Consider the following 72,089-nt stretch of genomic DNA (forward strand, 5'->3'; position numbering starts at 1 on the left):
TATAAACAATAATAAATAATCAGATAAGCATGGAAATATTTAAATATTTTAATTTAGTTGACATTAACTCCGTTATTTTCCTATTTACATATTTGACCCATTTCATTCATTTATTTTTAATAACGTACCTTTAGGTTCTCCATTCAGACGAGGTTGAATAGTATGTTTTCCCAGCCTCCAGCGATCAGCAAAAGGTGAAGACTTGAGGTGGGATTCGGTAGGCCTATTTATTGCTGCAGCTTGATTGCCTGTGGTACTTGATCATTTAGAATATCATTTTCAAGACACATCGCTGGCCTATGTACACAGTACATTTTGTGGATACTATTTGAGACACTCACCTTAAGAGTATCAATATTTCAATATTTATGGTTTATAAAATAACAATAAGCCACCACAGGTAGGCGATATGTATGTATTATTTATTGTTATTTCTCATGGTCATGTGCTGGTTGCCTTTTCTCTTCAAAGACTTCACTGTGTGCCTGCTCACTCAAGAGAAATCCCCCCTTAGTAAATATATATCCCATAATGTATAATGATAGCAGCACTATATTCTGCATGGCTAGTATTATTCTGTGGGAGTTAAACACAAGACATGAATAGTTGCATTGTACGTGATTTGATTCAGCCTGAAATGTACTCTAATCTCATCCATCACTATACTGGGCTACAGCCGGGGGTCAATGGCGTCCGTGTCCTGTGGTTTGAGCTGGAATGCCTGGTCTACAGCAGTGAGCCGACGGAGCAAACAAAGCACAGGCTCAAGGTAGGGCCACAGAAATAACCTTTTTGTTATTTCTTAATTAGTATTTCTTGATCTGCCGGATTGACTTGTACGTGTGTGTGTGTGTGTGTGTGTGTGTGTGTGTGTGTGTGTGTGTGCGCGCGCTTGTGCGTGTTGCCTAAAGTAACACATTCAATAGCCACACATAGAACTGTTGCAAAGAAAAAAGTGAGGTGCTCAGGGCATAAAGAAGCGAGACACAAACGCAAAGCGGCGCACAAAAACGCTGGTTTACCACTGATGGCAACGACAAAACACCTGTTAAAGGCGTTACGAGGGACCGGGCCGAGGCGTTCCGAGAATAGGTTTTATTTGGGGGAGTCTATATTTTGTGTTTAGTTACTACATCTTTGGTTATAACAAAATCAAACCTAACTGGTCATACGTTTATCAAACTGATAGTAGCCTATATTGTAATGAATGGAGCACATTAATGATCCTTTTTGTGTGTCTCTTCCTCCACGTTAAAGCAATAAATACAGTTAATTAAGTTTAAAAAAAACATATGCAACAGAAAACCAAACGGGAAAAATAACCATGTATTTACAGAAAAAGAAAATGCTCCTGATTAGGTTTTTTTTCAGATGACAACAGGCCTACCAGGGGGTCAGGGAGTGGTCACATCATGGTGCATTCAGTTCACCAAGATAAAGCAAGCGGGCTGACGCACGTATCCATGGCTGGCCTCAGGGATCCTGTGTACACTAGCGACGGAAGAACATGTGAGTCGGACTGTGGTGTGGTGGAAAAGAGCTTAAAGGTTGGGTATGGAATTCGCTTTTTTGGCAATTTTTGCAGAATTACTTGAAATCCTTATCATAACCCACTTACAGCCACTGAGTTAGAAGTACTGACATGAAAATTAAACAAGTCAATCATCTGTGGAACGGGCAGGGCTCGAAAAACTCCAGCCAATGATTTCCAGAGCCACCGAGTTGCATTGGACAGTAAGTACGTCAATCAAACGGTCGTACTGCACTCCCCCTCCTCCGCGCGCGACCCCTTCGTGCAGTACTCGTGACCCAGAGCTCGTGACCCAGAGCAAGCTCCTGTTTGTTGTTATCCTGCGGTAGCTACTGGAACTAGTTAATCCACATTTGGACATAGCAGTAGTAGACAATTTCCATGGCAGACAAGACGCCACCATCCCCATGTTTTTTTTTTTAACGTTGCCATGTTGTTTAACGAAAACCTACGCTAGCCTGGCTCGCTCTCGCGCATCTGTGTTCGTGCTCGTGCATGATTGCGCGTCCAGGAACTTGGAATGGGTGGAGTCAGAGTCAGCGTTGAAGGAGAGGGGGTAGGACCATTTGAGTTGTGTGTTTTCAAAATCTGCTGGCCTTTCGCATATCCCATACCCAACCTTTAAGGAAAAGGAAAGAGGACTCAAAAACCTGTTCTAGAAAAAGGAAAGTCTAAATGTGAATTCACTCTTATATACAGTATAAATTTTATTTATAATCAATCAGTCTGCAATCTGAACAGTGTCCAGTTTGCACAAATACTCACACACACACACACACACACACACACACACACACACACACACACGCAGAGATACACACTCCCTATAGAGAGAAACGATAATATAGTAACTTGACATTCTCTCAGTCGCACTTCAACACACACATGTACATTTTTTACAAAGACATGGAACAGACATATGAAGACCTGACACTCACATGGACACACCCGCACAGACGCACACGCACCACCATCACCACCGCTGCCACGCATGGATCCATATGAGGAATGAAAAGTGCCAGTAAGTCAAATGCAAGTGCAATGCTGTCTAAACACTATGCTTCATACAATCTAAACCACTGCACCACAACCACTCGCTTTATCAACAGAAAACGAGAACAACAGTGATGATGGCTTACAGACATTTTCAAAAACTCCAAATACCCAATGTATCATATGGTGTGTTTATAATTGGCCAGCATGTTACAAATATCAACATTCGGCAACCCTTTTTCCGCACATATGTCAATTGCCCCAGAATGAGAGTTATAGTCACGAGTGAGTACGAAAAGAAGCGCGAGAGAGAAAGAGAGAGGGACGACGTTTTTCTTTCTTCTTTTTTTCAAGAGGAAGAGGAGACTTCAGTACAACTGTTGTAGGCGTCTGTATGGCGGGAGAAGTCAACGTGAAGATTGGGGTAATAAAAAAAATGGCTTCCTACTGATTCCAAACTCGGGTCGTCCGAGTCCTTCTATTTCTCTGACACTCTGCGGCTTTGAGCGGGAGGTGACCGGGCGACAACGAGAGTACAGCAGAGAGATTCACGCACAATCAACGGAAGGCTTGCTGACCCAACACACGGTACATATCCATGGTACTTCAGAATGGCGCTTGTGATTTTGACGTTGCTTTTATATTGATATATATATTGAATATATTAAAATAAAAACAAAACACGTAACGAAACGAAAGAGAAACCACGAAAGCATTCGTTGAGGTGGTTGCCTCAGTTGTTCATGATGTTAAAATTCGGACAATAACTGGCTGATTTCTTCCCTTGGGGATGTGATTAAAATGCAAAGTATGCTCACATTCTCACAATAGCGAAACAATGATTAAAAAAAATATTCATACTAACAGATAAAAAGAGATTGTTAGATTCAAGACACTGGATTTCTAGATTAGTAGCAGCGGCACTAGCTACAGACAACTTAACGGTAGCACACTCAGGTGTCTGAAATATGAACATCAACCAGAAGGAGAAAGATTACAAGCGTTTTGCAGACAAAGCCCATCCCAGCAACCCCTGATACCCCCATAATAATCCCACTCTGTCTGGGGGTCTTTCCTTTTATGTTGATTCACCGTCAAAGTTTCCATCGTTTACGAGGTGCCACATATCCGTCGGTGTCACGGATTCAAATTGAAACGTCCAGATTTCAGTTGATAGTCGATAAGTCTTTCCAAGCAACATAAACAAACTCACCCCCTTCATAAAAAGTTATTCTCATTAGTTTCCCCCCAGGCGGATACATTGTCTATTGCCTCCTGCCTCGTGAGTCCATTCCCATGTTCTCCTTCTCTGAGTCCCCCTGCTCGTATTTCGCCGACTTGGTCACGCTGTTGTAGGAGGGAGGCGACGCCGTCGACAGCGTGAGCTCCGTTTTGTTCGACCTCTCCGAGCTCTCCTCGGGCAAGCCAAAGACCACCACGTCCTTGTCCGGGTCCCGCACGCCCACCGCCAACTGCTCCTTGTACAGCTTGGACGCCCGCTTCATGGCCAGGCGGACACGGTGGCACCGGAACGCCCGCTGGATCATCCGCGCCGACGTGTCCTCCTGCTTGCGCCGCAGCGTGGAGGTGATGGGCTCATAGGACACTTTGGACGGGTTGGACGCCATGAAGCGCTCCTCCATCTGCCCGCGCAGCACGTCCATCTCGCCGCCCTCGCCAAGCACGCGCTTTGTGAACGCGAAGAGGATGTCCAGGCAGTGGATGCGTTCGCCGCTCACCATGGGCAGGTCCATGCCAATCAGCTGGATCTTGTTGGGCTTGGGCATCCGCAGCGGCGGGTCCAGGGCGTCGGCGAACTCCGACAGCCGGGCATACTCGATGAACTGGGTGGCGTCGGGGTCGAAGCGCTCCCACACCTCGTAGAACATCTCAAAGTCGTCCTCGCTCAGCGGCTCGGCGCTCTCCTCTGTGGCCACGCTAAAGTTCTCCAGGATGACGGCGATGTACATGTTGACCACGATCAGGAAGCAGATGATGACGTAGCTGACGAAGAACAGGATGCCCACCGAAGGGTTGCCGCAGTTGCCCTTGTTGGGGTTGCCCGGGTGCTCCAGTTGGCTGTCGCAGTCGGGCTCGCGCTTGTTCAGGATGGGCGCCAGCAGGGTGTCCCACCCGCCCGAGGTGGTGATCTGGAACAGGCAGATCATGCTGTTGCCAAAGGTCTCGAAGTTGAACATGTCATTGATGCCCGACTCGTGCTTGACGTAGGCGAAGTTGGACATGCCAAAGATGGCGTAGATGAACATGACGAGGAAGAGGAGGAGCCCGATGTTGAAGAGAGCCGGCAGGGACATCATCAGGGCGAAGAGGAGTGTGCGGATGCCCTTGGCGCCCTTGATCAGGCGCAGGATGCGGCCGATTCGCGCCAGGCGGATGACGCGGAACAGCGTCGGAGAGACCAAGTACTTCTCGAAGACTTTTGACAGAAACATACCTGCGGAGGAATCAAATGCAGCAGTTCAACGACAGGATGAGCCTGTTCAGACAGTACCAGAGGCCTCTGTCACTATGGCTGGTCCACAAAAATCGATTACTGGACATTTCCTCCGCTAGTTGTGCATTTGGATATAAGAACACTATTCGAATACTTGGCTAGCACATGATGCCTGCCGTCCAGTGTGAGAATTGGCAAGTTTGACAGAGAATGACATAAACTAACAGGGTGTACTTACGATAATTATATTTAATCTCATTTTTATGTTAATATTAGTTTAGATACCTTATGATTATCTAAAAGCTAACCCATCCCTAGCTCTGACTATTCACTTCGAGGTCACTGTTCCAACAAACAAATAGTGTTGTTTGACTTCCCGCAAAAAGGTAATTAGATCAATCTCTCATTCCACAGCCTCTAGCCATACATGAGCTGGAAAGTCACTCAGGATAAAAGGATCGGCTGAACGACTAAATCAATAGTAAACAGCAATGCAATAAGCCACCCTAGAAGCTAGTAGACAAAAAAAAGAATGACCATACCAACAAATATTTTGCTGTCTCCAAGCAGTAAGCTATCCTTTAACCAGCGTATAGGCCAGGTTTTTATCAACTTGATTCTTTCAAAATGCGCCTTAATTTAAAATGAAGGCTTAGTCCTGACTGCAGCGACCAGGGTTTGATTCCTGCCCCTGTTCTTTGCTGCATGTCCTCCCCTCTCTCATATACCTTCCTGTCTATCTTACTCCATCATAAAGCACTAAAATGGCCAAAAAATAATTTGCACACACAAAAAGAATTCATACATATATATATATACTGAAAATTTAAATAAAATAAATGGATAAAATGTAGAGATTATGGGGTATGTTCAAGAGTTTCCCCTTCACAGACAAAAACAAAATGGCCCCCTCCTCCCGCTCACCAACAATGGACAGGATGACCACCACAAAGTCGAAGACGTTCCAGCCGATGGTGAAGTAGTAGTGGCGCAGGGAGACCATCTTGAGCACGCACTCGCCCGTGAACAGCACGATGAACACCAGGTTGATCCAGTACAGCACCCAGTCCATGTCCACACCCTGGTCGTCCGTCTCCACCATCATGGTGACCATGTTGAGGCAGATGAGGATCATGATGACGATGTCAAAGGCCTGCTTGGTGATGCAGTCGAACACAAAGCCTTGGAACGCGTTCTGAAGGGGGGCGGGGAGGGCAGGGAAAGAGAGGGTTGAAGGGTTATGGTATTGGCCCAAAAAAATGGTTTATGTGGCTTGCTCAGCCGGGGATCGAACTAGCAACCTTGTGGTTACCAGGCAACCCGCTCTACCTCCTGAAATAGTCGGCAGTAGCTCAGGTTGGGGGATAAAGAGAGGTTTGAGGTGTTACGTTATTGGCCCAATTTTTTTTTTGTCATGGAGATTCTTGGGTATTTTAAAGCAAGTGGAAAAATACTGGCCTTGGATGGTGCTACAAATATGAGCTCTGTGTGTTTTTGGCAACCTTGACCAAGATGCTCTATATCGTCTCAATCTCAAACTGTATGAACAAAAGCACACTGCTTTGGATGAAAGCCTATTTTTGCTAAATGCCAAAGTAGTGAACTGCATTTTAGCAACGATACTAACAATGTACTTACAATGACAATGTGTAATTTCTAAGACATGTAAATTAGCCATCCAACTAGTAGTTATAGTCTAAGTAATCTCAGCAGACCATCTATGTTACAGCAGTGTCGATGAGGCTTGCAGAAGAGTATTCTACTACAGTGTACTACCGCTGGCCGAGTTTGTGTTCGCCAGCCCGCGCTCACAGATCCCTGCCTCCAGCGACGTGAACAAATATGAAATGACAAAGTGAAACGCCCCGTTCACCCAGATTACAGCTCATCTGCCATCCTACTAGAGATATGAATCTAAAGACTTAAGATATGAATCTTAGCTATTTAGATTTTACTCTCAAGTGTGATTTCTGACACTATAGGAAAGCGTGTTTTTTAGAATCAACTGAGTGCAACAAACATTTAAAATTATATACTTTTTCAAGATGCGAGTTGTGCAACAAATACACTTTAGGTTAAAGCTGACATATTATACCACCAGGTGTGAGTGTGATTAGACATTACAAGCCGTTTTGAAAATCGGCCTCTTCTGACATCACAAGTGGGCGTGTCCACCTAGATGTATGCTGGATAGATCAGTCTACCAGCCTACCCAGTGGACTCCAGCAAACTATCATACAAACCTTCATCTCGGTGGACATGCCCACATGTGATGTCAGGAGAGGCAGATTTTCCAAAGGTCTTGTAATGGCTAACCACACTCACACCTGGTGGTATAATATGTCACCTTTAGTACTCCATTCATCATTGTTGGAGTCTTCCAAGTTTACCGTAGGTCTGGGTATGGGCTTCTGGGGCTTCTTGGATCCCAGCTTCTTCATGGCATTGTAGTATTTCTTCTGCTCCTCCGTCATGAAGATATCCTGACCTCCAAAGTAAAGGCGCGAAAAGAAAACACAGTCTGGTCAGAACCATGAACCCAAAACCTCTGAAATGCTGTTAACCGAAACTATTAAAGCACTATGTATGAACAGTTTTAATTTGATTCTGATGTGGCTGAGATGAGACCGTGGGGACTTTGGAGTAGATACGCCGCAGGAAACCACGCTTGCTCAATAATGCAAACGATCCATTACGAAATATATAGACTTTACTTTGAAGAAGACACAAACAACATCCCTCTTCGCCATTAGGAACATTTCATCAATGAAAGGATCGTTGCAAAACGGTAAAAAATAGTCCAGAAAGACATGACAAGAACACAAAACTATAAGTGCACTCTATACACTATGAGAAAACCCGGTGTCAGTAGGCTCCTCGGTGCTCCACACACACCCACGTACACACCCACGTACACACCCACGTACACACCCACCCACACACAGCCCGTTTTACAGTCTCCTCATGTGGACCCCATTACCTCCCCTTCATCATTGTTAGTAACCGCTGTGACATTGTGTGTGTGTGTGTGTGTGTGTGTGTGTGTGTGTGTGTGTGTGTGTGTGTGTGTGTGTGTACTTGTTTTTGGGTTCTTCTATACTCGTTTGTGTGTGTTGTTTACTCGTGTGTGTGTGTGTGTGTTGTTTACTCGTGTGTGTGTGTGTGTGTGTGTTGTTTACTCGTGTGTGTGTGTGTGTGTGTGTGTGTGTGTGTGTGTGTGTGTGTGTGTGTGTGCGTGTGTGGACTCATGCGTGTGTCTTGAGTCTATGTGCATGTGTGCGCGCGTGTGTGTGTGTGCGCGCCTGTATGTGTATGTCTGCAACCTCGCGTGTGTGTGCATGAGTGTGTCAGGTTTGTGCCGGTGACTCATATGGCGACAGTGCTCTAAAACGTCTGTGGCAACCGCAGTTTTTCTCCTCCAGGAAAGAAATAATGATGGCTCCTGAAGAAGGCTGACGTGTTACCCTCACGGCCAACAGCGGGGGGGGCCCACTTTGTTCTAGCCTGGCGCTAGCCCTTATGCCATATATATGATGTGTATTTAATGTACTGTGTGATTATATATAATGACCGGACCTTTGTCACCCGTGCGGTTTCGCCAACAACTGCCCTGAAAGGCGTCGTTGTCGACAGCAGATGGATCGTTAGCAATAATGTTGCCGCTACTAGCAACAGCACTGCTCGTTCTACTTATTTTCGGTGACACACACTTCGATTTTTTATTTTGGCGTAGCCCAAATGTATATTAACTGAAACTTTTGAATTCAGACTCGAAGTGTGACATCCGTGGCGATTAAAAAAAAAATATTTATATATCTTTCAAATAAACTCATCTTTTTCTTCTGCTGGTTGAAGTTGTCGATGATGACACCGATGAAGAGGTTGAGGGTGAAGAAGGAGCCGAAGATGATGAAGATGACGAAATAGAGGTACATGTAGAGGTTCACCTCATACTCCGGTTGATCCTCCAACTAAAGCCGGGGCAAATGTTGAAATTAACTGAAATTATACATTTTATTCATAAATATATTCAAATGTAAGTGAAATGTAAAATTGTTTAATTTTTTTTATTTTTTTAGAAACGTTTAATTTAGAGATACACGTTGAAAAATGACATAATTCGTTCAACAAATGTCAACATATCACATTGCTTAAGTATTTATAACACCTTGAAGCTTCATTTTACGCAAATAATTTATTTTATCATTTTATTTATTGTCCAAGCAATTGAGCCAATGTCACAGAGGAGCTGATCATCTACAGAGAGGTCAGGTGTGATATCGCTCTTCAAGCCTCTGAGCAGAAGCTTAAGCAGAGTCCGCTTCATGCCTTTTGTTTCCCTCACCAAATCTCGGAGAGCGAGAGAGAGCGAGAGCGAGAGCGAGAGCGAGAGCGAGAGCGAGAGAGAGTGAGCTTACGTTGCGAGAGTCCACGGCAGCATACATGATGTCCATCCAACCCTTAAACGTTGCCTAGGAGCAGAGAGAGGAATAAAGGGGGAGAGAGAGGGAGGAAGTGAGCGGGAGAGAGTGGTTTGTCCTCTAGTGATTACCTTCAGGGACTTTATCCTTCCTCATTTAGCAGAATTGTTCTTGGCGACCTCATCTCAACCCATTAGGGGGCAACAGATTCTATTCCCAAAGAAATTGTATTTTCTAGAGTAAATCACTTCGGAGAAACCTCTGGTTGAACTTTACAGAAACCTCTGGTTCATAAATGAACTGTCAATTAACATAAGTTAATGCAGTAATAAGCATTGATGAACAATTCATTAAGAGTTACATACTAGTTGTCGTGCAAACATTAACAAATGGTGTTCATGATTACTAATGGTGTTCATGTTGACTTAGGCGATAGTGTTCATGATAACTACGGAATTAATTTCTACATTATTTAGCTTCATTATACATTATTTAGGTGTAACGCCTTAACCCTACCCACTACCCCTAAAGCTAACCCCTATGCTAATGCTATATAATACTGCTTATTACTGCATGTTAGTCATGTTAGTTAATGGTTGTAAAATGTTACCAAACCATGTGCACCGATAAAAAAGCCTTCATTTACACACGGCAATGCATGCAAGGACAAAAATGAAAGGATATAGCGTGTAACACACTTGGGGCCCTTTCTTGCATCCGGCGCAAGTGACTTAGTCACTGGCGCATGTGTCGTTGCTAGTTTACAACTGGCGCAGCCGCGCAGAGCGTTCTTTTCCCACCACCGCCACTCGCCGGTAAATTAGGGATTGATCATGCGCCCCAAGGGGCGGTTCGGCGGAAGGAGGAGGCGTGTTCTGGCGCAAATGGTATTTTGCCGTTTCTGAATACCATTGCGCTACTGACCAGGAAATACCTGGTTTAAAGTCAGTGGTGCGTTGTTCAGATGCTATTTTAAGGGCGCATGCATACATGCGCATGCGATGCATACGGATTGCTTGTGCACCTCGCGCATACACTTTGCTTCTCCCATCTACCTAGCCGCACATTCTTGGTAAATTATTTGGGAAAGAACAGCTGATGCAGCGGTAATAAGTTGTACTTTTAAATCAATGCATCTGCAAACACCGTACAGCAAACACATATTTTCTTGACAGAGACATCGTGTAGGCCTACATGCCCATAACTTTTAGGATTGATGATTATTTGATCGTGAAAAACATTGTTTTACCGCGAGTGAGTGTTAAAAAGAATGAATGAATGCGGGCGCGCGTGTGTGCTCTGTTTAAACACACGCAAACTAAACACGTAACGCATAATACAATCAATGGCAATGTCTATTACCGCGGGGACACATGCATATTAGGATAGCATACAATACTGATAAGAAACAATGTTTATAATGTATTGCGTATATCATTAAATAGAACCACAGTTACCGCATATCATATGTTATATCATATACGTTTTCTTTGCCGAAATTTATTTGAGGATTCAGTATTTCTGAAGTTGTGGAAGAAAACCCTTTATTCCATGTGTGAATTAGGCCATATTATTTGGCAATAAACTGAGCCATTTGCAGTTTGAAATTCATGTGCATCTGTCTCATCGGAGACTGCAGACACGCTGTCAAAATATCAACTTGTCCGATTCAAATGCGCTCATGGCTCTTAAAGGGGATGGGAGCTGGCACTCTCATTGGTTTGTTGGACGTTACGCCCAAACCACACCTACGGGTAACTAGGCTGCTTCAGACCAACCCTTTTGACACTTGCGCCGCGATGCAAGTGTAATTTATCCGCCTGTAAAATAGCGATAGCGCCGTAGAACCGCCCACAAAGCTACTTGCGCTTTGCGCTTCCCACTTGCGTTTCAGACCGTTAAAATAGGGCCCTTAATGTTACTTAAGAGAAACCCCCGTAATTGTAGTAGTAGTTAATGCAGTAATAAGCATTGAATATTAAGAGTTAACTAATCGTCTAGCAAATGTTATCTAATGGTGTTCATGTTTACTAATGTCTTCAGTTACACATAGCAATGCAAGCAAGGACCAAAATAAAAATATATACTGCATTATGGACACTAATTGTCACTTTGGAGAAACCTCTTGGTGAACTTTACAATGAGGTCTTGTTTATTAACCGTTAAAAAACATTGGTTAATGCAGTAATAAGCATTGACTAACATAAGCATGGACATGTTCCTTAAAGGTCCCATGACATGCCACCAGGTGTGAGTGTGATTAGCAGTTTTGAAAATATGGCTCTTATGAATGAACCTAGATGTGTGGCGGATAGATGAGCAACGTTTGCTACAGTCCACTGGGTAGGCTGGTAGACTGATCTATCCGTCATACATCTAGCTGGACACGCCCACTTGTGATGTCATAAGAGCCAGATTTTCAATACGGCTTGTAACAGCTAATCACACTCACACCTTGCAGCATGTCATAGGACCTTTAAGAGTAAACTAATCATCTAGAAAAAAATAACTAATGATGTTTAATCAGGCCATCAGTTACACATGGCAATGCAAGCAAGGACAAAAAGAAAATACATATAGCGTATTACACTCGTGCACGCCGCAACAGAGACTCACCACCTGCAGCAGCGCCAGATAGCCTGCGCCCACGTTGTCGAAGTTGATCTTGACGTTCTTCCAGCGCGCGCTGTCGTTGACCAGCGCCAGGCACTCGCTGCGGTTGTTGACCACGTCAATGGGGAACACCTCGTCGTTGGTGGTGTTGACGCAGTAGTAGTACTTGCCGGCGAACAGGTTTACGCCCATGATGCTGAAGATGAGCCAGAAGATGAGGCACACCAGTAGCACGTTCATGATGGACGGAATGGCACCCAGCAGAGCGTTCACCACCACCTGGGAGAGGGTCCGCCCCCACGCAGGGAAACAGCGGTTTAATGGTCATGTGACGTCGTCATCGTCCTCTCAAACCTTCTTCAGCTGCCATGGTTTGATAGCTTTGTTGATATTTTTCCCAAAATTCTGGTTTAGATTATATTCAATTACATTTTTTCACAACCAGAATTTCTTTAGAAGTTGAAAATACTACTTAAACTAAGGGGTTGTGTTAATAGTTTTTGAATTCTGAATTACAGTTGTTAAAAATGTCAGTTACATTTTCACCTACTTAAAAGTGTAAGCCCTGTGAAGCTTTAGAAAATCTATTGTTATTCGTTCTGTATGTCCTAATTAGATTGCATACACTTAAACATTGTCTTAGCATTAATATGTTCCTGAATAAGGAGAGTTCAATCAAAAGAGACAGTCGGAAAGGAAGATGACATCACATTTGAGAGATAAAAAAGCAAAAACAGAAAAAAACCTTAGAGGCGGGATGAAGTCACAACATTTTGTTTGACTGTAAATGAAAGAAGACAGAACAACAAAGAAATCAATTACAGATCCAAGAGCACCACAAAAGCAGAGTTAGAAAAAACTACAACAACTATATACAGTCATAAATAATTCCATTCACACTATGTGGAGAAACGCATGCAGAGAGAGGGAAAAAAGCATTTAAACCAGAGAGGGAAGAATAATTGACAGAGCTGCAAGGCATGCGATCTAGGTATCCTACAGGAGCCTTCAAGGCTCACAGCACTGCATCTTAGGAAACATGCAAATGCACAAAAGGAAAACATTTTAATTATTTTGACCACAACACACTACAACCTAAGAAAATATGCGAACAGACCAAACAAGCAAATAAGGAAATAACTAAATTAATTTGACGAGTCAGTGCAACTTAAGAAAACATGCAAATAGATCAAACAAGCGAACATGAAGAGAAGATCTTCATATGTTCAGCATTTAGAAAGCGCACTGCAGATTCAGACGACGCAACCCAATTCAGACACACATTACAGAAACTCGTGCAATTACACCGAACAATAGCGGAGGTGCTTCCAGAGAACACTTAAGTGATGAACACGCCTGGACCCTGCAATCATATCTGAATCATGCGATCACAGTGTTAAAATAAACCAAAAAACACTTACATTTGAGCTCATTTTCAACACCACTGATGCATAGCCGACTTCATAACGTCATTAGTCACAAAGCGTGGTTGCCTGAACAAGCCTGTTGTGTTCAACACTTTTAGTGTCCTCTGGACATATTACCGTTATCGTATTTTTGGGGGTATTTGCACGCGTTTCTGTAATTTATTGTGTTGTCAAATTGATGAAGACGTTGGCTATTTGCCTGTGTTTTGCATATTTGCATGTATTCTTTTTGCAGTGCGTTGAGCTCTCAGGGCCACCGTAGGATTCTCCTCAGAATATGCAAATAAATGTTTTCGGAGCCCTCGAATAGATATTAAACCTGCATGAGTAAATCGACTAAATAGCTGCATCTGCTAATAGACTCATCATTAATCATAGATTAATCCTATCAATCCTTAAAGTATCTATTAACTATTAATACATATATAGCAAATATAAAAAAATATAAAAAAATATTTCAATCATTATGCTCTAATAACGCCAAATCAATGATCTCAATCTACAGGGTAAATGAATTGTTACCGCAGATCATTTGCGTCAACTAAAAGCATTTACACTGAATCCTTATCAACATTGGAACTGATGCATCTCTTCTCGTATAGAGGCCATTCTGTTTAGCTAGTAGGCCGACCTCCACGTACCTCCCGCCGTAGTACTTACCCTCATGCCCTCGAACCGGGAAAGGGCCCTCAGGGGTCGAAGGGCCCGCAGTGTTCGCAGAGATTTAATGGCGCTCAGCTCAGAATAGCCCAGTGCATTAGCCACCAAGCTAACAATAGAGACCTGTTTGAAGACAGGGGAGATGTGCAAGGGGAGACTGAATAAAACCTGATATAAAGTACGGTCCTATAGTGTTCCAATATAGTTTAAACTCAAAAAAAAAAATATGTTCATAATATTCATAACAGCACCAAAAGGGTGTAAACTGTGTTTTTTAGCCAAAACCAAGTTGTGGATCAAGGGACCTTTATGAAAACAGACAACATATTTTTTTCTTTGCTTTTTTTACCAGAAGTTCATAGATATGCAGTATTACGGCTTTGGTAATAAGTATAAACCAGCCTTTAAAAAACCTGCAGCCCACAGAGTGAGGAAATTCAATCAACACAACTTAAGAAGATAGTGTACTTCATCAAGGACATTAATTTTAGCGATATTAGCAAACTGCCGATGCTCAGATTCAATCAGCTATAATTGTTTGTAGCTATGTTAATCTAAAATAAGCCAAGCTAAACTACAGACAGACTACTATGAACAATTGAGCCAAGCTAAAAATAAACCATTCCAGCATTAAATTTGACCGAAACCAATGTAGCTAAGCTCTGCTAAGATAATATAAGCTTAACTTAAATGATACGTGATAATAGATCCAAGAGGGGAAATCAGATGATACGTGATAATTGATCCAAGAGGGGAAATCAGGGCAATAAATAATTACAAAAAGAATAACAAAACATACAATTGGCATTAAATGCCTTCTAATAATAATAATCAAACGGTCTAACAGGCAAAATCAAATGTGATTGGTTGGCTGAATACATACATCAACGATAAGAAAGTCCAGCCAGCACCAGGCGTTGGTGAAGTACTTGACGAAACCATACGCCACCCACTTCAACAGCATCTCCAGGATGAAGACGTACGTGAACACCTTGTCTGCGTACTCCAGCATGGTCTTCACTGTCCGCCGCTGCTCGATGTAAATGTCCTCAAAGGCCTGCCAAAACAAGCAGTCTTCAGTCAGAAGGGATTATTTTGGTGTTTGAACCCAGAACCCCCAAATTGAAGTCAAACACCCCAATGTCCGCAGTCTGAAGGCTTGTTTATGGGCATAAATAATAAAAGACATGTGTCTGAATTCACTACGAATGACACAATAGGAGTTAAGGAAGTATGTTGTCCTAAAAGGAGACTATTACCACCGTCAACTTTTTCAGATATTTGTACAGATACGTGTGGATGAATAGCCATTGGAAATGCACACAAATCAAAGACACTTGAATACACACACCAGCTTACCAGGGCTCCACTGCTGAGCAGGATCATGAAGATGATGAATGACTCAAACCAGTTGTGCTCCACTATGATGAAGCAGGTCTTCCTCAGTGTCCACCAGCTCTTCCACCAGCCTTCCTCCACACTCACCTGGCAACACTGGAACCTGCGCACGCAGCCTGTCGGTGAGAAAAATAAAAACTATAAAACTGCAGGTTCTTAAATCTAGGAAGGGCAATTTGGAGAAACCGGCCTGAGTGAGCTGGGTTTTTAGAGTATCCAACCGAAAAAAATCAAAACCCTCCCTTCATGCCTTCCTCTAAAGCCATGCCCCCAAAACAAGTTAGCTATTAGCTCTCTAGCATGCGACATCCACTGATAGAGAATTTTTTTCCCTTTTTGTCAGAGAATTTGAATATTTATTAGTACTGTCAAGATGTTAAGAGAATTTCAACAAATATAACCAAAGATTCTTGCATAGTCTCAACTGATCATTTTAATTTTTTGGCCAAAAGACATTCAATTATATTGAACACCGAACACATAGTGTAGGAAATTCTGTACACCGCTGCCTTCATTGGATAGTCTCCTTCAAATTCTTTTTTGACTCAGTAAGGGATAATAAACAAAGTATGCAGCCGTGAGTGAGACGAATCATCCGCACTGTTCCTCTTTGCAGTACACCCACACTCCCAGCCATCTACCTCCCCCTTGTCTCCCCTTCCATCTCACCATCGGTGAAGCAGGCCGCCGGGTCCATGGACTCCTCAGGCTCCATCTCCTCTGACTCGCACCCCTCCCCGGGGGGTCGGATGTCCACTGTGCTCCCCTCAGAGGAGCTCGGGGGTCTGGGCTCGATGTCTATTTTCTGATCCGGGCCGGGGGGGTAAAGGGGAAGGGAAGGGGGAAGGAAAACACAAAAAAATACAAAATCATAAATCCAGGCCACATCGGAGCCAACCTTCTGAGCTTAAGTGTCACTGGTCATTTATGCCATGTCCCGTCATTTACAGTGCCACTTGACATCTTAATCTGCATGTTAGAAACAGCACTAGCTCATAGAGTTGGTCTCTTCGGTAGAATTCTCATCATTATTCTCATGTTTCATCTTAATCACATGCAGCATCAATCAAAAGTACCTACAGGCTTTGATGGTAATTTAGTTTGGTTTTTCTGGGTCAAATCGGATTAAGGCGCTACCTCTGTGGTCATGCGTGATGGGGATGCAGGCCTTGCAGATAAAGCGCTGTTGGTACTTCTGAGGAGACCTCTATTTGAGGAGTTGCATGCAGTTTTCCAATGCATTAACAATCCAAGGCTGAAATAGTACAAAGCATAACATGTGCCCAAGTCTTTTCATGTCCATGGAGAAATTACCCAGGTTTTTCCAGAATTTAGCCTGTTTCCAAATTTGTGATCACAGCGAATCATTCCAGTCAACATAACCTATGACCCTTCCCGGCAGAAGAAATACACACTGAACATTCTCCACAATGACATGAAAAGACGCGTTCCTTTTTTACATTCCTCAAAGCATTTTACAGGCTTCATCCGTTTGTGTTTACGTGGACGGTGACCACATTAGCTTACCAGCAAAAAACAGTTCTGTGCACTGTTAATAAGACCGCATGTGATGTGGCGCTATTTTGCCTCGTGGGTAAAATATGTTTGATTAGCACTTGGTAATACATGAACTTTAAAGAAATCAAAGCGCTGTACTATTTCCTCAAGAGTATGGATAATTAATAGAAACTACAAACAGTTTTTTGGGCGCAAAGAGCTTCATTGCAATCTCTGAAAATTAACTGACATCACTCACAGCTCATCTTTCAAAATAATATTTTTGGGTTGGTATATTATGCCATCATCAGCATATAGTCACACCAAAATATATACTTATCAATACCTGTATCTAGTCTGTTTGAGTGTTTCCAAAGTTATTTCCAAAAATAAACATCCTCACAATGCTAAACTATGGGGTCATTATGCTAGCAGGCAAAGTTGTGGAACATGTAATCCTAGACAGTGCAGCAGCCCTGATTGCGGTGGGACCCAGCTAATACGGCATGAGGATGATGGAAGCATGCTGCTCAGCAATAAATACTCCATCTACCACCACTACCAACTGTGCTTCTCTTTAAGGGATACTGTCACGCTCAGCAATTTTCTTAATATTAGACGGTACTGCCTTGCAATATCAATATCAAAAAATTGTATGGCAGCAAATGAAGCAGTACTCCCTTGTATTAGAAAATAAGAGCGTGATGGTACCCCTTTAATATTTGGCTCTGTGTCAGTACTTCTTAGCTACCTATCCACATATCGCATCATAAAAACAGATGGCCAGGAATAATACGTTATTCATTTGTTGCAGCTGTGTTTTGGTGTATTAAACTTTAAAAAATGCAAACTTATTTTCAGTTTGAACAACACAAAATGGATAACACAGGCTTAGAATAACAGATGATTATATGATTAAAACAAAGTATTTAATCAAAGCCTTATTGTGTAAATCTTATTTCCATTTATTTCCGAATAATATCGAAATGTCCTCTTTATAAAAATGCCCATCCTTTAAAAGTACCAACATTATCAGAAGATAAAATGCCGTAAAACCTTGTTTGTCCTTTCGACATAGCAAATCGGGAATCATTTATCTTTTTCATCAGAATCCTTCATCATTCCATTATGTCTTAAGCATCATAGAAACAGTATGAGTACAAGATATGCATTGCACATGGTACCAGAACAAAGAATTTGTCTGATTACAGCCGAATTCATTCCTCTTCCGTCAATTACGTCCCCTTAGTTTAATGCCCCTTCATTCTCCTCAGCGCTTCTCCCATCTGAACTCGTAATTATTATTATTTTTTTTAATTCATAAAGAAAAAGAGCAATGGACTCAAAAATGAACTGAAATTAATAATAAAAACATGGACATGGAGAGAAAGGGAGAGAGGGAGAGAGAGAGAGAGAGAGAGAGAGAGAGAGAGAGAGAGGTGGTTGCTCATTCCTACGGTCCAGAACCGCTATGCAGTCTGATGCTCAACCATGAAGTGTAGAAGAGCACAGCACTGGGTGTGCTGCTGTGAACGGTAGGGTTGGATGGGAAGGGGGTGGGGGAAAGTCATAAGCAAGAGGATGTAGGAGGGAGAGGGATTGTCGGAGGGCAGACCAAGCAAAGAACGGGAAAGAAAATTAGTACTAAAACAAAAATCGATAAGTCAGACGGTTGTCTGTGATAAAAAGGCATAGGCAGTCCTCATAGTTTATGGGAAGGTGCAATAAGGTGCTCTTACAATCGTCCTCTCATTGAAAACCTTGAGAGCGTCTGTGAAACTGCTGCAATAAAAAATGAGGAGGGGGGGTTAAACAGGGTAAGTCAGACACACTGAAAGCCAGTATACAACCTGATTCATTTCCTGCTTTCACTTTCACTTTTATCAAGAGAGCCACAGAATAGGGGGTGGGGGTTGGAGGGGGGGGAGGAAAAAGGGGTGGGGGTGAGGAGGGGTTAGCTACACACATAGGACCACAAATCATAAGGTAGAAATCCTGGCAGCATAGCAAAGATATTTGTATCAGATACAAAGAAAACAGCGCGTGTAGCGTTGTACGCTACCACTCAAGTTTGAGAATGTTACGGTTAATTTGAGGCACGACAGCACTAGCACGGATACACAAGAAAAATAGAAAAATTAATTGAAAATCTAAAAAGGATCATCCAGCGCATTTATCGTAATGCTCAGTGCTACAACGAATGCTAGACAAATTCATTGAAAGCACTGAGTGGTATTCTGAGTTTGTGGGGCTATCGCTACAATGAGTCTCTGGGGCGTTGGTTTTTAACTGAGGCTACCCAGAGGCCGGTTTATATCGTTGCGGTAGCTTGCTCCCCAATTCTGAAGTCTGATCGTGTTCTGGCTAGCATGGAGCTGGCAATCAGCATAAAAAAATATGGTCGGATATTGACAGATATTTCCTACTGCATGTTATTTAAATGCATTTCTTACAGAATTCCCATTTTTGATTTAGATTTCAAAATGTGCGTTTTGCTGCCAAATGTTGGAAAAACAAAAAAAGGGCTTCAAATTGCTTCAGGATATAGGTCAAGGAATTCATCAACATATATCAAGAGTAAACTGTTGGGACTGAAATCGCGCAAAACGTCCCTGCCCTTTCGTATCATTTATGCGAGTCGTCTGTCGTACGTAGGCTGGCTTGTGTTAAATGTCAGCAATTACACATTTCACAAGAGTGTGACCAGAAATAACCCAGCCATCACACAAAGCCCACCCTGCTCCTACCTCAGTGCTGCCTTCCACATCCGACGAGTCGCTGCTGAACTCCTCCGTGTTGGGGTTCTCAAAGTCCGACTCTCCCACGGCGATGGGCACCGTGACCGTCAGGACGGGGTTGTGGATGAAGGACAAGTAGTCGCAGTCCTCCACAGGGTATTTCTCCATCGGGCTGTTGTCCCCGCCGTCACCCACCCCCACCCCCAGGACCCCCCCCCACCCCGGGCGCCCATTGCCCTCCTTCAGGTACTCCCCCGCCGGGCTGGGCTCCTTGGTGATGACTTCCACCGCTGTGTGGTTGGAGGAGATGCAGTTGCCCTTGCCGTTGCTCTGCAACTCCTCCACGGTCTTGCTCTCCAGGGGCATGGCCTGGTCCTTGCCTCTGCCGGCGACCCCGTCGAAGCAGATCCTCCGCAGAAACTTGCGCATGGCGGCCTTGAAGAAGGCGATGCCGCGCTGGATGCGGCCCACGGCAATCTGCAGGTTGTTCATCTCGCTGTCCTCGTCCGTGGCGGCCAGGTTATCGGCGCTGAAGGAGCTCAGCAGCAGGGCCAGGAAGAGGTTCAGAACCTGGGGGACGGGAACATAACATCTTTATTTAACTACTGAATTTTAATTTTTAATCGCAGCCGTTGCGATTTGCAAATCGCGTTCTATTCCATCGCAATGTCAGTTTGAATTCGATTAATCGTTTAGCCCTACTCCAGTTCCAAACAACAAACCAAGTAGAATTGAAAGAGGGCATTCGTTTGACCAAAAGTCTCAAAAACAAGTGTCGTGAAAGTCCAGTCTTTGAGGCTTTTCTTCAAACGGCTGCCATTTTTCAGATTTTCCTTGGCTACTTGGCTCTTTGAAGTGTATTGCAGTGGAGGCTTCTCCAGTGAGGAGAGGGCGGAAGATGCTCCTTGATATTGTCGAGAATAAAAAATGTAGATTGCCCATACTACTGAAATGAATGAATGCCCTTAAATATGACTACTTTAATGCCTTTGTATATGTAATGTTTGTTTCCCTCGGTAAAGGGACATTAGCACCCCCTATTGCCTGTTGACAATTTCTTCAGAGAAGACGTTCCTCCCTCAGCCTCAATTGACTACCGTTCATTTCCCGGAAAGTGTTGAAGGCCGTCGAATAACATGGGGTTCAATGGGAGAGAGGAGGAAAGTCCTCCTCTGAGTGGGTGTGACTAGCTAAGGGATCACGATCCCGTCTACGTCTGTTCATAGTGCATGGCTGCGCTATGAACCAATAAGCAGGAGCCCTGGATGTGTAGCAGCTTGGATAAAGGGGTTAACCCCCCAAGTCTAGGCTACGAGGAACAAACCCTCTCAGGCATATGCCTCTTTTCCACCGAGCGGTGCGCTACTGTTCGTCGGGGTACAGTGTGGCTCTGTTCGCTTATATTGGCGTTTCCGTAGCCCGCGGCTGGGCAGCCCTGCCCGGGAGCCCTGTGGCCGATGTAAATAGTTGTGAAATAATGTTCTTGTTGTTCTTTTAATGGTTTGTTACTCTGACCATTCTGTTTGATATTGTGGAAAGGTTGTGAGTGAATTATTCAGAGCATGATGCATTTGAAATGGCATCACTTTTGGTCTTGTGTCTTCACTTATCTTAAAACAATTGTAGCTGAAAATAAACATGGCCAAATACAACCAGCTTCAGTCATTGAGGGCAAAAATTGGCCAAATGATAGGCCCAGATTATTTTATTTACTTTTACAAATCAAGAGTAGGGCTGATTTGAATAATTGGCTTTGCATCCTTTCCTTCTGCCCTTGAAGTCCAAATCATGCTGCCCACCAGCTTTCAAAGTACAATGCTGCCACTGGTGGATTTGTATCAATTCACATAATTATCCCTCCCTGCTATTTTTTAGTTTGACCAAAACACCCTGAAACAACTTAAGTTTCACATACTTATGCCACCATACACCACTAACAGTGCAAGCAGGCCAATGGCAACCAAGCGCGCAGTCCTTCCTCCCTCACTTTAAAAACCACCAGACGCCACTGGTGTAGTGAAAGACAGTCATGATAAGGGGGGGAACAGGTACTTTACATCTCAACGCAACTGCAATAAAACAACACACTTACCTAAATTAAATAAATAATTTCATTTAATTTTACCAAATTTGATCCTTTATACCTAATGCACCACGGGTCATAGCAAACTCAATTTTGGTTCTTACAACGGAGGAACCAACGAACCGGAGACCTACCACCAGGTTGCCGATGACCATGACCATCATGAAGACGATTAGGCACACGCTCTGGCCGTCCACCTCCATGCAGTCCCACATGGTCTCGATCCACTCGCCGCACAGCACGCGGAACACGATGAGGAACGAGTGGAAGAAGTCGTGCATGTGCCAGCGCGGCAGCTTGCAGTCGACGTGGATCTTGCACACGCACTCCTTGTAGCTCTTGCCGAAGAGCTGCATGCCCACCACCGCGAAGATGAAGACGATGATGGCAAGGACCAGGGTGAGGTTGCCCAAGGCACCCACCGAGTTGCCGATGATCTTGATCAGCATGTTGAGGGTTGGCCACGACTTGGCCAGCTTGAACACCCTCAGCTGTTATTCAACGAAAGAGAGTCAACGATGCGTTTGAATATCGGATCAACATGCTTTGGTAATACTTTACATAAAGACCGCATTGGACTCCATTGGAAATGCAAATGTTTTAGTCAATAATCATAATGTATTTTCACAATTGCACTTAATATTGAACTTGTATTTTGTCTTGTGTTTTATGTTGTAACTGTGTACTGCTGTACATCTTGGCCAGGTCTCTCTTGTAAAATAGATTTTAAACTCAATGAGACTAACCTGGTTAAATAAAGGATATAATAATAATAATAATAAAGACGAGGTCTGTAAAAAATCCTGCTCTGTCCCGCCTTCATGACGATTCACATCCGTGTCCCAATGTATTTCGTCTGTAACCTCATCTCTATAATAATGCTTAACTTATTATAATTAAAGGCTAATAATGAACTCTTATTGTATTGATACCCATGAGTTCAACAATAGGGGCTAGGGCTAACCTGGGGAGTGTTTAATGTAAAACGATAAACTTTAATGGCGCCGCTAAATAATGGCTTTCACTGCCCAATGTAAAACCAATATTACTGACGGTACTGACTATCGATGAGTTACATTTTTGACAACATCATTATTATGGTCATTAACACAGTCCGAAAGTTTGTGAAATCAACAACGTCACACAACATTACATTAAATAAGTGTTAAATGAGTGTTAATGTTTCAAATGTTTCATTTGTACGTATGTTGCAATGCAGTATGTTTTTTTTCACCCGGATGAATGCCTCTGGTTTTAAAGGACCAAACAATGGAGGGGCAGAGCTAAGTGGCCAATAGCAACTACTCAGCAGTCCTGGTAAAAAATAGCCAATGACACCCCACGGGCAATAAATAAAAGCAACCTTATCGAGCAATTAGACTTCTTCCGTTTTTCACGATGCATTCTTCTTTGCTTGAACAGTAGTCTGTGGCTAAATGACAGCTCAGATTCAGGGATAGCCTAGTTGGATTCAGATGCGGATGTCAGATTCGAACACGTGTGACTTCTACTGCTCAGCATACTGGTTTGGGGTCCTGGTTTCCCACAGCACTTTACAGCTAGGCAACACATGCCTGCCGCCTTAACTACGTTGTAATATTTTTTTAAATAATAATACAAAGGAAAAATAAAGATCTTTCAATTTTTTTATATTTTTTAATTAAAAAATGCACAAATTCTTTGACTGTTCTTGTTTCAGGTGTTTTTTTGAAAAGCTGCTTATTTATTAACTATATATCATTCAATATTTAGTGTTTGATAAATAATGTATCATGGCGATGTATCATGATGTATCATGATGTATCATGGTGCCCAGCGTGGAAGACGTGTTTGCGAAGTGCTCCCGACATTAATTTATTTTAGCATTTATTTTAGTGTTATTGTGTATAGTTAATGTAGGGTGCTGGCACGAAAGGATCGTGTACAGCAGGGAAGCACTTTTGAACATTGAAAAAGCTCACCCAAAGCTTAAATCTGACCCTTTAAACTTTCTACCAACTTTTTTTTTTTTAAACTTACTGTGGACCTAGAGGAATATGCTTCAGTGGTTACTGGCTACATCAGCACATGCATTGACAACATTATCCCCACCAAGTGCTGCAAAACATACCCTGACCAAAACCCCTGGATTAGCTGTGATGTACGGTCCATGTTGGCCTGCAACACATCATGGACTACCAGCAGCGGAGCAGGGTGGGTCACAACCAGCCAAAGCACACTGCCAGATGAGCTGAATGAGTTCTACGCTCGCTTCGACAACCTCAACACCAACAGAGGGATTTTACCAGCAGAGGCAGCACAGAGCTCTTCACTCATGGTGACATCAGCTGAGGTGTGCAGGGCGCTGAGGAGAACGAACCCCCGGAAAGCAGCAGGCCCTGACAACATCCCGGGCCGTGCACTGAGGGTCTGTTTAGCGGAGCTGGCTGAGGTGCTAACAGATATTTACAATCTGTCCCTCTCACAATCTTCTGTGCCCACCTGCTTCAAGACCACCACCATTTTGCCCCTCCCTAAGAAAAACACCATAACCTGCCTAAATTACTACCGTCCCATCGCACTCACTTCAATTGTGATGAAGTGTTTTGAGAGGATAATCATGTCCCACATTAAAAAGACCATCCCGGACACCCTGGACCCCCTACAGTTTGCGTACCGCCGGAACCGGTCCACTGACGACGCAGTAAACACCGCCATCCACACAGCTCTCACACATCTGGAGAACAAGGACACGTCGGTTTGAATGCTGTTTATCGACTACAGCTCAGCATTCAACACGGTCCTCCCAACCAGACTGGCAGTGAAGCTCCTCATCCTCGGCCTGACACCTTCCCTCTGCAGCTGGGTTCTGGATTTCCTCACAGACAGACCCCAGACAGTCAGAGTTGGTACCCGGACATCAGGCACAAGCACGGTGAGCACAGGGACCCCCCAGGGCTGTGTGCTGAGTTCGCTGCTGTACACCCTCTTCACCTACGACTGTGCCTCCACCCAGCGCAACACCACCATCATCAAGTTTGCGGATGACACAACAGTCAACGGACTGATCACTGGTGGGGTGGAGACAGACTACAGGGAGGAGGTGGCTCAGCTGGTGTCCTGGTGCCACACAAATAATCTCTCCTTAAACACAGAGAAGACTAAGGAGTTGATTATCGACCCAAGGAAGAGTAGAGACCAGCACAGTCCATTACACATCGGTGAGACTCTGGTAGAGAGGGTGAAAACCTTTAAATTCCTCGGCATCTACATCAGCGAGGACCTCTCCTGGTCTCACAACACCCAGCACATTGCCAAGAAGTCTCAGCAGCGGCTGTACTTCTTAAAGGGAAACTTCACCCATTTCCATTAAGCTTTGTATCGTTAGAAACCCCCTCATATTTGTGAATGGTCGTGCATCATTCCCTTATTTTCTGGAGAGACTGGAGAGATCCGTATCGATCTCCAACACTTCCTGTTTAAGATGACGCAATATGACGATTTTTGCGTAGAAGTAAATAGGAAGTGTAAGAGGGGAAGATTCTCTTAAGACTACAAGCACTAGTCCCACCCCTCTATAGGGGGTGGGACCCACTGACGCTACAGACCTATTAGAGCAGTGCCAGTGGGTGGGACTTCACCAGCAGAAACTAACATCCACAGCGTCTGAAGCTAAGCTAACAGAGGCTGTTGATAAAACTGAAGTACAATGGTGGAAGGTACTGGATCTGACATAGAAGATGGGGATTTTGAAGATCTGATGCTCGAATCAGATGTTCGTGGCTACCTCGAGCCGCAATATAGCGACGAGCAGCTGAAGCTGATAGAGGAACAGGAGGCGGCTGCGGCTGCTACAGCCGAGTCAGAAGATAGGTGGAGATCTAGATCAGCGGGAATGGCCAGCGAAGCTGTGTATCATGGTGCATGGTGGGAGTTGTTGTCTTCAATCCACAAGCGCAAAAAAGTCACTTTCTGCCTTTTCTCGGTCAAGACGGCACCAAAGTAGAATTTTATTTTATTATTTGACTACATATAGGACCCAATTTCAATACATATTCATGCCTCCACCGGTGAAATGCTCCTTTAAGAAAGCTGAGGAAATTTGCACTGTCATCCAAACTCCTCAGCAACTTCTACAGGTGTACTGTGGAGAGCCTCCTGAGCAACTCCATCACAGTATGGTTTGGAAACTGCACGGTACAGGAAAGGAAGGCTCTCCAACGTGTGATTAAACTGCGCAATACATCTGTGGAGCAGCCTTTCCATCACTTCAAGACATTTACAACACCCGGGTTACAAAGAGGGCACACAACATCACCAAGGACACTACACACCCCCAGCACACACTGTTCACACTGCTACCATCTGGCAGACACTACAGGAGCATGAAAGCCAGAACAACCAGACTTAAAAACAGTTTTTATCCACAGGCCATCAGGCTGCTGAATGTCTCTCAAACACTGATGACACCCTGTATTTGCACTATATTCAATACTGTGAACTGTATTTATTTTCAACTGTGAGCTTCATTTGCACTGTGTACTTATCTACTAATAATATTCAATATCCAATGTATATATTCCAAAACTTCTATATTTCAATGTCTTTCAGGGCCTTCTGCTGTATGCGAACATTGCACATGCTAAACAGCACCTTATATTGAACTGTTTTTGTTTAACTAAATTCTGCTCTTTGTACAGATATTTTTAGTAGTTTAGTTTATTGATCTACTTTATTTTAAGCATATTTTGTGTGAAGGGAACTTGCAAATTAAGAATTTCATTGCCCAGTGCAAACTATGTTTCCATTGTGTATATGACAATAAACTATCTTGTATCTTGTATCTTGTATTGTTGAATGTACTACAGATTAACTAACAAATTAACTAAGTTAAAATACATCTCGTCCATTTAACACTTCCAAAAGGTCTCAAGTAGTTACTCTTTAAAAGGTCCCACCTCACTTTATGAGGTTTTCTGACCTTCATATGAGTTCCTGTAGCCTGCCTATGATCCCCCAGTAGCTAGAAATGGCGTTAGGTGCAAAACGAGCACTAGCTATTGCTCTGCCTTTGAAAAAACAAAGCTCAGACGCGCTGATTTGGAATTTTTCCCCGTATGTCGTCATATGGGGAAATGTTACCTCCCCTTTCTCTGCTTTGCCCAATGAGCTAAGACCTTGCATGGCCACATGTGTGTGTGCGTGTGTGTGAATATACACACTGTAACGCGAGTGTTGTACACTTCTTTGTTGTTTGGATAACTGTTTTGCTGTTGGTGTTAAAGCCGATAACACGTCAGGTTCGCTGACGTCTCTGGTATTTCCGGAACGAGACAGCAGTGGGGGTTATCTCAGCCATGGTTGAGAAGGAATTGGGGGAAAAGGAACTTTGGCTTTGACTCCATGAAGTACATGAACCGCGACATGGAAGAGAAAGGGATTGTTGCCCGCGATTGTCTCGCTGCCCGCTGCCGACGCGATTGTCTCTCCAGCGGGAGACAATCGCGGTCAACAATCCCTTTCTCCTCCATGTCGCGGTTCAGTCTACTTGAGATTGATGAGGAAGTGGAAGAACCAGAGACGTCGGAGAACCCAACGCCACCAACGTTTGAGATTCATAACATCGTCTGCAGGCGCACACAGCTTTTGGCCAGAATAATATGTTTTATATTATATAGATATCTATGTATTATATGGAAATATTTAGATACAGAGCTCCAGGACTTTATCACAAGTGTTGTACACTTCTTTGTTATTTGGATAACCGTTCTGCTGTTGATGTTATGGCGCTTAACACGTTGGACCCTCTGACGTCTCTGGTATTTCCACAACGAGACTCGTAGTGGGGGTTATCTCAGCCATGGTTGAGAAGGAATTGGGGGAAAGGGACACCCTTGGCTTTGACTCCCTGAAGTACATGAACCATAACATGGAGGAGAAAGGGGTTGTTGCCCGCGATTGTCTCCCGCTGGAGCCCCGCTGCCGAGGCGGTGGTCCCTCGGCAGCGGGCAGCGATGCTCCGGCGGGAGACAATCGTGGTGAACAATCGTGGGCAACAATCCCTTTCTCCTCCATATCGTGGTTCTGTCTACTTCAGATTGATGTGGAAGTGGAAGAGCCAGAGACGTCGGAGAACCCGACGCAGTCGTTTGAGATTCATATTATCGTCTGGAGGCGCACACAGCTTTTGGCCATGATAATAAATATTATATGATATAGATATCTATGCATAATATGATATTATTTAGATATAGAGCTCCAGGACTCCCGCCGGAGCAACCGGAGTGTTCTAGAATATTTACAGAACACGGCCAAAGGCTGTGTGCGCCTCGTCATTGTGATACATCCACTGTAAACAGAGCACATGGTACCGTGGCCGCAAGCTGCTCAGGGCCACACCCCCACCCTCCTCCTTAACCCGCCTCTCTCCTCCTCATTTGCATTAAAGCTACAGACACAGAAACAGCGAATTTGGGGAAAGCTCAATGGGAACGGCTTAAAATACTGTGTTAAGGGCCCACTAATATCTAATATTAAAGCATCCATAAAGTAGCATGCCATGGGACCTTCACCATCAGCCATGTTCGACGTATGTCCCTGGTGTCGGACATTCGGATATTTCCCAAGTGTTGGTAGGGCTGAACGATTTGGGGAAACAATCAAACTGTGATTTTTACGACCAATATTGTGATTACGATTTAGCATGATATTTTTATTTTTTTAATTCCTTATGTTCTGTATTATTCACTAAACAAGCAATAAATCGTTCTATAGTATGACCAACACAACATTGGAAGTAGTCAACATATAAACTGCTCTTTCCTTTAGGCCAGGCCTATGTATTGACAAGAATTGATGCATGAATTCAAATGATAACATCTTTATTTAACTATTAAAGTTCATACATTTAGCTATTAAGATTAAATAAATACTAATCTTACTGATCTCCAGACAGTAACAGTAACAAATCTCCACCACACCCATTATCATTTTTTAATCGCAGCCATTGCGATTTGCAAATCGCGTTGTTTTACACCGCAATGTCGATTTGAATTAGATTAATCATTCAACTGTCGAGTTCAGACTCACCAATCGGAAGGACCTCAGCACAGACAGCCCCTCTACGTTGGCCAGGCCGAGCTCCATCAGACTGAGGCTGACGATGATGCTGTCAAAGATGTTCCAGCCTTGCTGGAAGTAGTAGTAGGGGTCCAGAGCGATGATCTTGAAGCACATCTCGGCCGTGAAGATGACCGTGAACACCTGCAGAGAGCGGGGGGACAGGCAGCCATCAGCATCCCCACTGGTGTCAGGTTTCAAATCCAGCGTTTGTTCAAAACCTCGCCTCTTTTTCATTGACTGAAGTCGACACCTGTTAACAATGTGAATTTTTCTCACTTTTTCCCCCCTTACACAGACCTAATTGGTGTACAGAGATGAAGGAAATCAATTGAAGGAGGATGTGCTTTGGAAACCGATAATTACAAAGTGAAAGTGAAAAAGGAACGGGTTGGAAAAGAAAGTGTCTGCACCATGCGTTGACAAACCAATCTTGAGAAGGAGGTTTGACACCACCCACAGAGAGAAAAAATAAGCATTGATTGATTTGTAACGACTGACGGACTGCAGGGGGGGACTAGAAAACCTAGAAAGGGAAGATTGAAAATTAAAACAAAGAAATATACTTGGCTTCATCGCAGACGTTTGGCTCAAGTCTCGAAAGGCCCATATATAAAAAATGGAAGGCCAGAGTTTTTTAAAGCAAGGCTCTTTTTTTTCTTCCACATCATATCCTGAAGACATCCTTCCTCAAGATGCCCTAACCCCCAATCTGCTCATTAATTAAGGGGTTTCCAAACGCGTTCATGCCCTGACCCAGCTATGGAGGTACAGCAGGCCCAGGACCCACCACATATCTCGGGCAGTACATTAAAACGGAAACGTTGTCATTGCCGTATCAAAATAATTTTGTATTGTCTCTCCTCTTTTCAGTGCTCAAACATTCAAATTAAATGTAAACTAAACAGACGTAGGGATGTAGGTATGCATGTTTGTTTCTGGTGTCTTTTTTATGTTTAAATGTATTATACCTCGCCCTGTCCCTGTGTTTCCCGCATCTCTGATTGTCCTCACTCACCGATTGTTTTCACCTGTCACGAACTGGCACCTCTATGCCAGTTCGTCTTTGTTCCAAGCGGCCCAGCATTTTCCAAGTGATTTTTCGGATTCCTGCCCGTTTACTCCCGCCTATACCTTTGCCTTCTCCCTTCCGGATTGTTTGCCTGATCAACAACTGATAACCTATCTTCTAATAAATACCATTCTTTCTACACAGACTTTTGCCTCCGAGTCATGCTTTTGAGTCCTATTTTCCTTGTTGCTCACCCCCTACTTTACAAAACGTTTACTGCGCCAGACCCGAGTCTCACTCGCTCCCCTGGTGCGACCAATCCATGATCGGCACCCCCACAATTTGGAAACCGCTGTGCTAAAGGACGAACCCCAAGGCTCTGCCTCAAACGTCACGTCGCCATCAGCGTCACACAAACTACCGGTTACGACACTCCACAGGAAGTGCCACAAACCGTGTCTTTGAACATCATAAAACAATCAAGCATTAACGGCGGTCGTAATTTCTTTGTAAAAGGGTCGAGTTTGCGCTAGCAAGAATTTAAAGGTGATATTTATACCACCAGGTGTGAGTTTGATTAGCTGTTTTTAAAATCTGCCTCTTCTGACATCACAAGTGGGCCTGTCCACCTAGATGTATGACGGATAGATGAGCAACGTTTGCTACAGTCCACTGGGTAGGCTGGTAGACTGATCTATCCAGCACATATCTAGGTGGCAGATTTTTCAAAACGGCTTGTAACGGCTAATCACACTCACACTTTAACTATTGCACTGAGTCCTGCCACCTTCAGAAGTTTTCTGATGACTCAGCAATAGTTGGCTGCATTGAAAAGGGGGATGACCGTGAATACAGGACTGTTGTGGGCAACTTTGTCACTTGGAGTGAGCTGAATCACCTGCAGCTCAACGTGACAAAGACGAAGGAGCTCATTGTGGATCTGAGAAGGGAGAAAACACCAGTGACCCCTGGTTCCATACAGGGGGTCCCTGTGGACACTGTTGAGGAATACAAGTACCTGGGGTTGTACTTTAATAATAAGTTGGATTGGACTAGAAACGCAGAGGCCAAAGACTCTTTTTCCTCAGGAGGCTGAGGTCCTTTAACATCTGCCGGATGATGCTGAGGATGTTTTATGAGTCTGTTGTAGCCAGTGCAATCTTCTTCGCTGTCACATGCTGGGGCAGTGGGATGAAGGTTGCAGACCCCAACAGACTTGACAAACTGATCAGGAAGGCCGGTGATGTTGTTGGGGAGGAACTGGACACCCTGACGACAGTGGCACAGAGGAGGATGCTGTACAGGCTTCAGTCCTTGGACAATGTCTCACACCCTCTCTACGACACACTGGCCCAGCAGAGGAGCACCTTCAGCAGAAGATTCCTCTCACCCATTCTTGCACAATACTGTACAATACTTTTGTACAGTGCTGTCTTATATATATGTATATATATATATATATATATCTATATTATAGATATAGATATATATATATATATATATATATATACATATATATATATATATATATATATATATATATATATATATATATATATATACATATATATATATATATATATATATTTAAGCAATAGATCACGACAGGCTGTGGTATGTGCTCATTATACCACTGTTAAGGGGCGTTGTCCGGACCGACGCGCAGCGGAGGGCCGGCGACCCCCTTCACTTTTATACAACGGTTACTATTATGGCAAAACGAAAGTCATAGACACACCACTTTTAAAAAGAAACCAAGAAAGTCAAAGTAGCCGTTTTATTAAAGAATACAAAAAAGTAGTCCCTCCTGGCTGCCTTCAAAATGCACGACGGTCGCTATGCAACACACTTTAGCGTCCCTCCGAGAGAAGGCTCGGCTAGAGCGGTTCGCCGGCAATTTATCCTATGGAGCAGTTCACTCGCTGTGTGCCTAAGCTTTCGTTAGTCTCTCCATCGCCTTGCTCACTCCCGGAGTTACAACATTTATACCCTCTCCATCATCCAACATATGTTTTACTTTGTAACTGTTTCTACTTCCAGGCGCGGAGTGATATGCAAACTTTCACAAAATGATCGGGCGTCATAGCAGTTATGTATACGCTCATTATACAACAGTTAGGAACCAATCAGATCGCTGGATTTAGGCCCCCCGTTGTATAAATATATATATATAAATATAATATTATATATTATTCTTAATATTTATAATGTATATCTGGAGTTCGTGACAAAAATAATTTCCCCCTGGGATTATTAAAGTATTAATCAATCAATCAACTGGTGGTATAATACTTCCCCTTTTAAGCTCTGCGATAGTTTGTCGTTTGGCGTCGGCCCTCCACTCACCAGGTTCCCCACAGACAGCACGTTGTTGAACTCGATGGTCATTGGGTAGTGCTCCATGGCCATGAAGAGCGTGTTGAGGACGATGCAGATTGTGATGGCCAGGTCCACGAAGGGGTCCATCACCACCATGTTCATCACCTCCTTGAACCGCAGCCAGGTGGGGTGGCAGTCCCAGATCAGGTAGGAGTTGGCGAACTTGTACCAGCAGGGGGGGCACTTCTGTCTGGACTCTTCCAGTTCTGGGTAAAGAGGAGGATAGACGTAAGTATATGTAATATAACATGTATCAATATATAGTATTCATGAGATAATATTATATATTGGATAATAATTATATGTTTCAAAATTGATTGTGGCGAAATTGGGACGTTGTGTGTTGTTGTTGAATGCCCTATGCCCCAGCCGGTGCAACGAGGATGAGTGAGTGATTGCGTAAGTGAGTTGTGTTGAAATGCTACAGCTCTTTGAGACAACCAAGGAGTTCAAGGTATATCCACTGATAAAGGTGCAGTCAAACATGATTCTGTACAATGAAACTCCTGCGGAATTGCAAACATGGCCTTAAAGGCAAGTAAAACACTTGTTTTAGCTAAATATTTCATGAGGGGATGTAAGGAACACCAATAAGAAACCCACTTTATGCTTTCACATTCACATGTACATTTACATTCAGGGCATTTAGCAGATGCTCTTATCCAAAGCGACTTACAATAACTACATTTGTCAATATATTGCTGTCGGTACAGTAAAGATGTTCACAGAAACAAGTGCCATGCACTTACAATTGCGAGGTTAACCCATTCCACATATACAACAAAGTTAGCTAGGATAAGATGCTACTGCCAGGATGTACAACATATAATAAGTGCTTACATTAATTGCCAGGACGTATAAATCCTATTAGTATATGCTACACGTGAACCTCCTAAGATGGCGCCATGTGATTGGTTCGCTATCTCTGGATATTGGCCAATATCCCATGATTGAGACCTCAAACTCGGGATATTGCGTGACGGTCGTCTCCTCACACTAATAAAAACAAATAAAACCGCTACTAATAACAAATAAATCCCGGCAAAACGTGTTATCTTGTTTATTTTTGGAGTATTCATGTGCAGTATATTAAACCAATTATTCACCTCGGGCTCTGTGAATAGTGGGGAATAGCCCCCTCTTCGGTCTCGGGGGCTATTCCCCACTATTCACTTCGCCTTCTGCGAATAATTGTTTAATATCCTTGATACCAATTCTTGTCCTGAGAGTCCTCCCTTACCTTCCATGGTGTTGGTGAGGATGCTGGCGATGCTCAGGGCTCTCTGCCGGGCGCCCGGCTCCTCCAGGAAGTCCATGGACGCCTTGCGGAAGCTGGAGCACCTCTTCTTGAGCTCCGTGTCCATCGTCATGGTCCCCTGAAGAGATAGGACGAGTTCAGGACCAGAGATCGAGACTGAGTGACCCTTTTTGTTGGGAATAACAAGGGTAAGCTTCAATCGCAAAATCAACCAAGTGAAATAACCGAAAAATTGACCCAATGGAGTTCAATTAAGGTCCATTTTGCGGCTATTTGATTTGGTTGATATTGACGATTTAAGAAACTATCCAGCCTGATATTAAATGATAAATTGAGAGAGCACTAGGGGTGCCTACACCTCAACAAATATTGTATTTGAGAATTGTATTTTGACATTGTCAACCGATTACTCTTCGAGGGGCGGCCATTTTGAGCTCTCCAACCTCCAAGCAGCACGGGGAACATGGGACGGGGGCGGGGCCAAACATTCAAGCCCCTCCCACTATCTGTCTCTCTACACCTCATGATGTTGGGGGAAACTCCCACAGTGAGGACTCCAGAACGCGAGGGAGGGGGGGAGGGGGGGAGGGGGGGGGAGTCATCACCTCATGGGGGAGCAGGAGACGGCCGGTCGGGGGAGTGGGCGGTGGCAGAGGCAGCCCCCCCGCGGCGCCGGCCACCAGCGACACCACGCCGTTGCAGTCGACGGCGCAGTGCATCTTCCCATTGGCGGGCAGACGCCTGTCGCGCGGCACGGTGCCGCTGCACACGCTCCCCTGGCTGGCCGTGCTGTATCGGCGCTCGGCCCGCCGCGGCACGAAGAGCGATCCGCGCCGGCTGTCGTCGCCGCATGGCCCCTCCTCCAGCGTGCTGTGCTCGTCGTCGGCGAAGTCGTTCTCCGAGCCGGCGTCGCGGGCCCGCCCCCGGAAGCTGAAGAGGCTGGCGCGGCTGTTGCGGCGCGGCGAGAAGAGCGAGCCCCGGATGCTGAGCAGGGACTGTGGGCGGTGGAAGTGGTGATTGTGGTGGGTGGGGGGGAAGGTACACAGAAAGGGTGGGGAGGTTGTAGGTTGTAAAATAGTGAGTGAGTGAGTGAGTGAGTGAGTGAGTGAGTGAGTGAGTGAGTGAGTGAGTGAGTGAGTGAGTGACTGAGTGACTGAGTGACTGAGTGACTGAGTGACTGAGTGAGTGAGTGAATAGCCACTCAAAAGCCGGTTTTATCACATAACCGGGTAAGTTAACCCAGGGTTTGCGGTAACCCTAGGTTTTCCGTTCCATAAGGATCACGGTATGTAAGTTGCTATAGAAACATATGCTCTGAATCAAACCTGGTCGGAGCAGGTTTTGCACAGGTTAAGTTTGAAACATAACCCGGTTTTGGGTATTTAAACCGGCGTTCATCGCAGATTTCATGTGTTCACAATGGCATGCCCTTTTGATGAGAGAACTGCTGATATCGGAGCGCAAATTATACGTGCAATCCACCGGGAGTGATTGATAAGACCACGGCTCGACATCTTGGCAGATCGGATGACTTTTTGCTGGAGTGGAGAGATATAGACTCTCGCGCAACTCTTTAATATATTTAAATAGCCTTACATAGCCAACACTACCAATCGAGGACCTGGCCTCAGTTCACTCCAGACTATTTGCGTGTCCCTCCGTTTTTTTCAAATGGTAGTTTTATCTAGGCTGTAATGTTGGAGATGCTGAGCACATCTCAGTCCTTTCAGATGACCCATCCAAGATTTGTATCGGCCTCCTATCATACAAAGAGCAATATTGTCTGAGTACTATGCCGAGAGGCATTTACAACATAAAGTATAAAATAGTCCTAACGGACTTGCATCCACCGGAGAATGTTCGATCGTAGCCGGCGGCTTCATTACAAGCACTAATCCATCTTGATCTGTGAAGTTGATGAATTGTCACTTTTAGGTTTTCTACCCAGTTAACAAAAAAAGAAACATTTGGAATAGTATGCGCTGTGGAACGCACACGGTTTGCATGTGTTACTTCGAAGGCAAAAAAAATCCAAAATACAAGAAAACACAAAAACCTACATTCAACCAGTGGGGTATGGCCCCTGACTCTCTGAGGAGGTAGACCTCCAGGTAACCCCTCCATGCCAGGGCGCCCACCGGGGTCAAGACAATTTGAGGGCCAGATCCAGTCTGCCGACTGTCTGCCTTTTCACGATTGGCTTAAAAAAATGGCTTATTTAAATTTATACCAATACGATGGTGGGAAAAGCTTACCAGTTTGTATGTTTTTTTACTTTAAGAATGCTTAACTGGGATATTTATATATTCATGGCTCAAATATTAAGGATCATGCTTTTGACGTGTAACTAACGCATTTACGCGGTCAGCGATCCACTGCCAGGCTTTGGTTCTCCGGGTTGCAGAGGCTTTAGCGTTCCCTTTTCTTCTGATAATGTCCTTCTCCTCGTCATAGCTCTCCAGGAGAACCTGGAGTTCCATTTCATTGAAATAAGCGGCCCGTTTCGCCATATCGATCAGAGTTTCCATGATACATGCATCACGTCTTTTTAGGTTTGGCGTGGACGCGCACAACCCTGTGTTAAACAACTCCGAGTTGATTGAACTAATGCATAAACGCTGCTGTGAAACCGAAAACTCTGGGTTGGTCGGCACAGGGTCAATCAACCTAGAGTTCAGCGTTAACTCAGTGTTTGTTAAACCTCCGTTCGTGGAACACCCCTCAGTTCTCCGCTGACACCGGCTTTGCTAGGGTTGTAGTTGTTCCGTACCTGATTGGGCGAGGAGCACCTCTTCTCGTACGTGAGGCGGTTGGCGTCGATGGAGAAGCGGAAGCTTGACCTCTTGATGCTGTCCTCGGACTCGGACTTGTGGACCGTACCCCGCCGGCCCCGCTCCTCCTCCTCCTCCCGCTGCCGGCGCTTCTTGCGCCGGTTCCGCCGCTCCTTGGCGCTCTTGGAGCTGAGCTTGGACGCCAGGGACGAGGACTCTGAGGTGACGGCGGCTCCTCCTCTCCCTCCTCCTCCTCCTCCTCCTCCTCCTCCCCCTTCACCTCGCTCGCTGTACTCCCCGCTCTCCTCCTCTGGCCCTGCCGCTGCTGCTGCCGCGGCAACCTGCTGGCCAATCGGGACGCACACTGTCATCGAGATGCAACGGTTGTCACGGCTACCTGAAGCAGACCCTCGCGGTGCCTCGGGGCCAGAGGGTCTCGTTAAAGGGTTATAGGAGGAGGGCTCCGGCGGAGACGGATTAGCGGCTGCAGACCTAAGACCCACCGTGGATTCAAGGGCTAAATCATGGAGGCCGTTATTAAGTGTTTTCCAGTCATATAATGTGCGGTATAGCGTGGTCTTTCTGACTGGTATTCAGGTATTGGGGTGGCTTAGCTCAGGAGGTAGAGCGGGTTGGCTGGTAACGGGAAAGGTTGCTAGTTTGATCCCCGGCCCTAAGCAAAGACGCCTCGACCTAACAGCTCCTGATGAGCTGGCTGACGCCCTGCGTTGTTGACTCCGCCGTGAGTGTGTGAATGTGTGCATTAACCGTTGTAAGACGCTTTGGATGAAAGCGTCTGCTAAATGCCTTAAATGTAAATATAAATGCAAATGAATTCTCATGAGAACATGAGAGTCGACTACATAGTGAAAAGGAATACACGCACAGCGGTGATAATGAATGAAACCCCAGACTAGAGTAGAACAGGTACTTTAGAAAAGGTGTAAAATATTTAAGCATTGTGCACATAAAAAGGTCCAAAATTAGCTCCCAAAAAAAAAGACACCACGTTTCCAGGGTATGACGTTGAGTGAGAGGCCAGAGATTCGACGTACGGATGGAGCAGAGAGACGGGACTCAGGGGGTGCCTTACCTGCGCCTCCTCCTGCTGTCTCTTCAGTTGCTCCAGCATGGCCTGGAACTCCTCCTCCTTCTGCTGGTTCTCCTCGATGGTGGCCTGGTTCTGCTCGTCGTAGGCCATGGCCACCACGGCCAGGATCAGGTTGACCAGGTAGAAGGAGCCCAGGAAGATGACCAGGACGAAGAAGATCATGTAGGGCTTACCGGCCGCCCGCAGCGTCTGTGGGAGGGAGAGGAGACAGGCTTTTTGTCGGGCCATCACTGTAAATAAGGACTTGTTCTTAATGATCGGACTGGTTAAATAAAGGTTTAAAAAATTTAAAAAAAAAAGAGGAGGAGGCCCCCAGAGAAGATTATGATGCACTACGGATTCAGATACAGATAGGGATACAGATGAGGATAGGAAAACAGATACAGATAGGGATACAGATACAGATGAGGATAGAAATACAGATACAGATAGGGATACAGATGCAGATACAGACACAGATGGTTACAGATAGGAATACAGATAGTTACAGATACAGACACAGACACAGATACAATTCCAGATACAGATACAGATACAGATCCTAGCCACCTCCAGCAACAAGATTGGTCAGAACAAATATGAAAAAACTAAAGAAATTCCCAGAGTGGAGCTTGTCTGCTGTCGACAATAAGGTGATGTATTATACCACCAGCTGAGTGTGATTTGCAGTTAGAAGCCGTTTTGAAAATCGGCCTCTAGCAACATCAGAAGTGGGCGTGTCCACCTAGACGTATGACGGATAGATGAGCAACGCTTGCTACAGTCGAGTTGGTAGGCTGGTACACTGATCTATGCAGCACACGTCTATGTTGGCACATGTCAGAAGAGGCAGATTTTCAAAACGGCTTCTAACGTCTAATCCCACTCACACCTGGTGGTGTAATATGTCACCTTTAAGACACAAATGAGGTCTGATTAGTGAGCCCAGGCTGTGGGTCGGGGGATCGGGAGGCCGGTTTTGGGGGGGGCAGTGGGGGTCCCTGTCTACCTGTTGGTACAGGTTCTCCCAGTAGTCCTGGGTCATCAGGCGGAACAATGAGAGGAAGGCCCAGCTGAAGGAGTCGAAGCTGGTGTAGCCGTAGTCTGGGTTACGGCCCACCTTCAGGCAAATGTAGCCCTCGGGACACAACCTGCCACGGGGAAATAAGATAAGATCAAATAAAACTTTATGAATAAATTCCTGTGTTACAGCACAGCAGCAGTGGAAGACACAGGCTATAATACAATACAATTAAAATTCTAAGTAGGGCTAAAGTCAATGCAAAAGTAAGGACAAACAGAACAAACAGGTCAAACATTATCAACAGTATAAATTATAAAGTGGCCCAGCGCCATTAGCAATAAATAAAGTGGCCCAAATGACACACGTTTATTGCAATATCCTCGATAGATCACGTTCTATAATGTTAGAATGTTATTTGAGTTTCTAGGAAAGATCTGTGGTGGGAAATGTGATCGTTGTATGGGATGCGTTTCTGTTTTAGTCTGCGGGACTGAATGATGAAGTTGTGGGGCGCAGAAGCCCATTGTTGAGCGAGCAGTGCTGCTCAGGGTGTAAAGACCATGCTCATTACGGCTCAGTCAAAATCTTTCTAGTGCTGCCACGAGTGGCCCACTTGATACCCTTCTCTCTGAATAACCACATTAAGCCGGCCATAGCCGGTTTAGACCCATTAGATGGGGGGGGGGGGGGGACGAAGGTAAACAGTTACAATAACGTCAAGTGAAAAATAAGGACAAATAAATCCCGTACTTGCCCATAAAGCAAACACAAAGACAAAGTAGCACACGGCCGTAATGGAAATCTTTAATCCGCCATTTTGAATTCAAAGGCGTTTTATGTTTTTTTATCTCTTCATGGCGCCTGAGAGATCTGAGGTTGTGTCTGAGCGGTCAGATAAAGGACGCTGAGGCTTACCCGGCGCCAGTGCCGTTTCCGCAGAGCAGCGGGTCCCGACGGTTGGGGAGGCTGTAGTAATTACCTGGACGGGGAATCACGGACAGACAGATGGACGGACGGACAGACAGACAGACAGAGGAGACAAAAAGGGAAAGAAAAAGTTCATTTTTTTGCAGCAAGCTATAAAATTCAGATCTTTTTCGGGAGATGACAAAACTTGTTTTTTACTCGCCAGATCTGGCAACACTGACATTGTGGTCCACCAACCGAGACATGTTTTTGCTACGTTGTAATGCGTGCGACTGGCAACGATAAAGCAACTCCCTTATTCCACTAAGCCTACTACTAATACCTAAAGCGTAGATTGTCGGCCGACTTAAGTGCAACCAGATTTTCCGATTATATTCATCAGAACAATACAGATTCGCAGGTGTTCCCCGGAAGTCCTTTGAAAAGGTTTAAGCTTTAAAACCTGTGCGTGGGATGGGGGAGTAGGCGGTGGAGTAGACGGACAGATTGGAAAAAAGAAAAAACTGATTGTGGTTATAATGGGGAGCTGTTGTGGCGGGTCGGGCTCTTTTAGCATTAGCTGTGGTCGTGAGTCACTCCGTCTGGTTGTCAACACTAACAGCGGAATAAGCAACATGGAGGGTCTTTTTATGGCTATTGCGCTGTAGGCTCTTAACGTCAGCCTCAACCGGTGCCTGGTAACCCCTGTCCTCTCCGTTACCATAGCAACGGTGTGTCAGTTGAGATCACGCAACGCCACTTGGGGCTGGTACAGTATTTTGCAATTATGCTCGTTATGATGATGCTTTGATGAGGATATGGATTAATGGCCAACTGGGGCGTTTCTCCAGATCTCGCCTCAATGGGATTTCTGGACCGATCAGCTGACACACTGTTGCTATGTCACGGAAGGATTACCGAAAGAGTTTATGTTTTAGAATCAGTCTCAACTTCTCCCCCTCTCCTATTATCTCCCCCTCACTCTCTCCTCTTCTCCTCTTCTCCTCATCGCTCTCTCCTCCTTCATCCCTCGCTCCCTCATCACTCTCTCCTTCTCCCTATCCTCTCCCTCACTCTCTCCTCCTTCATCCCTCGCTCCCTCATCACTCTCTCCTTCTCCCTATCCTCTCCCTCACTCTCTCCTCCTTCATCGCTCTCTTCTCCTTCTCCCTCTCCCTCTCTCCTCTTCACCTTCATCACCTCCTTTCCATCTCTCTCTGAGACACACACACACACACACACACACACACACACACACACACACACACACACACACACACACACACACACACACACACACACACACACACACACACACACACACACTGTGCGGGCGATTATCCGCCACATTTACCACATTACCAACCAGCCATTCACTAGCGAGCAATGACCCACAGCTCCGGGCGGCCGCCGTCACTCCCCGTAACAGGTCAGCTGCGACGGCCAAGTACCAAGACCCCTTCCCCCCCTCCTACTCCTCCATCCCCCTTGCCCGGGGCCTCAGCGCCCTAACACCTCTCGCCGCGATACAAATTAGAGACTAACTCGCTGAAACCCGACCCCGCCTGCCCGAGGGGGGGGGGGGGGGGGGAGAGAATAATAAGGGGAGGGAAGAGAATAATAAGGGGGGGGAGGGGTCAAGTGGAGGGATGCGCACCGAAAGCTTTTGCTACTCACTGTCGTTGTTCATGTACTCGGTCCAGTTGAAGGTCCCGTTCAATGCTAGGCTATCGTTGAGCGCTAGGCTGTGGTTCAGCAGCAGGCTATCGCTCAGGCTGTCGAGGGTGTCGTTGACAGAGGAGTTGTACCAGAGCGGGAAACGCACGCACTTCTGGCGCAGGTTGCCCATGAAGAGCTGCAGGCCGATGAGGGCGAACACACTGAGGCAGAAGACAGTGAGGATCATGACGTCCGACAGCTTCTTGACCGACTGGATCAGAGCCCCCACGATGGTCTTCAGGCCTGGGGCCGGGGCCGGGGGGGGAAAGGATGGGAACACAGGGACATTACTGGCTGCTTAGTACTGCTGTTGGTAGCTAGCACTAGCCAAATGCTAGCGCTGATGATCATTTGATGATGAAATATTGCCAGATGTGTGTTGGCAAAAGATACATTTTGCCTTTTGCTAATGCAAAATTTGGTAATCAACAATTTGCGAATGCAAAATTTGCTGATGCTAAATATGTTAATGGTAACATTGATAAAGCTTATTTTCTAATACAGATACGGATTGTATTCTAACAATGACGGCAATCTACTATATCTATAGATATATTAAATTTAACTTAAATTGTACGTTTCTGATGCAATGACAATGAAATTCAATATATCTATAGATATACCTATATCTATACTTATCTATATCTATTATAGATATAAATACATTTCCTTTTCATTATAGTGGTGCATTGTGCTCTTCAACATGTCATATATATATATATATATATATATATATATATATATATATATATATATATATATATATAGCATGTTGGTCTTATTTTCCACATATTTAACAATGGTGAAAATAAAGAAATAATTATACAGATCCAATTCAGTCCAGTTACACTTTTAAACAAACAAACAGTTACATAGCAGTTTGCTAAATGATTTGTTGATGTTCACAATGTGTCGTCATGTCACCACCCAAATGTCCCCAAAAACACACACAACCACACGACATTCAAGGAAACGGCCACATGGAAACGAGGAGAGGAGGAGCGTTTGCCAAAAGATGATAGCCTTTTGCAATGTCTCATGCAGAAAATGGACGCAAAATAAAACTTTAAACTACAACTCTAAGTGAGAGTCCCAAGGCAAGAGCAGATTTCCTATACAGGGAATTTGGTTGGTAGCGAATGTAAACCTAAAAGCTACGAATCAGCCAATCCGTGTAGATTAGAGCTAGATTCCAGCTTTTACTGACCTTGGGATAGAGGAGGGAGAGAGAGAGAGAGAGAGAGAGAGAGAGAGAGAGAGAGAGAGAGAGAGAGAGAGAGAGAGACGGGTTTGCAAGAGTGAGACAGAGAGATAGGAGGAGACAGAGAGATAGGAGTAGGCAGGAGTAGGCAGGAGTAGATGGAGGTGGTTTGGGGGGGGGGGGGCAAAGGTGGTTTTGCTCAGATGTTAGCGAAACACCAAAATGCTAGCGGTTAGCCGTTAGCATTTCATGAGCCCTTTTGACCTTCTGAACCCCTGGTAATGGGGGGGGGGGTGGGCTCAGTCAAGCTCCCTCTCACCTGGGATGACAGAAATAGTTTTCAGGGCCCTCAGAACCCTGAAGGTTCGCAGTGCTGAGACATTGCCCAGGTCCACAAACTCTGTGACATATCTGCAGGGGGTAGGGGGGAGGAGGAGGAGGGGGGGGGGGGGGGGGGGGGGGGGGGCAGGGAAGGGGGGGGGGTATGGTTGAAGTAGCAGGGGGAGGGGGAGGAGGAGGGGTTGGGACAGGTATGGGAGAGGTTTGGGTGAGGTAGCAGGGTGAGGGAGTCGGAGGGGGGAGTCGGACGAAAGGTTAAGGTAGCAAGGGGGTAGGAGGAAGAGGTAAGTGTCCGGTAGGCGGGGCGTGGGTGGGGTTGGGGTTCACACATGTGCACGCACGCACACGCACACACACACACACACACAGGCAGTGACGAGACAGAGAGGGGGGAGGGAGGGAGGGAGGGAGGGAGGGAGGGAGGGAGGGAGGGAAGGAGGGAGGGAGGGAGGGAGGGAGGGAGGGAGGGAGAGGTGGTAACGACAAACCGTCACAAACGAACAGGAGGGCGAGCGGAGGTCAGCCTTACCTGGAATGACTGAGATAGTTTTCAAAGCTCGCAACACTCTGAACGTACGCAGAGCGGAAACATTGCCTAGGTTTACAAACTCTGTTACATACCTGCAGGGTCAGATACACACAGGACATCAATATATATATAGTGCATCATTATGTACAGAATATATACCGTCAATAGGTTAAATACGGTAAACACACACGTTATATACTGTATATACGTATACCTGCAGGGTCAGATACACACATTAAATCAAATACCGTCATTGTGTACAGTATATATACCTGCAGGGTTAGATACAAACAGTACATCAAATACTGTCATTATGTACAGTATATATACTGTCAATACATTAAATAACCACATGGTATACTGCAGGGTCAGATACTCAGTATATCAAATAGTGTCATCATATACTGTATATATACCATCAATATATGAAATACGGTAAACACACATATTGTATATGTATTCATGCAGGGGCAGATACACAAAGTACATCAAATACTGCCATTGTGTACAGTATGCATACATCAAACACAACAGAATATTTATGCGTGTGTGCGTGTGCGTGTGTGTGTGTGTGTATATATATATATATATATATATATATATGCAGTGTCAGACACACAATACATCAAATAGTGTACAGTATACATTATATATGCCTGCAGGGTCAGATATTCTTGTGTTTTCAGATGCTCATATTTGACATGGCATATTTTCATACCATAATACCTTTGAATAAATTGATGACCGGAGGGTGTACTCGTCGACAGCAACCAACCCATATATGGGTTTGGGGTCCAATACAGGAGATTATGTCATGTAATCATTACATGTATTATTGTATGATTATTATTATGAAATAATGATCTCGCTGTATGTTATCCCTTACTTGGAGGCGATTTATATGAGAGATATCTCAGAGGATACAGCTGGACAATAGATGCCAACAGGGCGCTAGCAGTACGCTACCGCGGTGCCAACGGGATGCTATTGAGCGCTAGAAGGCACTTAAGCTTGAATGCTAACGGATACCAACTAGTGGATGCTACACCCATGGACGCAAGCAGGTTGCTAATAAGTGCTTGTGGAAGCTAACGGATGACAGTGCATACGCGAGTGGATGCTAACAAATGCCAACACAGGCGCCAGTGGTTGCCTCACCCATGAGCCCGGGCAGGATGCTGATGAGTGCTGGCAGATGATAACGTGGGCACGAGCAGACGCATAGGGGCTAACAGGATGCTAATGTGGATGCTAGCAGGATGCTAATAAGTAATTCAAAAGCTAACGGCTGCTAACGCAGGTACGAGCAGACGCATAGGGGAGAGCTAAGATACTAACGTGGACACTAGCAGGGTGCTAAGGCGGTGAGTGATACTTACGCCATGAGGATAACACTGAAGTCCAGCCAGTTCCAGGGGTCGCGCAAGAACGTGAACTTGCCCACACAGAAGCCCCTGGCCAGGATCTTGATGAGTGACTCAAAGGTGTAGATCCCTGTGAAAGTGTATCTGACGGAGAAGGGCAAGAGAGAGAGTGAGAGTGAGAGGTTAAGAAGGGAGAAGACGAGGGACAGAGAGAAAAGGAGTGTGAGTCAGCTTTGACCCAGACACTCTGCCAGACACTTAGAGAAAACAGGAAGACACAGTCACCACCAACTCGATTCCTTTATATTATATATATTATATATTAGGGTGACTACACGCTCCTGCTTTCCAGGAACAGTGCCTATTTCCTGACTATAGAGCATAAGCAGGCCAATCATATGCTATCAGTGAGTAGTCTACTTTAGCTTGTTTTTGGCTGGCTAAGCTTAAATCCCATCTTAATAAACCATTTGGCCTAATCTTTGACTTCAGTGATACATTTACCATGGTATGAATAGGCAAAGTGTGAATATGTCCCATTTATTAAAAGGTGTGCACGGTGAAAAACCTTAATAATCATAATCCTAAAAACCTGAAGAAGAACCTGAAATAATTCCAGACAGGACATTTGGGAATGACAGCCATGTAAACAGCCTTAACTCAAAAGCACACAGCGTGAGATTATAAGTTTACATACATATATATGTAAACTGTGTATAAGGCTGAGGCCTTTGGTGTTAGCAGCTCAGAGATAAAAGAGCAGAAGAGAGGGCAGAGAACTTACTCCACATTCTTGGCCCAGTCGGGGGGGTTGCTGAGGGTCATGAACGCACAGTTGGTCAGGATGGTGAACATGATCAACACGCTGAACATCGTGCACGGCCGACAGGTCAAGGAAGCATTACGCATGATCATCACACAATCACGATAATCGTTAAAGGAATGTACAAAGCACATACACACACAGATGCATGTGCACACACACACACACACACACACACACACACACACACACACACACACACACACACACACACACACACACACACACACACACACACACACACACGCTAAGAAATGCTGAGTCACTGTGCCCCACAGTGTGATAATCAATTACCAGACTTCTTAGGCAAAATAAATAAAAAAAAAATATTATAATAATCCCCATAGGCTTTCTGCCAGGTGTCTCATCAGGTGTATCTGCTCCACCCTCGTCGATGCCCATCCCCTGTGCCTCCCCAGGTGTGTAGGCCCCGCCCCCCAAGCCCAAAGCGCGTTGGTCCGCCCCCTGTTTCCCCAGGCGTGCCAGCCCTGCCCTCTTTCTCCCCATGTGAATCTGTAAGCCCCGCCCCCTGTCTACCAAGGTGTTTAGGACCCACTCCATTTCTCCCAATGTGTCGTTAAGCCCCGCCCCCTGTCTCCCCAGGCCCGCCCCTCTGCCGCAGGAAGGATATGAGTGGACCAGGACTCTGATGGAGATCCGCCGCAGAGGGTTGAAGGGGCTGAGGATGTACAATGCAGGCGTGGCGTTGAAGCGAAAGAGGGCCTTCCCACGGTTCAATACTATAAAGGTCTGGAGGCCGGGGAGAGAGAGAGAGGGAGGGAGGGGGGGAGGGAGGGAGGGAGGGAGGGAGGGGGAGGGCCAGAGAGACAAGAAGAGACACACAGGGCGCCATTACAACCCACACATATAAAGAAGTACTCAGTGGGAGGAGCTAGGTCTCTGATGGGCCAGACGTGATCAATAGGACTTTGTGCGGGGCATACGTGTATGTGCACGTGCATGTACGTGTGCGTGTGCGTGTGCTCACGCATGTATGTGCGAGTCAGCCCGCCCACCTTCTGGTTGCAGTAGAAGGAGTCCAGGTCCTCCAGCGGCGTGGACACCAGGCGCGGGGGCACGTCTCCGTAGATGAAGGGCAGGGACTTCCCCGCCTCCAGGTCGCCGTTGGGCCGCGGCTCGTCGTCCTCGTCTCCTCCGGCGCCGTCGGCCCCGCGGCGCTCCACCCGCGGCCGGCGGGCCAGCTCCTCGGCGATGTGCCTCTCGATGGCGGCCAGCGACTCGGGTACGAAGGGGCGGAAGCTGTCGGGTCCCGTCGGTACAAGCAGCTGGGCCATCTTGACATCCTGCTGCTTGGCTTTGGGGCGGCGGGCGGGGGAGAAGGGGGAGGGTGTAGAGGGCGGGGGTGTTGGGGGTGTTGGGGGACGGGGGGGTGCAGGAGGTCAAGGGTGGTGTGGTGTGGGCGGAGGATTTAGCAAGGGGGATGGGGAGGTCTTAGCAGGGGGTGGAGAGCTGAGGGAGGGAGAGAGGGAGGGAGGGGGGCAGTGATGATGATGTCACAAAGGGAAGGAAGGGAAGGTAAGAAAGGAAGGAAGGAAAGAAGGAAGGAAGGAAGGAAGGGAGGGAGGAAGGAAGGAAGGAAGGAAGGAAGGAAGGAAGGAAGGAAGGAAGGAAGGAAGGAAGGAAGGAAGGAAGGAAGGAAGGAAGGAAGGGAGGGAGGAAGGAAGGAGGGAGGGGAAGAGGGAGAGAGGGAAGGAGGGAGGGACATAGGTAAGGGAGGTCAAGTAGAAAAGAGATAAGTAGGTCAATCAGAGTAGGTTAGCGAAATTAGCGTAGGTATTTAAAGTGCTTAGCAACGGGATCTCAAAACATAAAACCCCCCATTACATATCACTAAGGGATGTATCCACTACAGAACCTGACAAGTATCAGAAAGACAAATAAATATACATTTCAAAGTCAGCTTATAAACTCAGTCATAGAGAGATAGTTTGGGTGTGGTCTGAACCTCCCCAACCCCCCCTTGCTGCTTTGTGCAGTTTGTACATCCTCAAAGCCCGAAACATCATGTCTACGTGTCCACGGTAAATGGTCACCCGCTTGGCTTCGTAGCCTGGAGAGACAACAGACTCCACCCATTAAAGGAATAGTGGATGGATGACACGGAACATCATTATCTGATGTACAAAGAACAACCTCTAATACCAGTGGTCAAAAACTAAACACAACACTTCAGATAATAAATGTTCTTCAAAAATCGTGTTTACGTAATGCATAATCCAAATTATTTCTGCCATCACATAAACAGACAGATGAGCATCCTCAACTAACAACTAAAAAAAGAAAGTAATAAAAATATGACACTGATCACTGAAATGAATAGCCTAATCGTGGACCATGTCCCATAGCATAGGCAGTTTCTCCCAGTCCAACCCCGACCAGAAAGCTGGGGACCGGGCACGCTCAAGCCAAGCAAGCAGCCTGCTCCAAAACTCAGGCCTCACAATGTTTATGGAGGAGAAGCTGTTGAAGGCCCACGAAAAGGACAGAAAGTATGTTTTTTTCTTCCCAACCACACAATGCTTTTCAGCTACAGGTCTGTGAAACGAAACTATTGTTTACACTTAGCAATATAAGGGCTAATACTAGACCAAAATGAACAGAACTTTGCTGGGAGTTTAGATGATATAAAGCTACACAAGGCAAACGCTAGAGTCCTTCACAGAGAATGCAAGGTAGAGAATTCACAAATAAAAAAAAACTGAACTAAGGACTAGGGACAGAAACTAGGGAACTCCGATAACACGAATAAGACTCCACCTGCGGTCATCAGCCATGACCGCAGGGGACAGGAAACCTAACCAGCAAGAAACTCAGTCAACACAATGTTTTCACGACAGGCTATTTCTACTACAGGACACTTCAAGTACAGGACACTTTGAGTACAAAACATTACATATAACAATTAGATGTAGGGCAGTTAGCAGACGCTTTCATCCAAAGTGACTGACAGTAAGTACATCTGTCAGAAGAAAGTGAAACAATGTATTGCTGTCTGTACAGTAAAGATATTCCTACAACAAGTGCATTTGTGTACAAGTCCCAGGACAATTGACCTATTTGAAGGAAAGGATTGTTCAACTTCAAGACGTTTCAACACCAGGATGATTAAACTAAGCTTCAAATGATACAATGTTTAAACTCTGAGATTTAAACTACATTGCATTTAAAATAAATGAAATGCAATCACCCTACAGACGCACACACACACACACACACACCCACACACACACACACACACACACACACACACACACACACACACACACACACACACACACACACACACACACACACAATTCGACGATGATGAGCTCGGTAAACGACATGTACGGTATGTAGTTACTCCACTCTAGTCTGCAGTAAATTACCCACACATTAGCGGGCTTTGCGAAGACATACGCCGCATTGAACATCGATTCATGTCTCAAGTTACCCCGCCACGACGCACGGCCTGCCTCCCCTCACCACCATAAACACAGCCCTCTTTCCATGTCTGTCTGTGTCTCTCTTACAAAAGGCCAAGCATGTTCCACCAATAGACGGCACGGCTGAAGACACAAACAAGATCACTAATCCACAAAAAAACAAAAAGCATTCCCCGGAGACCTATTATTAACACTCTCTCTCTCCTCCTCGTTCTCTCATTCCACTGCTCTCTCGCTCTCCCTGTTGCTGCTTCTCCTAAGAGTGCGATCTGTCCCCCTGGGCCACCGATATCTCCAACATCTCACGGCTGGGTCGGTCTCTCCTTATTTGTTTAACGTGAGCTGGATGCTGACCAGCCTTATTTTGACGACATGATGATGACATCAATACAACCCCCACCGACGATGACGTCAATGCTAGACCACAATTGGCGGATGACGTCGTCGATTGCTTTAGCGAGGTATCTGGCTCTGATTCGGTGGCGGATATAGGGAACCATTGAAATCGGTTGAAAACCCAACCGAGAGCAACAGGTTGTCTCTGATCTCCATCGAAAAAGCAACAGTTACACAGGACACTTGAATGATATGATGACGTTCCATTAGAGTGTCCTGCTGTCTTACTGATGCTTTTCCGTTGGAGACCGGGGACACCAGTTGACCATGATACAAAACAGGCTTCATGTCACCACAACTTGGTTTTTTCGATTTGTATTTCGTTTACATCTTATCTGTACTAGTAAGAACTAGTTTTCATTCGGCTGACAAGGTTGACACTAGAACTACTTCAAGAGGGGCACTGTACAAATTGTGAAGATTTTATACTAAGCTCCATTAGGTATCTCTGTGACGCATGAGTTCTATTATACTATAACTACATAATAATTATTCAATGATAAACAGGCAGGAAAGGGTGTTTGACTACCCGTCAACACGTTCTGGGTTCAAACACTAGTAACCAGTACATTGCTGGTTGCTACGCTTGAAAAAGTAAACAATTAAAACCTGTTCTGTATAAAACACTAAACACTAAAAGTGCAACATTTTTTTATTACTTTCATCATTATCATCAGTCCACCAACAAGACGGCCAGGCACTGGGCCTGGCCACCGTAAACCACAAAGTCTCCCTATAAACAATCAATGCTCAATCAGTGAGTTAATGCCCTCATTTCATTGGACAGAGCCGCTCTATAAACAGAACACACAGACACGCCGGCATCTGCTGTTGCATCCCTGCACCCTGCCCCCGGACACAGTGTTTAGACGTGCGTGGTGTAACGGTGTGTCTGGCATGATATTTAGGGTCATAGATGGAGGCGGTGGAGCAGGAGGAGAGGCAAGGGGGGAGGAGGGGGGGTTGTGTACACGAAGTGTGTCTCATCGACTCCACTCAGGGCCTGCAGCAACAGCATCCACACACTGTGACTGCATGGGTACCCAACTCAAGAGCGTTCCCCTCTGGCTGGTGGAGGTGGGGGTGGTCAACAGAGACGTGCGAGATGGCTGCCACTCTATTTTCAGAACGTTTATCCCGGTTCCTCCTGACTAATGAAAGGCAGCACGTAATCGTCGTGCTGTGAACAGAGAAAGCACCGGAAAGACCTCAGCTCCGCTGTCCGTGGTGCTGAAAGAAGAGAGCGTTGCAAAACCGGTTCTGTGGGATCAATCCCTTTTCCCTCAAAGACCAGACCAGACAGGAACAGCGCCTCGCAGTCCACCCTGAACACCGACAGACAAGCATTACATCTAATCGTTCAATCACGCATGGCTGGGGGACAATAGGTGGCGGCAAAAACTTGATGTGGACGCGATCGTCGCCAAGTCGACAAATCAGAAAGAAACGATAAACCCTCGAGAGACATGGGGGGGGGGGGGGGAAACGACCCCCACCGACCCCCACCCAAGGACAGTCGGGTTGAGGGGGACAAGAATACCTTAATGGTCGCTGTATTAAAACGGAGCCGTGCCGGGGGGGGGAGCAGGCGGTCGCCATGTTGATGTCTCCGCGTTTTCCCAGCGTCTCCACCACCCTCTCACCCCTCCTACTCCACCACAACAACAAGCACCACCCTTCCGAGTCGGATCAGATGTACTGATAAGAGAAGCAAACGCTGCGATCTCCAGTGATGATCGCACAAAGTAGCCGACCGAAGGCACTGAAGGTGGGGACCGCGTCAGCAGCCGCTCCCAGTCATTCCTGAAGCCCCCTAAATGGACCCTAATGATGGGCCCTTCTGGGCGTGACCTGGTCCCAGAGAGTGTGTGTGTGTGTGTGTGTGTGTGTGTGTGTGTGTGTGTGTGTGTGTGTGTGTCAGCCGCTAGAGTTATCCCCGAAACAAAACCAATAAAATGAAACGGCTGTGGGCTTCTTTCTCCTCTGTGTGTGTGTGTGTGTGTGTGTGTGTGTGTGTGTGTGTGTGTGTGTGTGTGTGTGTGTGTGTGTGTGTGTGTGTGTGTGTGTGTGTGTGTGTGTGTGTGTGTGTGTGTTGGGCTAATGGCTAGTCTGGGAATTTGTTCTCAATCTGTAACAGCCTGGGTGCTGTTACAGTAACATCAGTAACATTTGCATGTTGTAAGGGGGCAACATGTGTGTAAAGTAGGTCGACTGTTAAAAGTCATTCTTTTTTTATTCTCTGGGTCGGTTAAAATCTCTGTTTGGCAGTCAGCTCCTCCCATATTAAAAATATATAGGCTGTTTATAACGTGGACCTAGTTGTCACCATCAACACGTGTCAGTTGATCTTATAACCTAACAAACTAAATAAAATATTAAACTACTGGATTGAATCGCTACAGGTTATAAACTGCGAAGAACAATCGAGAAACCCCTGACATGATGGTGCTGAATGTGGTGTGTGTGTGTGTGTGTGTGTGTGTGTGTGTGTGTGTGTGTGTGTGTGTGTGTGTGTGTGTGTGTACTCGACGTTTGTCCTCGTTAAATGACATCCTTATTAAAATAATAAAAAAGGCTTCAGTCCCCATGAAATAAACCCTGAATGGTGGGGAGCGTCGTGTTCCCGGAGACTCACCCGCCTCACGGTGCCCAACAGGTCGGTCCTCAATGTAGACCCCATCCCGGGTGGAGAACAAATCCCTTCAGAGCCACGGATCAGGGGTTTGAATCGGTTCTCCCCACCGCTATCACCGGACGGATGACAGCGACATCCGAGTGCACTCGTGTTGTTTCGGCGCTCTTTCCAATGCCCATGCATACAGCAGCAGCAACAACAGAGAAAAAATCGATCCGCGTTTCCGGTTGTGAAGGCGTCGCACGCAGGGTGGGGATGTCACAGCCCCAGTTCAAGATGGCCAGGTTCGCCCTGCATGGACAGGTCCTCCCCCTTGATGTCCAGGTCCACTCCTCCCCCCGCATATTACCTCCATGGATCCTCTGATAAAACTTCATCTCATCTCATCTTCAAACCTAAAGTTCATGCTTTGAAATCAAAGCCATCAATAAATTCCTCATCGTTTTTGTTCTTGCAGGACACTAGGAGTTAAACGACAAAACGATAACAAACCAGGTTGCAGCCATTTACAGCTGAAATGCCAACGAAATGTAGATGGCAACTAACTTCAGGACAGCGCAAGTTAAAACAAAGGGTCTTATGGTCGTTGGCTATAATACAATTATGGAAATCTATTTTTTTTTTTGTAAATCTGGACACACCAATATTTTACTAGTCTTAGGTAGGCCGTATTACAAAAATTGCCTCAATAAAAAGCTAAACGGATTGTTGTTTTCCAATACGTTCACACACTTGTTGCATTATACGGGGATTGAGAGCATACATGTTTTTAATAAAAACGGAATATTAAAACGTGTGCAATTTCAAAATTATTGGCGTAGACTATGCAAAAACCCGGGGCGAATTCGGAAGGCTAGCAGTTAGAAAAAGGTGATGAAGCGCCCACGCCCCAGCGCGTCGTTGAGCTGGTCATTCTTTTTGTAAACTACGCCATCTGGTGGTTGGGTTGTTCAATTACACGCGCAACAATCGCCCACTAGTGGATACACTGAAGAGATTCAGCACTCAGTTGTTTTCATTGTGTCACATAATAAATAACTGTTCTGTCGAGTTTCATTGACTCCAATTAACAAAAAGAAATTCTCCAAAAATACCTACTTTAGTGAGCATTTGCAAATACTTCAGGCATTATATTAGTATAATTTATATGTCAAACAATAGCCTATTGTAGGCCTACAATTATGTTTCGGAGGTATACATAAACAGATAGCCTATATCAATTCTTTTTTATAAAAAAAGTAAAAACCAATATCTAGCCGCCAAACAGATCTTAATAAGGTGTTGAGTTCATAGTGGTATACAACATTGCAATAGGTCTCTATAGTTTTATAACAAAGTAACAAACTATTCTAACTATGTGTTCATGTGTCCTCCACACTCTTTGCTCCTGCGTGTGACCAGCAAGGGTTTAATTAGAAGTAGAGCGGGGAATTTGCTAACCATGTTCAGGGCGTGCAGGCTAACATTATACACTGCTATTGCTATTTAGAGGAGCTACTATACCCACGCAAATTGAATCATTCTATGTTTTTAAAAGACAATATGAACTGAAATTAAACCACTCGTTTCCATTAGATATTCATTTTGGCACACGATTATCCCAAGTGGCTTATTTAATTTGCTCAAGGGTGACTTCATTTAGGGTGTGGACATTAGGATTTGAACCTTCGGCTAGGACACTCTTCGACACTTACCCTGTCCTTTTCGTGAGCACATTTGTTGACATACAGAAATATTTAACCCATACTCCACATAAAAATCAAACAAATAATGGAAATGACAGTAGTGTGAAAGCCAGTCTTCCACCACACATCTAAAGGCATATGTAAGTGGCTTTATGTTCTCCTACTACTCACAACCCCATGTTGTTTCTGTAGATGCAAACAGCCGTGTGTCTGAGTGGACACACAGTTCAAGATGAATGGAAACATCTTTCCGGAGTTTACATGGGGGTGGCAGAACTCGCACTGGAATGACGCAGATTAACGTAAACATGAGCCTTTTCAGACAATAGCAGGTTTTTTGTGGATAATAATATTACATACCAAGGGCCTTTGGCTGCCACTTTGATTTCCTAAACACCAGAAATAGAGCACTTGAATCATAACTAAAGTGTTAAGTGTTGATGATTTAGTATAGGTAGGGCTAAACCGAAGTATTTGGTGAGACCAGCTGGTCACTCGTTGCAATCTGTTAGCTTAGCCTGACTAGCTCTGTACACTGAACACACACAGAAATTGGATTATATGATCAAAATACCTCGTGAACCTGTGCTCCATATGCTTAACATGATTAAAACCTAATGTACGGCTCGCTCGGGGGGCCACGAACTCTGTAATGTATTTTGAGGGCTGTAGGTAACAGCCACGTGACAAATATTTACTGCCATTGGCACGTGCATGTTTACAATTATTCAGTGCCCCATATATTATGTTACAACTCATTATCTTTAGAGGAAATGTGAAAAGTACGGATAACATTGAACGATGAACAAATATGAATCAAATATATGGCTGCTCCTCCTCAGATCAGCCATCTTCAAAGCTTATTCATCTGGTATTGTAACTATTTATCGTTCAACCATTACCCATCCCAAAATGTATTGAAACAAAATCAAAAACATAAATGTGAATAAATAAAATGTAAGCAAAAAATGCAATCATCATTCACTCATCTGAAATGAGTAATTTCACGATTCATTCAATTATTTTTTATAAACTTTGTAAACCATTTATGCACTTGTATTTATAAAATGATTATCACAGAAGAGCTCAACTTTAAATACATCGTGGCAAATTACAATGGGCATTGTCAAAAGGGAGTAGATAACAGCATGTTATCCTCTCTCTCTGTGTGTGTGTGTGTGTGTGTGTGTGTGTGTGTGTGTGTGTGTGTGTGTGTGTGTGTGTGTGTGTGTGTGTGTGTGTGTGTATCACATTGAGTCAGTGATGTCATCCAATGAGTGGGAGGAGGCAGACTCAGTGGAAGGCATGGATAAACAAGGATTAGTGGGAAGGAACACTTGCTCTCTTTCTCTCCAGCCCCGACCACTTTGGTAACACCCAACAGCTGTCAACTGAAAATGGAAAACATCGCCTCATACAGGTAAGCATGTAAGACCTATATTTTTTTATTTACGGTGCTTTAAGTGGGCTACAATGTCTTGTCTATACAACACAGACTAAACGAAAGAGACACGTGTGAATTTAAAAAAAGGAAAAAACTAATCCTTCTTACTCGAGGAACCATAATCTTGTCTAGAGTCCTGAGTTAGACAGTCCTCAGCCAGCATGGTTGAAGACAAACTGTCTCTCTTGTAGACTATTTGGCAATTGTCAGTGGACGGTTAAAGTTAGTTAGTTAAGTGTTTATTGTGACTTCTGGTTGTAACATCTGATATTTATTTAAAGTCATTAAATAACAATCGCTTCTAAAGTGTTAACGTTTGACTTTTTTTCTCAAGTATTAACAGGATTTTCTACCTATTCAACTGTTCAACCCACTCAAACGGGAGGTGCAATTCTAGTTCCCCGGGTTGTGGGTTATCAGTGGCGTGCGTTCAGCCATGCCTGCACCTTGGCTGCAGGGTGTTAGGCCATGAACAGTGCACATGATCTAATTTGAACAGCTGACTGTGAAAACATGCTCTAGTGAACCTGACGTTAGGATACACCGGGGTGCGGTCACACAGGCAGCAGCGATGAGTGATTTGATCAGATAATTGTTTTATCTTACCATGTGGGATGGCCCATTGTAAGAATCACATCCCATTTGTACATTTATGTCGAAGCCTCAAAGAATTACAATATATAAAGTATTTGCTTACTTTTTGAAGTAAAATGTTTAACTTATGTTGCTCCTGGTAATCTAGGTAATTGGCATTCACCCAGGAAGGCTTGACTTTCACATTGACATTAAATGTCGGGCATTGTAATCAGTCCAACTGGTTCGCACAGTTCTAGTTAACGCCTTAAGGGAAGCAACAAACAAGGTACAAGTTGTAATTGATAAATATAAACGGGTGTCACTGTCACTTTGTAGTAAGCCATGAATTATTCCATAGTGAGAAACTCCACACAAGCTAATGAGCTTGTACAGCATGACGTCACATCGCAATGGCGGCCTTTATTTTGGACGCAGGCAGTTATTTGATTGTGATCATGTTTTCTTTTTGGTAATTTAGTTTAGTTATTAATGTGAAATGATCGGTCAAGCGTTTCTCATGTCAGACATGGCAAAACAGTTCATAGCAGCCTTGGTGACGGTATATTTACGTTGATTTATGCTCTTAGTATTACAACTCCCGGTTCCTACGTTAACTCCCATGATGCATTAATGATGTACAAGCCCATAAAGAGCAGGCCTTGCTCCTTCAAAATCAGTTTCGTTCATAAAGGGCATCTCACACTGACGTTCACACCCGCCACAGACCGCAGCTGGGTCGGACCTTTCTAAAGCGGACGGGTACATAAATAATATAAACAAAACACAGAGTAGGCTACTAGGCTCACGACGAGGACCCTCTTACTCCCCTGCCGTCAGGTGTCCCAGATAGGCCGCGACGGTAGCAGCCCGATCTGCATGTCGCTATGGAGGACCAGGGGGAACCCGCGGAGAGGGACCACGATCTGTCCGTGGTGCTGCCCTCGGGGCTGGAGAGGACCGTCACGGTGCACGGCAGGTAGGCTGTCTTACATACCTCTACTCCGGTAGAGAGAAACAATAATTGCTCACGTGGACGTTAATTGTTGTTTGGTATTCTCTCGTAATGATAGGATGTCCGGTAAGTTCGGTAGTATTACGACTGCAATGTGTTAAGCAATTAGGTCCGGCCAGCAACACGTGTTGGAGGGCGGAAGTTCGGAACTGACTACCTCTGTTCACCAGAGCCGGCTCTTTCGGCTCCCCAACGCCTCTTTGTTAATGTTATGTTAATGTTTGTTCACAAAATGTGCTAATATCTGTTTTGTGCCCATTTAATATGAGGATGAATTGTATAATGGTTGTCATTGTTGTAAGATGTGCAGGGTAGTATTTTGTTTAGTTGGTTATAATTATAGGCCACATGTCATGGCCTGACATTAGGCCACAGTAATGAAAACGTTGCATACGTCTGTTATCCGCCTGTCATCGATATCCTAAGATGGACTATGAGTTATTATTTCACAATATTGTCATATGACCCTGTCGTACATTTCAACATTAGACCTCAATTAAATGTAACACGTTATCATACAACTTATCATCCAGATAAAGAACAGTTGTTCATCTGCCTTGCTACTACTATAGCTGACTATATGTGCATGTTGCTTTAGCCAGGTGACAACATTAATGCTCCGTTGCTAATAGCTAGGTGACGACATGAATCGTGTGTCCACAGTAAACCCGTGATAGACCTGCTAGTCACGCTGTGTGCAAAGTACCACCTCAACCCCTCCGACCACACCGTGGAGATCCTGTCGCACAACAAGAACAACGTCTGCTTCAAACCTAGCTCTCTGATTGGCTTGCTGGAGGCAGACACCATCGTGCTGAAACCTAAAGTGTCCGAGGACAAGGCCAGGAGGCCTTATACGCCGGAGGTCAACCAACCGTAACCTTTTTACCCCAAAATACCTTATAATAAGGAATACTGTCAAAATAAGTGTGTGTGCATTTATGTAGATATATGCATGTGTGTATGTATATATGTTTCTATATATTTTTATATCGATATATACAAATTGATGAATTACATATTTGCCAGTAAGCTCATTTAATCATTATTACAGTGTATGCAAATTCCCTGAACTTTTCCAGTAACTTTCATTAGTAAATAAGTCTTAATTTTCATGATATAGTTTTAGCGAGTGTTCCACACAAAGTAAAACGTCTGAGTAATGTTATGTATGTATGTATGTATGTATGTATGCATGTACAGTTATAGTTGTACGTTTATAAGCAAGTTTACCCATGCAACTTAAAGTCTAACGTAGTTCTAACTGTTCACAGGCGACAGTCCGTCTCCTGGTGAACTACAGGAAGTCTCATAAGACGGTGGTGCGTGTGAGTCCCCGCGTGCCGCTAGAGGACCTGGTGTCGGCCATCAGCCAGAAATGCGAGTTCCAGCCGGCGTCGACGGCTCTGCTGAGAGACTCCCTGACCCAGGAGCCTTTGGACCTGATGAAGTCCCTTAATGACCTGGGGATCAGGGAACTGTTTGCCAAAGATACAGCCGGTGAGCTGCTTGAACACTAATGTGGCCCACTAAGAAGTACAAGGCTTGTACAATGACCGCCTCCATCTTGGAAGCATAAGATCATTTGAATGTTAGTTATTGTTTTGGTATTAAAAAATGGTGGTCATGTTTATTATTAAATCCTAATTTATTTGTCATTATGGAGAGACATTGTTGTGTGGACTGCCAAAACCTTTCTCATGCTAGAGGTAGCACAATTACGTTTTCTTTAGTCTGGGTTATGGTATATTTAGGTATATATAAGTTTTCACAGTAATTCAGCTCTCTTGAGTGCTCTCAAAATGGTGGAAGATCACTAACTAAACCCCTTTGATGAATTCTGATTTACAAGCCCTGTCGTATAGTAGAATACCGGCTTGTGATGGTGTATGCTAATGGTGATGTCCTCTGAATCCAACTATTTCAAACGGTCCCTTCTTTAACCTCTCAACTTGTTGAAAAAATAAAATACACCTATTTTTTTACAAAAAACACATAGCCTTCTTTTTTCGGGGACAATGCAGTTGATGCAACACCTGCAACGTCTTGGCAATATTTCCACACAAGTGTATAGTACTATACAGTATGCATACACACACACCTCAATACTAATCTCGTTGTCCTTCTGCTCTGAAACGGCAGCAGCAGCGGAAGCGTCATTGGAGGTCCTCCACGCATCCGAGACCCCCAAGACGGATCCACCAACAGGTACCACACGCTTGCCATATGTTGCCAGATGACTGGCTGTGCTGTAGAGTGGGGATGAACGGGGGACCGTTTCGAGGGCATGTTGATGTGAGCGTGTTTTATTCATTGTCTTTTAAGGCTGCTGGATAAACGTTTAGTAGTCGTTGACGTGTTTGACACAGGGTGTGGGGAAGGCCAGCAGCTTTCCCGAAACGAGAAGAAAAGGGGGGGAAACATCGGATTCCTCAGTTTGTTCCGGAGAAAGAAGGACAAGGTAGGCGACCGAATTCAGACTCTGAGGTTCGATGCTAATTTTTCTTTTGATAATATTCAAAACATATCATTTTACTTTTGTCCCACTTTTATGTCACGCTATCCACAAATAATAACGACACCAACACCAGTCGTCTCTGAGTTGACCCAAACTATATTTTACTGATTTTACTAATGATATGATCAGTAGAATAATAATACTTCATTACATGTCTTGCATGCTAGCCTCTCTCCAACATGGCAACCTGAATGGTACGTTGGTTTTACCTGCAGGACTAAGCGCTATGATCTCCCTGCTCTGTAGGACGGCCGGGTGTACATGCCTGTATCTCAGGATCTCCAGGAGGCTCCATCAGTCAGGGCCAGCACCTTGGGCCTCTGCTCCGCCGACCCGTCCACGCCCTGCACGACCAAGAAGAGGCCCGCCCCGCGCCCGCCAATTACGGCGTCCCGGAGCGTGCCCGACAACATCAGCGGCCTCCGGGTCACAGAGCCCCAGGTAACTGGGTTGGGTCGTCGGGCAAGTTTGGTACATTTGTCATCTAACAACAGTGTAGGACATAAGTGTGTGTTAAACAAAACACTTATTAAATGTCCATTTCACATGATTCATTTGAAACGTTTAGGTTTAGGTGTTGGATTATGGGTTGTTAGGATAAGGCGATTAAATGTAGTCATTACATTTTAAATGGTTAAGGGTGTACACTTCCCATAATGCATTTGTAATGGTTAAATCTAGGTATAGGATGAATGCTGGTTGTGGCTCGTCTTGTAGTTTCCAATGGTTTTCATGAGATGTTAAGTTTCAAATGAAAGAGACATTGTTTTTGTTTTGTTTTAAATACTGTTTTATACACAGATGCAAAGGGGAAGTGCAATACAAAGGCAATTGGGTATGGCAGGTGGGGCAATTGGAGAGGAGGGGCACAGAAATCACGTGACAATGTAAAAGTGCTAAAGCCCGTTGGTAAGGGTTTTTAGAAGGGCCTTACATTGTGATGCATGGCCTCAAGTTAGGGTTCATACCTGTGGTTGCCATGGTGAGAACAGCATGTATCTTTGGATATTAACTTTGTGTTTGAACTGTACTCAAATATTTGTACAGTTAGAACATGACTTTTGTCTCGTGCATGTAAAATGGCGCCTTCAGTTCCAGTATTAAAATTAGAAAAATAAGTTTCTGTAAATATCAGACAAGATCTCTACACCCACCGAAGGTCGGCCATTAATGTCACGTTAGCAATCCGAACTGAAAGAACACATTAAAATAGACTGTTACTGCTCCGAAACCGCCCCAAGCCAGTCTTGGTGACACTCCGACTGTCTGTCTGTCTATTGTGCGTCCAGAGCTCAGCCAACACGACCTTGAGGAGGACCAAGAGGAAAGCACCGCTACCTCCCTGTGCCGGTTCCCATGCCAGCCTGCCTGCTGACACTGAAGGGAGTGCAGGTAAACAAACCGTCGACCGTGGCCGTGGAGGAGCCTTCTCTAAAGGGGCCTTGTGTTGGTTTAAGCTCCGCAGAACATGCTGTACCCAAGTTGTAATAACAAAGTTATTATGCTGTAGAAGTTGGTTAACATCTCTCACTCTGGTGGACTGTTGCCTTTTTTTAGAAAAAGATAGAATAGCTTTTTTCTTTTTCTTTTTCTTACATCCACGAGGGCATTGTGTATGTGACCATTGTGTGTGTGTGTGTGTGTGTGTGTGTGTGTGTGAGTGTTTGTGCGTGTGAGTGTGTGTGTGTGTGTGTGTGTGTGTGTGTGTGTGTGTGTGTTTTGACAATAAGTATACGTTTTAATAACAAGGTTCGCAAAAGCAAAGTCTGAATGAATGTTAAGTTTTACAATGCCCTCGTAGTTTGAGACGTGATGAGTCTGGCGGTAGGAGGGTTGGACCCAGTCCCAGAAAGGTTCTCGAATCTCCAATGTCTGCCCTGCAGCTCGCCTGTAGGCATCCTTGGGCAATATGCGTAAAGTTTTATGGATGAGTGAAACTGCTAAAGGACTTGATGGTAATATAACTACGGTGTGGTTTTATTACACAAGCAGCCTGCCACTTACCACACGCCCCCTGGTGGTGAGGGGAAACATCGCAGACGAAATGCAGCCAACGCCTAATCCCTGTAGATAGTTTTAACAGTAATCTGAGGAAAGGTTTATTTGGAGTGGTGCTCCCCCCCCCAACTCACACTAGAGTTATATGAGGTCAGGAAGGCGGAGGGGCAGAAGTTTAATAAAGATTAAAATGTCATGCCAAATGGCACCAAATTGCAGAGTAAGGAGTTGTAATCCACTTGACTGCATGGCATTCTGTCAGTCGACCCCTTTAACCCCGTCACATTGAACCCCCCCCCCCAACCAAGGGCGGTTCATGAAATGTTTGAGGTCCGAGCCGAGGTCAAGATTAATCTGTCTTTTGTCTGAGGCTGTAAATCCTCATGCCTAAATAAATCTGATGTGCCTTTTCTTTACCCCGGCCGGGTTCACCATCACTTGACCCCGCCCTTGTTCATTTGACTGTTTTATTCATTGATTCATAGCCTTGTGCTACTCAAGGCAAGGCCATTTGCCATTGGGTTAAATATAATTAGCTAGATGTGTTTTATTTTGGTTCTCCTATAGAGTTTGTTCAAATTGCTACAGCAATCGCTTGTTCTAATTGCCCCAGCGTGCGTGTGCGTGTGCGTGTGCGTGCGTGCGTGCGTGCGCGTGTGTGTGTGTGTGTGATACCATTGCGTTGGCACAAATCCATTGTGAAAATGCGACTCCCATCTCCCTACTTGTTGATCACTCTTTCACCTAACGCTCCTACGAGCTCGTACTCCTACACATGTCTGACCAGCCGCTGAGACTGGGAGTACACGCTGTTGAATACTTTGCCCAACGGTCCACCATGGATGCCTTCTTCATTAAAGCGGGGTTCAGCTATGTACCGCAGCCAACAAGCGTGACCTGGCTTTGTGAACGCGCTTCTGTTAGGCGCCGGCGGGAAACGCAACATTTTTGCGGACATGGTTGGCGTGTCGGCTTTAGCCACAAGCTAACGTATACCACTCAAATGCATTGCTAAATTATTAAATCATGAAAAGTATCGAGTTGAATCAACGACGATGACAAAGGGCCATTTTTACTGCACATGAATCCTTACAAACAAAAGGTACATTTTAGAATGGTTAAGTGCTTGAGTACGTACAAAAAACAAACATTGAGGTAATTACAAGGGCCGAACATGCAGCAGCAATAACCACAGACATTCTTGACTGCTGTGGTGATTGTGGGGAGTCGGCAGGGGGGGCTGGTATTTGTGTTGGTGGAGGTGGAGGTGGTGGTGGTGGTGTCCGTCCATAATCGGGTGTTTTTCTCCTTCCAGACTCAGATGTAACCCTAAGGGGGGGTTGAATGAGGAGGGGCGGGGGGTTGCTCCTGCTGTCTCCTTTTTTCCTCCTCCTCCAACCTCCTCTGATGCTCCTGTCCAAGCACCACCTCCTCCTCCTCCAGCACCTCCTCCTCCTCCTCCTCTCGGTCTTCACTCGCATGCTGCTGTGGTCTCCTCCTGTGTCTGCTTTTTCCTTCTCGTGTGTGTGTGTGTGTGTGTGTGTGTGTGTGTGTGTGTGTGTGTGTGTGTGTGTGTGTGTGTGTGTGTGTGTGTGTGTGTGTGTGTGTGTGTGTGTGTGTGTGTGTGTGTGTGTGTGTGTGTGTGTGTGGTTTAGGTATGATTGTTTTTGTGGTTTATTTTGAGGCTTCTACCATTGTGTGGTGTTTACTGTCAGCGCCCCATGCTGTTTTTTATTTTCTATTTTTTGTCTAACTGATTTTCAACTGCTTTTTTGCAACTGTTTTTCCTCTATGTATTTTGCTTGCTTATTATTTTGTAAAAGATCTTCGACATTTCTCACTCTGGTGGACTGTTGCCTTTTTTGGATCAACATGGAACAACAATAGAATAGCTTCTTTTGTTTTTGCGCTTTCTTACATCCAAGGGAACATTGTGCATTTGACCATTTGTCTTTTCATTTGTTCTTTCTAAAGTTGTGTGCGTGTTTCAGAAATAAGTTTAAGTTATGGTAATAACCTCCCATCATAAAACAGTGTTAGAATCATGTACCCTAAGGTGATCTAATGTTAATAAAAAGAGATCAAGACTTCACAAACCAGATCCAAAACGTGTCAAGTTTCTCGCCTGACCCGATGTGTGGCTTTTACCGTTCAGCCTCTGACTGTCATTGCCCTTCAGACCCATGGTGTCAGCCAGTCATTGGTTCATCCAGCTGCCCATTCCTCCCTTCCACTTTTGTCTAGTACAATCCGCCCAATCACAAGTAGTGATAGGCCAGCCCTCACTGTTAGGTTCCTCCTCCAGGCTCTCTTTTATGACCACAAGAAAAGACTGGAAATCCAGGCGATCCTGTTTAAAACATTAATTAATTTACATTTAGTCATTCAGCTGATGTCTTCATCAGAAGAGCCTACATTTTACATTTTCCTATTCAGGTGCTGAGTAAACTATGAATCAGCTTAATGACACTGAAACTTGTTTCCACTGGAATAGGATGATGTGTTAATTATTGGCACTGGCACGCCTATAGAACCATAATGATGAACATTTTAATTGCCTTGAATTGAATTAAGTTTAAATTGATTCGGTAATAAAGTAATTTAGCAAGTAAAAAAATCAAATTTCTATTATAGGATATGGATGTCATTGTGATGTATCGCATGTCTTTTTTTGAGACTTTATGATGAAAGTTGATATCTGTCTTTATGTTTCATGAATGGAAATCTAATCTAAACTGATTTAATGAAACAAAACTGTCAAGGTGGTATATTTATCCAACCAATTCTTAAGCGATATTAACACAACACTCACAACTGTATCCGTATTATGTTTTGAAACTGTCCCTTGCCTTTCAGGGATTTCTAACTCCGATCGCACATGGGAGTTGAGGCCGCAGGGCGACTCCGCCGACGAAAGCAGAACGGGCTCCCCTCTCCGCTCCTCTTCATCCACCTCCTCCTCTTCGACCATCTCCTCCTCTCCCACCCAGCTCCTGCCACCACCCCAGGACGACGGCTGCGACTCGGGCCCGAGCTCTTTGCCCGAACCCCAGCGTGCGGGCAAAGTGTTCTCTCAGGGTCACTCCGTCCTCTCCCAGATCATCAACTCCTCCCTGTCCAACGGGAAGCTGCCGAACCGACGTTGTGGCGACGCTTCCTTCTCTAAACCCCACGGCGATGAAGGCGACGAGGATGTCTCCCTTACCCATGAGCCATTGCTGGGGCCCAGGTGTCTGATTGGTGGGCAAGGTGGCATCCCCCCACACCCAGAGGTGTGGGGGGATGCGTTGCAGAGGAAGGGGATGACCACGTTCAAGGTGGTGCCCGCAAAGAAGCACCGCCTCTACGAGGTGGATCAGGGCCTGGTTGTCCCGGACGACCGGATATCGACTACCAGATGGGACCCCGAGGACGGGGAGAGCCGAGCCGACGGTGACCCCCCAGGGAGCCCGGAGCCCCGGACCTCTTCTCCGGCCGCCAGGGGTCCCGTGGCCGACGGGGGGGCCCAGACCTCGCTGAGCGCTGACTCCGACGGGGTCCAGGGAGAGGTAGACGTCCCTCAGGCAGAGGTGGCCGGTCCCGCACCGCAAGACTCCGGATCTCAAGAAGGGGGCGCGGAGGTGGACCGGCCCGGTCCAGAACCTGAGACACGGGCTGCCCAGGTGGAGGAGGACCAGGTGGTCCGCGACACGGAGGCCAAGGTGTCGGTCCACGAGGCGGTGGTGGTGAAAGACAAGGGGGTCCAAAAGGAGGAGATCCAGGGGGAGGGGGACTACGACGAAGTCCCCGATGAAGACGACGAGCATTTCCCTCCACCTCCTCCGCCCGTTGCCTACGACGACCAGGACGGCGTGCCAGACGAACGATCCACCCTGCTCCGGTCGTCTTCGGCTCTTCCTCCCCCTCCCCCACCCTCCTCTTCCACCCAGACCCCTGGCGGTCCAGGAACCCCAACGAAGGACGCCTCGTCCCCCCTGAAGAGGGTGAGCACGGCCCCGTCCCGCTTCGCCCAGGCGGTGGCCCTGGCGGTGCAGAGGACGCGCTCGGCCCAGGTCCAGGGGCGTGGCTACGGGAGCCTGTTCAGGAGCCGCTCCGGAGCCAACCCAGTAAGGGGCCTCCATTTTTATCGTTGGTTATGGACGTTTTTTTTTTTTTTATGTGTTCATAGCAATAAATATGAAGACTTTTTAAGATCGATATAAAGAACATGATGTTTTGAGTGTCCAACTGACTTTTCATTACGTTAATAGTTTGGTGGTAGTATATGTTGAGGTTGGTATTAGAGTAAAACTTCTTGGGGCATATTCTCTTTAAGTCAAAATTCACACTCTTGCAATAAGTCAATATCTTAATTTCATGACTTTACAACACCACTCAAAGATGGTATATCATTTGGAATGATTTAGCCTAGATATCTTTTATATGGATTGAGATAGATATAAAAAATAAAAAAAAGATTTTTTTATATACGTTACAGATCTCTCTCTCTCTCTCTCTCTCTCAGGTGCCCTCCTGGCTCCCCCAGTCTTCGGTCAACAGCGGCTCCTGCCCGGGGTGACCTGAAGTGGGCCACAGGTGGCCATGGAGACAGAGCCTCACCCGGTTAGCCTCGAGTGACTTCATTCAAAATGTCTGTCATCTTTGAAATGTTTTTCCTTTTATTAACATTTTTAGTTTTGGCACGCTATGGATTGTCCCGTCCCGTGTTTGTGACTCTTGTTCACACGGGGAACGTAAACAATACTTTTTGTTATCGACATGACCAAAGGTATGGCACGCTAGAGGCTGAGCACATAGCTTCCTGTTAGAGCCTCACTTCCTGTTTGCTCCTTTTACTTCCTGTTTCAGTTTCTCTTAAGAGAATGTATGCGTGACATGAAAGTATCTATTTTGTTTTGTTTCGGGGGCTTTTCTTGTGTTTCAAGATAATCACAATGTGGACCTGAGGTCAAATGTTGCTTTCGACAATGTATTTGCGTTTTGTTATTTATGCTGTAAAATAGAGTGGAAGTGAACCTATGTTTAAACAACAAGGCTATAAAATGCAAGTGTGTTTTCAGCCACTCGATGGCAGTGTTGGCTGCTGATGAACATGGGGCTCATGTGTTGTATGAAAGCTTCCAGAGACACTGGTTAGGGCTTAATATATATAACGGCGTCTTTCAGTGTTGGCCTAAGTAAAGCATTATATGCAACGTGTAAAAAATGCACTCTAATTTCCTTTCAAAGCACATTTCCATGTCCATGCAATATTGCCAAGAGATTTCACACATACATATTCTTATATAAATGTAAACTAATAAACCTCATGGTGGACGTGAATAAATGTGATGATGGCAAAAAAATAAATAAACCAATGTAACAACAATGAGCCAAGTTTGAAGTTTAGTCCATGAATTTCAACACTCGGAATAAATTCCACTATTCCTTCTTTATTTATAATATTGTTTCACACACTGGTGTGCGTCTAACTGACCGGAACACTTGAGGCGATGCTAGGGAAGTTGGCCTATTCGAGGGTGCCAAAAGAAATCTGCGGTATTATTTCTAGGTATTGATTTTCTGGCCCTGGCCTGGGAGCCACGGTGCGGAGCGCCGGTACGCGAGTCCAGAGCCAAAACCGCCCCTGGCTAAAACCCTGCTCGGCTTCCCGGGTGGGCAAGCTTCAAGTCTCTCTCTCTCTGTCTCTGTCTCGCTCTCTCTCCAATCCTCTCTCTCTTTTCTCTCCCAATCCTTTCTGTCTCTCTATCTCTCTCTCTCTCGGAAGGGTGATGCGATGGAATGACGGGACGCGACCTCCGACCCCTGCTGTTGGGTTGCCACGGCGGCAGCCCTCCCCAGGAGGGGTCACCTGGACCTCAAGGGCACGCCGGTGTCATGCGGCTGTTGTCATGGAGAATGCCATTAGTGTCCCGAAGGGAGGAGAGCTCCCGAGAGAGAGAGAGAGCTGGAAGGGAAGCTTGCACGCCCAGAAGGGAGATAAAGATGATCTTAATGTTAGTGGCAACTCTGGCCTTACGTGTGTGTGTGTGTGTGTGTGTGAGAGATCTCCACCGTATGCTGATTCAACCCAGCACGCGCAAAGGTAGCGTGTTTTCAACCTCCGGCCTGTCTTGGGACATCAGATTATCATTGGCCGAGTGATGAACGGTAGAGCAGCGTGTGCGACATTTAGATAATCAGACGCAATGTCATGGCTCGGATGTTAGATAGAGAGACCTATAGATGGAGAGAGAGAGGCTTGTAGAAACATGCACACTGACAAAGAAAGACACACAAACCTAAACTGTATATCAACACAAACAAGCCCAAGCTAAACCCCAACACGCACACAAACGCACACTGCACACCGACGCACGGTACACACATACACAAACCTAACTTGCATACCAACGCACACAGACCCAAGCTAAACACCATCACACACACGCAAACCCATACTACACACCAACACCCACTCACGTCACACACACTTACACACACACACACACACACACACCTAACCTGCATACCAATACGTACAAACCCACACTAAACACACACAAACACACTCACAACCACGCACGCTAACCTGCACACCAACACACACACGAACCCACACCAACACACACCAACCCACACTACACACCAACACCCATGCACGCTACACACACACACACACACAAACCCACACTACACACCAACACACACACTAACACCCACGCGAGCTGAACACACACACTCACCGACACGCTCACGCACACAATGGAGCTGATCTGAAATCAATAGGCGCGCTAACCACCAGCTGGCCCCCACGGTGGTGGAGGTAATGCCCGTTAATCATGCATGTATTCCTGCGTGTTCCCCGCCGACGGCGCACTCATGTGGCCCGCCATCCACCGCCGCTAGCTGGCGCTACGCTAACACGCCCGGGTCCCGCCCGCAGGCTGCTTGAGGTCATGAGGAACCGCGCTGAAACAAAAAAAGCACACGCACACACACACACACACACACACACACACACACACACACACACACACACACACACACACAAGGCCTGCAGGCACACGTTCCCCTGGGGGAACGTGTGTGTGTGTGTGTGTGTGTGTTAACCGCGGGGCTAACGTATGGTTGTTGTTTACATGATGACACCTCTCTGCGCCTCAGCTCCTCTGGAATAATCGATACGTGAATCCCCCCCCCCCCCAACCCCCTTACACACACACACACACACACACACACACAAACACACCATTCTTACCCATTCACCTTGGGAACGCACTCGGCTGTGCAGGCCTATAAGCACATCTCCATCCACCACCACCACAACAACTTCCTCCACCAACCCCATCACCGCACACAGACTCCCCATAAAACAATGCCAGCGCCCGCGAGAGGGAGGAGAGAGAGACAGAGCAGGGAGAGAGAGAGAGAAAGAGAGAGAGAGAGAGGGGTTGACCTTTGACCTCCGAACACACTTGCGTTCACACGATTCCCTATCTTGGCGCCAGTTTTGGGCGGAGTGGGAGGAACCACATTCAGCGCAGGCCGTGGTCGGTGCCGACGCCACCGCGGCCTGAGACAGAGCGCTATGGAGCGCTACGCGACGCAGAGCTGGGCTGCTTCCGGTCCAAAGGTCAAACGCGAGGGGGGAAGTGGCGTTCAGGCCAGGTCCGTCTCTGAACCTGGGTGACCCCTGCAGACGTGACCTCTGGTGGAGAATGGAAGATGCGGGACTTGGGAGGATACTCATGTTGGTTTTTTTCGTTTTCCCAGGACTGGATGTTTCCATGGTTCTGGCTGACCTACGACAACCAGTACAACTTTGGTTTTGTATTGGTTTAAGTGGTGTGTGTGTGTGTGTGTGTGTGTTTAACAAAGGAGAAAATTGTATTTGAATTGGCAATTGATTGATGGATTCAGTATTTCGTTCTATCTTCCCTTCGGTAGACAAAGAAATAAATGTTATGTTGGTGATGTCACCAAACAACAAAATATCACATTTCAACTGCATTTAGAGATAATGCAGTTTCATTATGGAAAAAAAACACGTATTTTTCCTCTTCAAATGTTGACTGTAGCCAATTATTATTATAAACTCCCCATCAAACGTTGACTTCCCGAAAGAAAGGCATAGGTTACTCTAGAGTTGATGGTGCAGTACCGCTTCAGAACCAAGAGGGGGCAGAGCAATCACTGCTTTAGATTGGCGTTTCATTGGCGCATCGCACGTAATGGGGGGATAAAGTTGAATTAAACAAAGATGTTTGATGTGAAAATAATGTGACGTTATTGTTCATCATGACAGAAACGGTTGCTGCAACTGTTTGTCGCATTTAAAATATGTCAACTTGCTTTGTCTGTCCGTCTACATACCTCAGTCCGTCTGTCTGTGATTCCCTGGCCTAGAATTAACTCTCAACCATCTGATATGGACGCATAGGCCACACCTTTTCTGTCCATTTCTTTTATAACATACATATTTCCGTCATAAACGTTTTTTTTATTTAAATTATATCATTGATAAATGTACATAATAATCATAATAAATATTCATTTATTATAAAATTATTTGTGACAACGCCGTCAACTCTCAACTCTCGCCGAGCACACGTGGGCCTACTAAACGTAACTCCACACGATTATCTCTCCTATGCAAGAAGGTTATTTAAGTAATTTGCATAAACAAAACAATAAGGTGCGTCTGGACCAATGGGCGAGCTGCTCCGCGCCTGTCCGCCGTTCATTGTCTTCAATTTGTAGCCTCTTTAATTTTTTCGTTTAATCTGAGATGTTTACATCCAATTCTATTCCCTCACAATTTCCCATCAACGTCGTACTTCTTTTGTAGCATGTTATGTTCACGTCGTCTCCAAGAAAGGGTCCTTCAAAACGATTGTTTATTACCAAACAGGGCTGCGTGTTGGGTCTAATAGGCCTCTGGATGGAGCTGGTGGACTCGAAAAGTTTCTGGTGCAAAAAAAAAGAAAATGAAAGTAAAATATAAATATAATAATAACAACAACAGCAGAGTTGTAGGCTATTGTTTTTCTTTCTTTCTTTTTTTGGTCTGCCTGCCATTAATAATTCATTCGCTTTTCCTCGATGCTAAAACAACAACAAACAGAACAACAGCTCAGATAATGTATTCAGTCAAAAGCTCATTGTCTGGAGGGGGAGGACGTAGGGGGACAGTGAGATGTGCACTGGAGTGAGACGATACAGAGGCCCCCCGACAGGAGCCACACGGTGTCACAAAACAAACGCCGAGAGGAAGGGGAGAAGAAAAAAATATATAGAGAGAGAGAGAGAGAGAGAAGAAAGACAAAAGAGAAACATTGAGTTTTATATAAGTCATAAAAGCCCAATTACACGAATTAGAGCTTCCTCAAATGGAAGATTACGTGACTAATTTGTGAGTGCAATTTACTCAGGCTTATTATGGCCATTACTGTGTGTGATACATTAAGTCGTCTGTATTTTCAGGGTTTCGGTTCTGCGTGTGTATGTGCGTGTGTGTTCACGTGAAGGCCCATTTGTGTGTGTGTGTGTGTGTTTGTGTGTGTGTGCTCATGTGCGCGCATGTGCGTATGCGTGTGTGTGTGTGTACGCGCATGTGTGTATGTGGGTGTTTGCCCGCATGTGTGTATGTGTTTGTGCGCTCATGTGGGTGCGCATGTGACATTTAAGGATACACACACACACACACACAACACAAGCACACACACACGTCGGCTACGTGGTGCCAATTCTGTTCACCGCCGTGTCTATTGACTCTGCTGACTCGCCTTAAATCTCTCTCCCTCTGTCGCCCCCCCCCCCTGCCCCCGGCTGTGGGGCCAGGGGCCCCTGAGCGGGCATCTGAACCGCTGCTCCTGCATTACGCCACCGCGGGGCCCCTGACTCATTCACTTCACACCCGTCAAGCAAAGGCAAGGGAGAGGAAGGAAAAGGACAATGCCAGCTGCAATTAGCCACCATTATTGGCTCCAATATGAGCCCACCCCACACACGCACATGCACACACACACACACACACACACACACACACACACACACACACACACACACACACACACACACACACGCACTAACACGTTTACACACCCTGGTCCGAGGTCATGTGACGATTAGTTTTTAGTTTTAATGGCGGTGGGTCCACAACTCGGCTATGAGGTCTTTCCATTAGAGTGTGTGTGAGAGAGAGATAGTGTGTGTGTGCATGGGTTTAATGAGAGAGACAGGGAGAGAGAGAGAGAGAGAGAGAGAGAGAGAGAGAGAGAGAGCCAGAGAGTATGTGTGTATGTGTAAAAAATGTATGTTGTTTGCCCACACACACACATACATATACACACCCCATGCACACACTTAGGTGAACATACACAGTTGACTTAATAAAGCATGATAAAGGATCAAACATTGGAATAAAGGCCCACATTTCTCCTCCATGGTTTTCTTGCTCCGTGTCTGGCAGACATTTCCCATTGATTTTTACATTTATATCTCTTGTATCAATAGCGCAGCAGTCATATTTATAGACATTATGCTCCAGCCTATCAGCTATATTCTCCTATAACTTAGTCTGTTAGCAAAAGCCCCGTATCTAGCCAGTGAATAGGTCCCATAAATATATTTATTAGCATTTTCCGTTTGCTTTCCCCGCCTTTTATTTCGTCTTTACTTCTTCCCCCGGTCCTTACGGTTCCCGGTTACCCTCGGCTGTGTTCCTTCTCCAGGTTCCCTCTCTCCCTTTAGGTTAAGGTAGGTTTTCCTTTGCCCTTTATAGGGCTAAGGGATAGCGGTTATCTCATGTTGGGCTTGTGCCGCCCTTGAGACTGTAACTGTGATTAAGGGCTATACAAATAAAAACGTCTTGATTATTGTCCTTACTTACTTTCTTCCACTTCGTGGCTATGCCAGACATTTAATTTATCGCGTCTTAATTGTATTTAATCTAATACTGGCGCTAGGTGCTATGTTTCCTTTCTGAGCTCATTGAGTCAAAAAACACAGCTTTCATCTTGCTTTCCCTTCATTGTTGGGAGAAAGGCTGTATACCTTTCCAAGAGTT

The 72,089-nt window shown here is 45.3% G+C and overlaps 2 protein-coding genes across 15 annotated transcripts; one reads left to right on the forward strand and one right to left on the reverse strand.

Moving 5' to 3' along the window:
• Positions 1 to 3,789: 3,789 nt before the first annotated feature.
• On the reverse strand, positions 3,790 to 46,624 carry scn1lab (sodium channel, voltage-gated, type I like, alpha b). 9 transcript variants are annotated; one of them, XM_056588725.1, is made up of 28 exons: positions 46,346 to 46,624; positions 45,961 to 46,079; positions 45,291 to 45,380; positions 44,522 to 44,650; positions 42,594 to 42,685; positions 41,032 to 41,316; positions 39,364 to 39,427; positions 38,434 to 38,575; positions 37,428 to 37,634; positions 36,629 to 36,678; positions 36,334 to 36,574; positions 34,349 to 34,558; positions 33,546 to 33,681; positions 32,273 to 32,511; positions 28,885 to 29,058; positions 21,951 to 22,307; positions 20,127 to 20,303; positions 19,743 to 20,087; positions 16,168 to 16,303; positions 15,460 to 15,614; positions 14,984 to 15,157; positions 14,101 to 14,223; positions 12,017 to 12,292; positions 9,398 to 9,451; positions 8,813 to 8,950; positions 7,370 to 7,474; positions 5,904 to 6,174; positions 3,790 to 4,979 (listed from the first exon to the last, which is right to left on the reverse strand). In XM_056588725.1, exons 1-28 carry the CDS (start codon positions 46,622 to 46,624, stop codon positions 3,790 to 3,792), a joined length of 5,958 nt encoding a protein of 1,985 aa, XP_056444700.1. The 9 variants fall into 9 exon arrangements, with proteins under 9 accessions (XP_056444700.1, XP_056444696.1, XP_056444699.1 ...); XM_056588721.1 differs by having other exon boundaries at positions 34,169 to 34,558; XM_056588724.1 differs by lacking the exon at positions 42,594 to 42,685 and adding an exon at positions 43,143 to 43,234.
• Positions 46,625 to 54,817: 8,193 nt separating this feature from the next.
• On the forward strand, positions 54,818 to 66,410 carry cobll1a (cordon-bleu WH2 repeat protein-like 1a). Of its 6 annotated transcripts, none has more exons than XM_056589510.1 (10): positions 54,818 to 54,911; positions 56,349 to 56,487; positions 57,187 to 57,388; positions 57,798 to 58,023; positions 58,666 to 58,731; positions 58,872 to 58,984; positions 59,288 to 59,482; positions 60,331 to 60,433; positions 63,896 to 65,145; positions 65,544 to 66,410. In XM_056589510.1, exons 2-10 carry the CDS (start codon positions 56,396 to 56,398, stop codon positions 65,595 to 65,597), a joined length of 2,301 nt encoding a protein of 766 aa, XP_056445485.1. In that variant the 5' UTR covers positions 54,818 to 54,911; positions 56,349 to 56,395; the 3' UTR covers positions 65,598 to 66,410. The 6 variants fall into 6 exon arrangements, with proteins under 6 accessions (XP_056445485.1, XP_056445486.1, XP_056445491.1 ...); XM_056589511.1 differs by lacking the exon at positions 54,818 to 54,911 and adding an exon at positions 55,612 to 55,797; XM_056589516.1 differs by lacking the exon at positions 54,818 to 54,911 and having other exon boundaries at positions 55,820 to 56,487; positions 58,905 to 58,984.
• The last annotated feature ends 5,679 nt before the right edge of the window (positions 66,411 to 72,089 follow it).

The sequence above is a fragment of the Gadus chalcogrammus genome, chromosome 4 (genome assembly GCF_026213295.1).
Source record: "Gadus chalcogrammus isolate NIFS_2021 chromosome 4, NIFS_Gcha_1.0, whole genome shotgun sequence".
Classification (NCBI taxonomy): Eukaryota; Metazoa; Chordata; class Actinopteri; order Gadiformes; family Gadidae; genus Gadus; species Gadus chalcogrammus.

What these genes read in the sequence shown, in the direction of transcription:
- cobll1a (XM_056589510.1), top strand. Translation starts at nt 56,396, where the DNA reads ATGGAGGACCAGGGGGAACCCGCGGAGAGGGACCACGATCTGTCCGTG. An exon ending in TGACACTGAAGGGAGTGCAG is followed by an intron (nt 60,434 to 63,895) that starts GTAAACAAACCG and finishes CTTGCCTTTCAG; the next exon opens with GGATTTCTAACTCCGATCGC. An exon ending in GCCGCTCCGGAGCCAACCCA is followed by an intron (nt 65,146 to 65,543) that starts GTAAGGGGCCTC and finishes TCTCTCTCTCAG; the next exon opens with GTGCCCTCCTGGCTCCCCCA.
- scn1lab (XM_056588717.1), bottom strand. Translation starts at nt 46,624, where the DNA reads ATGGCCCAGCTGCTTGTACCGACGGGACCCGACAGCTTCCGCCCCTTC. An exon ending in GGGAGAACCTGTACCAACAG is followed by an intron (nt 37,635 to 38,433) that starts GTAGACAGGGAC and finishes TCCCTCCCACAG; the next exon opens with ACGCTGCGGGCGGCCGGTAA. An exon ending in CCCGGTTCGAGGGCATGAGG is followed by an intron (nt 12,293 to 14,100) that starts GTAAGTACTACG and finishes ACCCTCTCCCAG; the next exon opens with GTGGTGGTGAACGCTCTGCT.